Source organism: Sebastes fasciatus, chromosome 11 (assembly GCF_043250625.1).
Source record: "Sebastes fasciatus isolate fSebFas1 chromosome 11, fSebFas1.pri, whole genome shotgun sequence".
NCBI lineage: Eukaryota > Metazoa > Chordata > Actinopteri > Perciformes > Sebastidae > Sebastes > Sebastes fasciatus.
In genome coordinates, this window is record NC_133805.1 from 11,870,394 (window position 1) to 11,922,665 (window position 52,272).

Below are 52,272 nucleotides of genomic sequence, written 5' to 3' on the forward strand. Positions count from 1 at the left end.
GAGAGAGGATGTTCAAATCGACCCAGAGCAAAACTGAACTTTTCTGCAGATTGGCACTAAATGTTTGAGGCTATGTTTCTGTCAGAGACAAAACAAGATATGAGAGAGGCTGAAATACAAGCTTCTAAGAACCGCATGATGAAGGGATAACTGATGTTTAGAAACTCAGACGCTGAGGTTATACTGGAGCAACAAACATGGATATTAAAAATAATCTATACCAACAATACAGCCATTTCTAGACGGGTTTGGTGAGCTGAGAGATTTATGAAACCAAAGACATTGAGTTTAATTTGATTGCGCCATTAAGCTGGGCATACACTGTACGATGTCAGCCCGTTTCTGGCCTGAATTTTGAGCTGCACGACTCATTTTAGAGTCGGACCGGATTAAACTCCTTCTGACCTCCTGTAGTAAAACGTAGCTAGTTTACCTCTAAAATGGACAAGTCATACTGTCCACATCTACCTAGCCACTTGAGAGTCCATATACGCTGGCGCTTCTTTCTTTTTTTGACATTTCAGCAGATCAAGGCAGCACGTTTCTGCCTTGTTAGCATTGTGACCCGTACAGACCTCTGCTAACAAACAAACTTTACCTGCCTCGGAGCTTTCAAACTAATATTTAACTGTCAACAGCAGGGACGGTCCGCAGGGGCAGACGGGCCGTGAATTTTTTTCTATTTCACACGTACAGTGTGAGCACTCAGGTCGTGAATGACGATCGGACCGTACAGTCAAATCGAGGCAATTTTATTTGTACAGCCTAAAATCACAAATTTGCGTCAGGGGGCTTTACAATCTGTAAAGGATACGACACCCTCTGTCCTTTACAGTGCGACCCTCTCATCGGATAAGGAAAAACTCCCTTCCCTTTTAACAGGGAAAAAATAAAAAATGGAAGAAACCATAGGAAGAGCAACAGAGGAGGGATCCCACTTCCAGGATGGACAGACGTGCAATAGATGTCTTGTGTACAGAATAACAACATAATGAAAATACAACTTATGACAACAATTAATACATATAATGCATACAGTGTGAGCACATAAATCATGAGCTTTGGCATTTCATCGCAAACGATCCACTCGTAGAGTAGCAATTATACAACAACATTTCTAAAATCGTACAGCTTAACTGAGACTAACTTTTGCTGAACGGGATAAAGGTAAATGCTAAAACATCGGGTATCAGTAGCAAAAGAGGAAAAGGGTAGTTAACCGACTGATGGTCACACCAGGCCGAGTAAAGCAGTAGCAGCAAAACCCCTCAGTGTATTGAATTGAGTGAGGATGCATTTTATTGTTTATGAGTTGAACTTTTCATTAAGGGAAGATTGTTTCCAAAACGTGATAAAGGGGCCTCGTGGCCAGGCTGGAACAGAGAATAAAGCATTTGCCTATCTGCTGCTGAATTTTTCCACTGCCCAATTTGCATCCCCAGACTTGAAAACAAACAGGTATTGATGCAGGTCCAAGTACAGTACACACACACAGACAGCAGTCACAGTCCGCGTAGGTTTGCGTCATCCCCAACTTCCTCTTTTTTCTGCGGTTAGTTCAGCATGATGTTGTGACGCTACTCACCAACCTCATTTCAGACTTCTGCTGTACATATATACAGTCGACACTGAGCGGATTCATCAAACAGACACAGTTGCATCCGTGGAGCCAAACACACAGTCACCAACGTACAGAGCATTTTTGCCATGCCGAGTCTGGTCGCATCACCACTGACGGAGCTGCACCTCAACATGGATACTGATAACAAGAAGAGGTAAATATTTTATCTCAACTGATGCGCTGTATCTTCTTTTTTCTGTCATTGCTGATCAGCACTTTAGTATAAGAAGAACATGTTGGTAACATAAGGCTTGTCGGTTTGTTTGGTTCACCAGGGAAGGAAACCTGAAGTCTCGGCTGAGTAGATCATCTCAAGCCTCTACCGCTGAGGGGTAAGTGAAGAAAACTTCTCCACCGGGAGAAAAACATCTTAAATGTTAGCGTACTTGTTGCACATGTGAGTGACCGTTCACCCCTGTTGTTACAGGCTTTGTTTCGAGGAGATGACCGAGTGGTCACATTCACTAGAGAGACTTCTATCATCCAAATGTAAGTCACGTATAGTCCCATAGTCAAGATTCACTATCAGTATTCTTGCTCAATGCTTGACTAACTAACTGCTCATTCTGTTTAGATGGCATCCAGGTATTCCAGGCCTTCTTGAAGTCAGAGTTCAGCGATGAAAACATTGAGTTTTGGCTGGTGTGTGAGACCTATAAGAAGATGAAATATTCCATCATGATATTCTCCAAGGCCAAAAAGATCTTCAAACGCCACATCCAAGCTAAGGCTCCGAGAGAGGTGAGCACAGACGTTTTTATAATGCAGACAGATTTACAGTTCTTTTTCATACCACCCCCTGCTGCTACTTTTTTTAACTTTTTTTTATTTATCATACTCATTATTTTCCCTCCGCTTCCAGATCAACATTGATCACAAGACCAGAGAGCTGATCAGACGGAACATGAAGAGGCCCACCACGGTGTGCTTCAGCGATGCCCAGAGGATCGTCTACGGGTTAATGGAGAGGGATTCTTATCCGCGTTTCCTCAAGTCTGACATCTATCAGGCTCTGCTGGACTCCACATCAGAATCGGCGGCGACGTAAAGAAAACAGATACCAGAGACATTATGTTTGTAGAAGCTGTACTGTTGAAGCTGAGCCCCATACTGGACTACTTGAGAGACTCTATGGTGTTTGTTTGCTTGTACTGGGAACACTGGTGGTGATCCCTTTTCAACACATTCATTCTGAGTTGGAGAAGACATGCTTTGAGGTTGGCCACGGCCACATAATTGATTGTCTTAGAGAGGAGAAGTCAGCTCTGTCGTAAAAAAGCTGACGAGTGGCCAAAAAAACAGTCGTTTATTAGCAGATGCTGCGATAGCCGCTGTAAAGCAAAGGGCTTCCCAGAGACGCCTCGTGAAAATGCGAGGGACTTTCTGTGCGAGACGCCAGGAAGTGTATGTGGTGCAAACGACACGCTCCACCCAAGATGCAAGTGCACGAGCTGGAATCTACATTTGCACACCATCTTAAGTTTATTGTCATCTCACTAAAGCAATAGAGAAGTATGCCGTCTAGATGTGGATTTTTATGCACAGTGTTAAAATTACATGAACTGTTTTACATTCTGACGTCAGTGTCAGTCACACTGAAATCACTGATATGTTACAACTATAATAATTTGTAATAAGCTAAATGTTGTGTCATAGTCCACAGTCTGTGAGAACGTTATGTGAATGTGAATATTAAGGTGGATTTGTAAATATTTAATAAAAGATATGCTTTATAATTTTAAACGTACAGTGCCGCAATGTGTTCTAAAATGTGTTCTTATCAGGTAAACAGACATCAAGCTTTAGATACACATCACCTCAAGAAGCCACAGGGCCACTTAGTCATCACTTCATTCATTCATTCATTCATTCATTCATTCAGTTTTCGTTCATTCATATACTTACTCATAGTTAGAATATCTACTGCCGAGTGGGTTTTATGAGTTTAGAAATGTCAACAGCAGCACACCAGAATTGTTCCTCATGTTCTCTCTGCCATACTGAACAAACGTGTTCTTAAAGGAATAGTTTGACAATTTGGGAAATATGCTGATTGGTATTCTTGTTGAGAGTCTATGAGAAGATTGAAAGTGAAGAAGTGAAGAATAAGGGGAAAGTTAAAGTTACATCTCCTCTCTCATACAATTCCCGAGCCTCCGGCTCCGTGACTACTTCACTCAGAGCAGCTGTCAATCACAGCTGTCAATTATGTCGTCTCATCCCCTTGTTATAGCATCAAATATCTAATTAAAACCACACTTATCAGAAAAAATTAACACTTGAACAGACATCAGCGGGATAAGAACTACCTAAAATGACAAAAACCATCTTTGGGAAAAATGTATTTGACATATACATTTGACTTTTTAGTTTGACCCTCGTCCCAGGAGGGGGCGGGATTTATGACCTATACTGCAACCACACGGCTTCACTTTTTGGGAGTTGTCATGTCGCCCATCTTTATACAGTCTATGGTCTGTACGGTCAATATGAAGCTACAGCCAGTTAGCTTAGCTTAGCATAAAGACTGGAAACAGCTAGCCTGGCTCTGTCCGAAGGTTAAAGGTCCCATATTGTAAAAAAGGAGATTTTCATGTTTTTTTTATATTATAAAGCAGGTTTAAAGTGCTTTATAAATACTGTTACACTATCAAAACGCTCAATATACGGAGAAATGCAGCTCGTATTCAGAAAATGTGCGTTTGCAACAAGCTGTCAGGATTTCTGTCCATTTGTGATGTCACAAATCTACAATATATAGATCATTACACGTTTTTTTATACATAAACATTCTAAACGTGTCCCAGTTTATTTCCTGTTGCAGTGTATGTGAATGACATCAGCTGACAGGAAGTAAACATGGACCCAAGCTGTTGCCTAGCAACGCAATTCCGTTGAAATGCACTAAAAACGGAGCGTTTCAGACAGAGAGTAAATACTGGTATATTCAGACAGACAGTGTAAGGAAAATAAAGTTTTTTTTGAACATTACAGCATGTAAACATGTTCTATTAGACACACAAAGTACAAGTATGAACCTGAAAATGAGCACGATATGGGACCTTTAACTCTCAGCAAGAAAGTGAATAAGCTTATTTCCTATAAATGTCAAATCATTCCTTTAACAATTAACTATAAGTTTGGAAAAATCATTTCATTGCACATTCTCTGACACCACTATCATTTACTTTGTATTTTGCATCAGCTTGTTTTTGGTCCTGATCAGAACTGAGTGAAACAACATTCAGTGAAACTGAAGTATTTTAAGATGTCTTGTACGTCGTTTCTCTCACATTTCCCCAAATATTCCGCTTTGCACATTTGGTGTGTTTGACCACCGTATCCACCGTACCGTTATCTAAATAAAGTTCTGTGGGTTTAAACTGCCTCTGGCTGCACAGCATGAGATTGTAATGTGGATCAGTGAGGTTTGAAGGGTTAACAACTCGGACCGCAGTGTCGCATAATGCTCCCAACCTTACATCACATGTGTCATTGACCTTTGATGCTTTTGAATGTGTTTCAGGTACTTTCTACAGTTCATTCAGCCTTTTTTTTTCTTTTTTTTTATTCAGTCTTTCATTCATCAGTATAGCAATCAGAATTTATCCTTATAAATTGATCTTGATAGAGCAGTATGTTTTAAAAGTGAAACTGCATTTATATATATATATATTTTTTAAAAATGCACCAAAAGGAAGTTTATGAGTGGGAACCAATCAAGTATCACTCTCTTAAAGGTTACAGGAATAATAGGGAGAAGTGTTAAGACCAAACTGCTCTACCACATCCTCTTTTACTCTCACACACATGGCGTTGGCGCGAGCACACACACTGAGGCAGGTGAACATAGACAAGTAATAATCCTTCTGAAACTCTTTTGTGCTTTTAGAGAGCAATAGACATCAAATTGTCTGTATAAAAGCAATCATTTCATGTTTTTACCAAAACGGCTTTCAGCATGATGAGAATATCCTTTTTATTTCTCACACAGGTCGTTAGCTGTTTTTTCACTCAGACGCAGCTGAGGTGTTAAACTGACTGCCTAACTAGTCATCATTTCCTTATTTGCAATGCTCTGCTTATTAGTAACAAGTTGATCCTACGAGAGATTAGTCATATGACTCGCAAAACGGGGTCACATCTGAGACACAGGATGTGCGACTTGTCACGCACTGTATGACACGCATCCACAAGTTGCTATGTATGTGAAACCTTGAGGATATCCACTACAGATACCACTCAGTGAATGAGACCATAGCTTTAGCTGCCATGTGTGTCATGAGACAGAAGTCATCCTCTTGGACCCACGTGGTCTGTATACAGGAAGGATATAGCCTACTATACTGGATGACTGTGTGATGTTACTCAACCAGTTCAACAAAGGAGGCTTTGTTTCAAGTCTATTACAGAGGCAGGTTAAAAATGTTCCAGTGGGGAAGTTTTCAACCAGATAAAATCTGCTTTAGTCAGACATGAGGTTAAAAAAATTCCACTAGTGATAGCCTATAACCAGTTAGATCATCGTAAAATGAAAACAGAGTAATTTCTGGTATTTGAAGACATGAAACTAAGTCTACAGCCATGCTGGCTGCTCTGTGAGGATGTACCTTGGTGCTTTGAGTAAAATGTTAACACCAATGATGTTTAGCAGATATAATGTTTATATGGTCACCATTTAATGTATTGCTAATTAGCACTTAACACAAAATAAGGCTGATGTGAATGTCATTGGTTTTGTAGGTGTTTGATCATAAACCAAAGTATTCAATAAATTAAAATTTTGACCTGATGGTGGATAAAAAGTTGAGGAATCACCAAAGTTATTACAATTCATCTTGCGAGGGACGTGAATGTCTGTACCAAATTTCATGACAACCCATACTTTAGAGGCTTAATCCTCTGGGGACCATGAATGTCGTTGATATGTTATGGCAAATCCATTAAGTAGCTGTTGGGATATTTCAGTCTGGACCAAAGCGATGGACCGACCAACACTGACATCCTTAGAGTCAAGTGGGCTACCTCCGGGGTCTGAGAAGTGAAGCCAATGCTGATGTGTCTTAAATTTGCATTCTTTCTAATAGCCAGCAGGGGGCGACTCCTGAAGTCTGATTGTATAGAAGTCTATGAGAACATGAGCCTACTTCTCACTTGATTTATTACCTCAGTAAACATTGTAAACATGAGTTTATGGTCTCAATCGTTAGTTTCAAGTCTTCTTCAATACAGCATGATGTTCATTAAGTAAATTATGGTCCCGTAAAATAGACCATAAAGCAGGGGATACTTTAGGGCGTGGCTACCTTGTGATTGACAGGTCGCCACCACGGCGTTGTCCGGTCTGGGAGTTATCTATGTTTTCGTCTTACAACTTTAACCCTTTCACAGTGTGTTTTCAGTTCATGAAAGTTAAATTGTAAAGATGTCTTATTCAGCGTTCGGTTGTACTCAGCTTCACCCTCTCGTGTCACTTCTGGTTACAAATAACCAAGATGGTGACGGCCAAAATGCCGAACTCGAGGCTTCAAAACCGTAGTCCACAAACCAATGGGTGAAGTCACGGTGACTACGTCCACTTCTTACAGTCTATGCTAGAGCAATGCTGCTAACATGACTGAAAACTGAAGTGCATTTTCCATGTTTTCATTTTCTGTTTAAACTGAAAGCTGGGCAGACAACATACAGAATACTTTAGTGTGTTAAGTCAACACAGGTTTTTGCCAAAAATTAAATATATCAAATATATTTACCAATGCATGCTAAAAATGAGTCAATGTTGTGTCAGGGTTTGAGATATCAAACCTATCCCAGCATGCATCAGTTGGAAGACAGCGAAAAAAACAGGACACACAAAGAGTCTCCAGTGAGTCTCCAGTCCACCCGACCTGCAGGTGTTCAGACTGTGAGAGAAGGCTAGAGCACACAGAGAAAACACACGTGATCGTGCATTCATTTTAACATATTAAATCCAACAATACATATCCAACACGCTGTCGTGATGTGAATTGCAAATGAAAGGTTGTAAAACTATTTTCGACCTTGGTTTCGGCTGCTAGCTGTACTATGCAAAACTAATATCTGATCAAACGTTCACCCCAGTGACTACAATGCTCAAAGCATATCATGCAAATCTAGGCTCTATATTTATATCTACAATAGAGGGGTTATATAACTTCTTCATTTAGAACAACAGTTTTGGATGCTGCAAAATATACTGAATCCTTTGTGAGTCATGCAGGCTACACGATGGTGGTTATGATCAAAATTGATGCTGACCCACTTTTGTATTTGTTTCATTCACACAGGTTTGTTGCATATGGTCTCCTGTGGCCTTAATGGGTGTGATTACACTGCACTGGTTATACGTAGGTAATGGCGTAACACTCGAAAGCAGACCTAGATAATTATTCTGTTTTGCTTCTCTGCTCGGCCTGTGTTTACGCTGCTTCCTCAGCAATGACCTTAATAATATATGATCATATTCTCCCATTCTTAGTTTTTAAGTCATAACTGGGTGAGATCATTTAAAATGTTCCCAAACAAAGGCTCATGTATTTAAACCAGGAAGAGTAAAGATTTCCAGTGGTTATAAAGACAAATGATGGCGTCTGTAAGTGGTATCAAGTGCCAATTTAATTTTGGAACATCATATTTTCTTGTTTTGAGAAAAAAAAAGAGATGTTTTTAGATTTAATACTTGATTCAATTACTTCTTAAGATGTATATTTTTTTTTATTTATTTAAGAGCAGCAGCAAAATCATGATAGATGTTTTGTCTCATTCTGTCAGTGTTGTAGTGCAGTGGTTGGAGGTGAACAAATTTAAGCCCATTTCTGTCCTAACAATAGTGACTCATGACTGAGAAGATAATTGTGAGAGAATTTCTAATAATAATAATCTTGGGGAATATGTAATAAATATTATTAGTAATAAAGTAGGCTTCCATTGAATTTCCAAGAAAGCAAAGCAGGGAAAAAATGTTTTTCTGTTACATGAAATGACTGTTTCCTCTTATGAGTTACTGGAGTTTTTTGTTTTCAAGCCTCTTAAAATGATTCAATGGAGCAGCTCCAGACTTTATACCCTATGAAAACACAAGGTTGAGTTTTATCACTCCAGTTTTTAGATTTGGGAGAGAGTTGTTCATGTTTACTGATATTTTTTGGACTGTCCATAGGAATAACATGAATGACTTTTGAAAATGGGCGTAGTTCCCCTTTTATAATCTTCTATCTTCTGTGTGTGTTGCTGTGCTCTAAGACCATTTTTGGATATCTGCTTAAGTGCTATTCTTAAAATTTTAAAGAGGTACTTATCAGATTGTTGAGAAAGAAACTGAAGTGTTTTACCCAAAAGTTATTGCTCTGGCCCCAAAGAGAGTGTCTACTGAAATATAATATCCATAATTTAGCTCATTTTGCAACTTCAGAAAACACAGTTTCAAATACACAAACACACTTATTTTAATGATCCTAACAAATTAATATTGATTCTATACAGACAGAGGCATATTACTTTTTTTTTTTCAAGGAAAACCTTTCTAAAATGTGTAAAAACATTTTAAAGAAGCTGGAATTTAAAAATTGTAGAACCGACAATGACAGTGGAGAGGAAGTAATCCAGAAGCTTTGAAAGAAAGACATGCATGAGGAACTGCACTGAAAAAGCAAAACTGCTAAAAGAAACTTGTGACGACCTGACCTGTGACTAAGAATAGCACAGACTTGAATGGCAAGCTAAGTGACGTAGAGACCATGTAATGCATTTAACCGTGGTGAATGTGACGGGGGTTGTGATACACAGCAAAGTTTTGTACTATAATTAAACATTAAGGAAGGGCACAAGGTTTGACGCACTTTCAGTATTCTTCTAATTACGCAACAATCGGGCTTTATGTCAACAGAGGTTAAAGATAGCAAGACAAACAGGACTGAGACCTGCAGTTCAGGGAGAAACTCTGGCAGTCAGGATCCAGCGGTGAGTTTGGAAATCTGACTGAGGAAAAGTCTTCTGAGGATTCAACGACATCATGCATACTGAGAGATACTGTCAAATGATCATTCTCAGAGGAAGTTCAACAATGAACTCTGAGACATCTCTGGACCTCCAGGACACAAAGACAATGTAAGTACATTAAAAGTCTCATTTGCAATGAGGCTTCTTTTGGAGGCTCTTTGTTTTATGCTTTATCTTAATATTCCTGCTGTTATCCTCTCTTGTAGACATAATAAATGGAAATCCAGACTACATAAAATCATCCAGAATCCATTACCATGGAGGAAAATCAACAGGTGTTGTTTTAATTTTACTGCATATTAATATTGTCTAATGTTTTCTTTACAATGTGAACAAATCACAAAAACCTTCCTTTTTTTCCCCGCCTGCAGAAAGGAAACAAATGAAACAAGCCTACTGGGAGAATCTCTCGAGACACTTCTTTCCCAGAAATGTAATTTCCATCCGCTTTCAAGCAACACTACAAAACTAATATCATGGTCGGTTTCTGTTTTCTTTATAATGAAGTTATGCTCCCTTGTGTGAAAGGTGGACAAATGGCATTTCGGGACTTTCTGAAATCAGAGTTCTGTGAGGAAAATCTGGATTTCTGGCTCGCCTGTCGAGGGTTCAAAACCTCTGACAGTCCAGAGGAGCTGACACGGAGAGCTGCAAGTATTTATGAAGAGTTCATCGGGGCTGAAGCTCCCAGACAGGTAAAAACAGACTCTATGAGGTGACCACATGAACTTTTGTGCAGCAAAATGTGCTCAAACCCAACAGGAATAAGAAGTGAAAGGAATTGCAATTTACTAGAAAATGGTCCTAATAGTTCAAGTCCTAAAAAAAAACGCTGACCTGTATCATTTACTGTGCATCAACAACAGCACAGTTACTTTCCAAGTGTAATGCATGTGGCTGCACACACTGTACAGTACGCACTGCACAATAAATGTCTACATCTGCTGTGTTTTTCTTTGCAGGTAAACTTAGATTTCTACACAAGAGACATTATCAGACAGAGTCTCCATCAACCAAGTCCATCATGTTTTGTTGTGGCACAGAGGAAAATCTACAGCCTGATGGAGAACGGCTCCTTCCCACGCTTCATTCAATCCGAGCAACACAGAGTCCTGTTTGATGCAGCTTCTAAGCAAAGAGGCCTTGGGAGGCACAGAAAGGCCTTGAAGATAAGGAGCACTGGAGATCTAATGCCGCGTGATTCAAAACCAATCAGCCTGCAGAGCCAGCTCTATCTCTTGCACAAGGACTGACATCATGCACGTCGGTGGTGCAAAGTGTTGCACAGACAGACACGGGCTCAGGAGCTGCTGTTGAAAGACTCTGTGCAGGCACTTCCCCTTCCCTCACAATGTCACCTCAAAGACTGAAAGCCAGTGCAGTGGACATAACATACTGCAGGCGGTGCCACCTGCTGTTAAACCAGGTTAAACTGTGGTTTTCAACCCAGCGGGGCTCCTGGCTGAGACGATGTCTTGAATGTAAATATTTATGGTTTTATACAAGTGAAATGCACGACTGCAGGACTGTTGTGTATTTTGTCATATTGCATTAAACAATATTTATGGAAATTTGAATGATTTTGACATTTATGCATCACGAGGCATCGCAAAAGTACAGACTTTACTTTGTGATAAATTCACAAAAAAAGAAGTTAAACTTTGCAAAATTCATGAACTGAACAAAAAGACTATCTGTGTCTTCATTGGGGTCTTTAAAATGCATCCTGTGTCTTTACAGTTGATGTGCTACTGCCACCCAGTGGTTACAGGGAAATCTACCATACATACATACATAAGGATATTTTTGAGCTACTGGTCTCGATATGGGGCTGCATGGTGGTACTGTGGTGAGCACTGCTGCTTCACAGCAAGAGGATGGCTACAAAAGTCATGATGGAGTGAATAATGTCAGAGGCGAAACAGTCCTATTACTGAGCAATACTTGTCCTCTGTCCTTCCATGTTCTGTTGCCTACCTGTGGCATTTCTGATTTGATTATGGAAATAGTGGTTGAAAGCTGGCAGCATCAAGAGGAGACAGGGCAGGTACAAAGAGAGGAAATGAGGAGATGAAGAACGTAGGAGTGCACAAAGAGGCAGTAGAATTATAGGAGAGAGGAGATATGCAGTATTTGGTCCAAAGGTATAGACTCTTGCTGCCTGTGACCACCATCTGTTTTGGGTCATAAGGAGAGTCAGTGAATGAATATTTAACTTAGGAGCAAGTATTGTGCTGGTGGAGATACACTGTACAATTTTCAGATTATAAGTGAATTGAGTGGTCAAAAGCAAAATCTATGTTACTGTATGCCATATGTAAAGAGATAACTCAAGGCCTTACAGAGATTAAAGTACACTTTGATTTAATAGATAGTCTACAAAAGAACTCACTAAATTAGTGTTATAGAATATTATTTCAGTATCGTAGACAAATGAATGTGATTGAAAAAAATATAGTTTTTTATTTATTTATTTATTTATTAATGGTTTTTGAATATTGTAAATACAATACCAGGGGTCTGCAACCTGCGGCTCCTGGAGCCACATGCGTCTCTTTAGCCCCTCTCCAGTGGCTCCATGTGGATTTTTAAAAATTTTGTGGAAATGAATAACTGTTTTTTTGTTTACATTTTCAATTTTATTTATCATTGTTGTAGGTCTATGGTACGACGGTACGACGGAGTATTCAAATCAATTTATTTTTATATAGCGTCAAATCATAACCGAAGTTATCTCGAAACGCTTTGTATTAGGGCCACATTGAGGGAAAAAAAAAATCTGAGATTTCGAGGATAAAGTCATAATATTAGGAGAATAAAGTCATAGGTTTACAAGAAAAAAGTCGTAATATTATGAGAATAAAGTCATCATATTATAAAGTGGTAATTTTACATGTTATTTTCTTTTTTTCTCGTAAAGTTCTGACTTTATTCTTGCAATATTACGACTTTTTTTCTCGTAAAGTTATGACTTTATTCTCGTAAAATTACAACTTTTTTTTCTCGTAAAGTTATGACTTTATTCTCGTAAAATTACAACTTTTTTTTCTCGTAAAGTTATGACTTTATTCTCGTAAAATTACAATTTTTTTTCTCGTAAAGTTATGACTTTATTCTCGTAATATTACAACTTTTTTTCTCGTAATATTATGACTTTATTCTGGAAATCTCAGATTTGTTTTCCCACAATGTGGCCCTAACACTCTGTCGTACATTGTCTCTTTGGCCCTCACTGCATTAGACTTATATTCTATATACTTAGACTATAAACTGTGTTACCTTCACCACAATGCTCAAATGTTTTGTGGCTCCAGACAGAATTTTTTTCTAAATTATTTTGCCCAAAATGGCTCTTTTGATAGTAAAGGTTGCTGACCCCTGTACTAGCCAGTCTGATCCACACTCCATACCAGTTGGTGGTGGTAGTTATTATTATTGTTATTATTATTATTATTATTATTATTATTATTATTATTATTAACTATTATTTTTTATTTTATTTTTTTATTTATTTATTTTTTAAATATTTTAAAATTTTAAAATTTAAAAAAAAAAAAAATTGAAATTTTTTTATTTTTTTATTTATTTATTTATTTATTTATTTATTTATTTATTTATTTATTTATTTATTTATTTATTATTTCCTTGCAAATCTACTGCTCCACACTCCAGTAGTCCAGTAGGTGGCGGTAAAGCACCTATAAACTGGTTTTCCAACCGCCAATAAACACCAAAGGAGAAGAAGAAGAAGTAGAAGTAGAAGTAGAAGGAACTCAGTTTCCCAGCATCCTCCGCGGCACCGCTCCTGATGATCTCTCCCTGACGGCCAGACAGCTGAGGCCTCTTCATCATCCAGCTACACCAAAAACTTCACCACTGTGCACATTTATTGTGGTACGTTCATATATCATGTATTTGTTGACTCGATATGTTTTGATTATCAAGCATCGTATATTTGCAGTAAAGTAAAGCTTAATGTAATTGAGGTTTAGCGTAGCTAGGTAACCAGCTGCCCATCCCAGAGGAGCTGCATCACTCTGCATCCGAGCTCCTCTCTGTCTGGACCGGCTAGGAAACAGTTCAGATCTGGGGCTTGTGGATGGAGAGGAGACCGGTTGGCTAACATTACTAATACAGCTGTAGCTGGGAAACATTAGGAGTAGGTTGGATTAGTTTGCTGAATGTTGACAAGCTAAGATAATTAGGGTTTTTCTAGTATCTTCTATGAACAGCTCAGTGTGGTTTGTATCTGTCGCATGTGTATCATCATGTCCTGTAATCGGCTTTAAGTTATTTGTGTCAGTGCTCTGAGGCAATGAGTGATGTTGTTAGTTAAGTAATCTAGTGTTCATGGAGTGTCTTTGGTTGGTTATTGATCTCTACAGCAGGTTACTGGATCTTAAAACTTATGGCATTTTTGGTAAGGTTGCCTGAGTTGCAGCTTAACCCCTCACACACAGTATCATGAATGAATGAGCATCATCCTATTAAATCTGAGCTGAGGTTGGTACATTTAGTCCACAGATTATTTTGTGTCAGTTTGATCTGAAGTGTGGTCAAGTTAAAAGGGTTCTCTCATTAATTATCTATGGCCAGCGCATTTAAAAGTTAAAGGTCCCATATTATGCTCATTTCCAGGTTCATACTTGTATTATTTGTTTCTACTACAACATGTTTGCATGCTGTAATGTTCACAAAACCCTTTATTTTCCTCATACTGTCACCCTGAATATGCCTGTATTTACCCTGTCTGAAACGCTCCGTTTTAGCGCATTTTGACGGAATTGCAACAGAATTGCGTTGCTTTGCAACAGAATTGCGTTGCTAGGCAACAGCTTTGGTCCATGTGTACTTCCTGTCAGCTGATGACATTCACATACACTGCAACCAGGAATAAACTTGGACACATTCAGAATGTTTACGTTTAAAATTGTGTCAAGGGTCTAAATATTGTATATTCGTGACATCACAAATGGACAGAAATCCTGACAGCTTGTTTCAAATGCAGAGTTTCTGAATACAGGCTGTGTGTATTTCCCTGTGGATTGAGTGTTTCAATACTTTCTCAGTATTTATATAGGACTTAAGCCTGCTTTATAATAAAAAAACATGAAAATTTCACTTTTTTATAATATGGGACCTTTTAAAGCTGCAGTGGGGAGAATTGGAGCAAATATGATTAAAAAAAGTTATTTTATAAAACAGTCCCTATATCCTGACAGTATTGCATGAGACAGGTAATCTGTGAAATATCATTTGCCTCTGGTGTCCTCCGGTGCTCCTAATGGCATCTGCAAGGTTTCACAGACCTGAGGAAAACAACCAATCAGAGCCGAGCTGGAGCCAGCCGTCTCTGAGCAGCTGTCAATCACTCACAAACTCCGATCAAACGGTCAAACTCAAATGTTTAGCTGTAAAATGAGAAAGTTTGTGACCCGGCAGCCATGTTGAGATCAGTTGAGGAAATACCAAGCACCGCCCACCAGCTGGAGCACAACCAATAGGAACGCTCTCTCTCTCTGAAATGACCTGTGATTGGCCAAAGTCTCCCGTCACGGGCTAGATTTTTCACAGCCTGAAAACAGAGCCATGAGGAGGTGCAGAAGTCTAGTTTTCTCTCAGAACACTTGAATTACAATATGCTGAAAGATTATTATGGAATTTTTACCCAATGATGCCAAAAACATTCTGCCTACTGCAGGTTTAATAAAATCCCCTTTCACCTCTCTCTCTGTTTCAGGCCTTCTCTAGTGTTACAATGGAGCCATCGGGACGTACTACGATATCTTCATCTAGCAACCACACCCTGAACTCAACAGGTGGAGGCTGTCCGTGGGAGGTCAGTGACAAGGCCAGACTGTGTCGCTTCCTCTGCTACGGCTCGGAGGGAGACATGTACACTGCCAGAGAGGAGGGTAACGTCAGCATGGAGAGCGCCGGAAGTCTGCTGTCCCTGCTGCAGGAGGGCCGAGGTGCTGAGGTGGTGGAGGAGATAAAACGGTTCACTCAGGACGGGCGAGCTGTCGGACTCGGCCCCTCCTTTTTTGCCTTGGCTTTGTGCTCCCAGCACTCGGAGCTGAAGACCAGACAGGCAGCATTCAAAGCCCTGAAGGAAGTTTGTCGGGACCCTTTCCACCTGTTTTCTTTCATCCAGAACAAGAAGGAATTGAAAGAGGGTATGAAGTGTGGCATTTGGGGACGTGCCCTGAGGAAAGCGGTGTCTGACTGGTACAATGAGCAAGATGCCATGAGTCTGGCTGCGGCTGTGACCAAATGTAAACAGAGAGAAGGATGGTCACATCAGGATCTGCTTAGGCTCTCTCACACTAAACCAGCTAATGAAGGTGGGTTTACACAGACCCACATTATACAGTTTATAAGGAAATATGCTGTTTAGTGTATTTAAATCACCCTAAGGTAAAGTGATTCCAGTGTGTCTGAGTGCCATTTTAAGAGTTTTAAGCATATTTTAATGATTGTCAGGATAATATCGTGAATTGCAATCATTTCGGCCAGGATAATCGTGATATGACATTTTCATATCGTCCCATACCAAGTGACAACTGCAAATTAGAAAGGCAGCTAAGTTAAAAGTAGTGACCTTTGGAAATGCGCCAAAAGTCATGATGAAACACAGAAAAACTCCAATAGAAAAGAAAAATGGTGGTAGCATAGACACTTACCAACACTGACAGAAAGACACTACAAGCTACGGCCTCAAAAATGGCCATCAAGCTAAATTAATGACTGTTCAAAATTGCAATGCTTTGCAACTATGTTGTAAGATCTATCTGTAATATCTAACCTGATCCTGTACATTTGTAATCCTGACTCACAATCTGTAAGATGTACGTTTTAACCCTTCGGCATGACTTAGACTGTAATGGTGATACCTTTTGTGTTTTCCAGCTATTGCCTTAATCAGCAAATATGTAACAAAAGGATGGAAAGAAGTCCAGCTCGCTTACTCTGACAAAGAGAACTCAGAAGAGGTTGCCAAAGTGCTTTCGTATCTCAAAGTGGTGGAGAAGGTCAAGCACAGTTGTGATGAAACGGAGGTCGTCAATTTAATAGAGGAACACAAACTGGAGAGGGAGCAGCTGCTGACGGACCACCTGAAGTCCAAACAGGTGAGTCAGGCAGTTCATGCTGGAGGGAAGCTCTGACTTCCAACACTTTAGAATCGGCTGCAAAACAGCATTTTGTCATTTGGAAATATTTTTTTCTAATCAGTAAAACTGAGAAAGGTGATATGTTTTTTTTTTTTTCTGGAGGTATGGAGAGCTTTGTTGAAGGAAATGCCTCTCCAATCACTGCTAAGGGTCTTGGGTAAGATGACGTCAAACAAAGTTCTTGAACCAGGAAGTTCAGAAACACAAGCTGTATGTGAAAGAATCAAGAGCGAGACGGCACTAACGAAGGTAGGGCCCTATAGGTCTTCCTACAGTTGTGTTTTTGTATTTAAACACGAGTCCGTGTTCAAGTACTTAATGCCCGTTGTGAAATCACCAGGCGAAGATCCACCCTTTCAGCATACTGTTGTTTTCTGAAAACTACAAAAGAGGCCAAGGCTATCAAGGTAAAACAAAATGGGATCCAGACAGCAGCATCCTCAAAGCAATGGACTCTGCCTTCTACAAGAGTTTTATGGTAGGTTCTTTTTTTATTTTTCTCACAGGCCATCAAAGAAGACTGCAACCCGATCACATTGACACTTAACCTCTCATTCTGTTGTTCCCCAGAATGTGGAGCCTGTGGGTAAACGCTTCGTAGTGGCAGTAGACGTGAGCACATCACTGAGCAGCATCGTCCCAGGGACGTCAGTCAGCACTGCTGTCGCCGCTGCAGCTATCACCATGGTAAGACAATAACAGAGCTAGATGGCCACATAGTGTGTGGTGTAACTGTTGTTCCAGTTGAAACAGCTGCGTCTGTAAGCAGGGCTCGGGCCGCCCCGTCTTTCAGGGAAGCCTGGGTCAAAGAATTGGTCTGTTGACACGCGAAATTCCTTCCGCAGTGCGTTTATCTTAGTCCACAGGAGTTATTAGCTGAGAGATGTGCCAATAGTAATATGCGAGAATACTTGTAGCAGCATGTGTGTGTGAGAGGGATATTTGAAATAGTGATGTCATGCTTTTCTTTTGACCTTTTCTGTCTGGCTCAGATTTTTGCAAGAACGGAGGCAGACACACACGTGCTGGCCTACTCTGAAGGTGCGTTGGTTCCATGCTCCATCTCTGCTGACATGACTCTCGCACAAGCAACATTTGAACTGGTTAAGGTGAGTCACAACACCAAAGATAATCAAATGTTATCATCATGGATATCTTTAATTACCACTCTGACTAGTGAGAGTACAACTCTGACTAGAAGAAATGCTGTTATGGATATCTAAATTCAAATTTACAGATGGGAGAGTGGTTCGATTAAATGTTAAAACGGCTTGCAGTACATTGTGTTCATATTGACATCACTGAACACATCTTGCTCCTGAGTTGTGTTTCTGACCTTCCCACTGTGCTCTACGATCCAGATCCCTGGTGGGAGCACAGACTGCACCCTTCCCATCACATGGGCCACAGAGAATGGGAAAGCTGTAGACACGTTCATCATTCTGACCAACAACCCGTTGTGGACGTTCACCGCCAGCCCAGTGGAGTCTCTAAAGAAGCATAGACAGGTACATTTATTCATTCGTGTCTGCTTGGGGGAGGGAATTTAATTGAATAATGTCCTCTGTAATAAAGATTGTTTGAGAAAATAGGCTTTCACAAACTCCAGGTAAAATGAATTTCGCAATTTAATGGGCGCAGATTTAATCAGGCAAATGGGACGAGGTTCCTTTCAACATTTATATTAATGCTGATGTTCCCGTGCTCTCAATTTGAACCCACAATTTGTCATGAGTTAGTGTTATTCCTGTTGTTATGTTAGATAGACACTTGTAATAGGGTTGAGCCATAGGACACAATCACTTTTCTGTAATCGCATGACAGCTACTGAAACAGTCATCTGTTCCCTTTTAAAATGTTTTCTTGATCACAATAAGGAAAGTGTAACATTTTGAGCCCAAATTTGTTTTCACAGTAACAGAAGGATTAAGGGCCTGTTTTTAAGTAAATAAGAGCATACATTAGGGCTGCACCATTATGGCCAAAATTATAATCACAATTATTTATCACAATTATTCAGAGATTTTAGGGACAAAGTGTTTTTTATTGCATTTTCACATTGTGTGTGACCGGCAAAAAATCAGATATATGAGACAGCTGACACCGGCCAGCTTCTATCGGCTGCTGATCGACGGTGCATCTCTAGCTGTTAGTTTAGGAAGTGCTTGATCAATGCAGCAGAGTTTTCTATGAGCGGAGCATTTTAAACGTCAATATCGCAGTCGATCATATTCATTTAATTGTGAGATCCCAAAATCTTGATCGCGATTAATATTCAATTAATTGTGCAGCCCTAGCATACATACACATGCTCTTTGCAGAAGCAATGACCAAACAAAAGTAAATTTGTTGTATTGTATACTTAATTTCTCAACAGAAATCAGGGGCCAATTCCAAGCTGGTGATGTGCGGGCTATCTTCCATCGGACACGCCATCACAGACACGGAAGACCGGGGTTTACTGAGCATCTGTGGCTTCGACCTCGGAGCTTTGAGCGTCATTCGTAACCTCGCCCAGGATCTGATCTGATAAAGTATCGGGATCATCTCTGAATCGTGTCGTTGGAGCACAAAAGGAAGGCACAGAAGTGTACCAACCGTTGCACACTTAGCATGTAGCAGCACTAATCCAAAAGATGTTGACATTTACAATTCCAAGTTCTCTTTTTGTATTGTGTAGCTCACGAGTCAATTGACAAAGTGTCCAGCGGGCTGGACAACACTGGACATGTTACGTGCATATATTTTTTTTTTCTGAAATTTGAAAAGGAAGTGAGAAGACATGATATGTTATTGCATATCATGCTGTCAAGAGTTTAAGTGCAAACCGCACTCTGTATGTTAAGTGCTTTGATGGTTCTTGGTGAGACACTAACCCATTGAACAATAAATTCCACTCATTTATAGCAAGATGTTGGTAGGTTCAATAAGAGGAACAGAGTCTGAATGTTTGAGGCGTAGTGCAACTGTAGGTATGTTTGTAGGGGATTTACTGTTTCTAGTATGTATCTACTGTATGATTTTAGCACGTTTGATGTGATGGTAGAGGCATTTTAAATGTGAAAGCCTGTCCCTCCGTCTCATGTAGCATTAATATAAATGATTAATAGATATACAGTACAAGAGGAGTTGAAACTTGGCATCAAAAGTCAAAGAAGTGCAATGTGTTCTGTTGACTTTTCAAATGAATTGATTAATTTGGTGAGATTTTTTTAATAGTAATATTCATGACTAGAATTCCGTTTACTCTTGCCTTTAGCCTAGGTACAGTTTTAGCTGTATTAACAATTGTCAAGTGTGTCCGATAAAACAATACCCTTGGTGCTCTTAAATGTGATGATACATTTTATTTGGGATTTTTTTCCTTTGTGAAACTATAATGCCAATGTTTGAAGAGATAAGTCAGTTTACTGTAAGTTGGAGAAATGGACTTATTCTCATATTTTAGTCTGAATTCTATGCATTTGATTTCACTGTATTAATATGTCCAGGAAGGACATAGCTATTTAAAATCTGTTTACAGAGACTGAATACGCTAGCACATTAATATTTCCGTATCTTTGATGTAAGAATGTTATGCAAAAAAACTAACAGATAACTGCTACCTTCCTGGAGTAAAAGTAACCGAATGTACTTTTGTAAAACGTGTAACTGTAGAGATTTAAAGTACAATTCTTTATATTTCTTCAAACACAGAATAAAACAGAGTGATTTAGCGTTAGGGGCCAATTCATTTTTGGGGGGAAATGAAAGGCAAACGACTGCAGTGGTACTTCTTGTTTTAGTCAACAGTAATCGCTGTAATTACTGACAGCAGTCACTAAACTTGTCACTCATTGATTTTAAGAAGAGGAATAATTTCCTGACCATGTTACTGTGAAGGTTTTTTTGTCCCCCTCATGCCGATAACTGTCATTTTCAATGGTAAGACAATGTCCACTGTAACGGTCAAAATTCTATAAAGCTAAAATATTTGTATAATATGATTGTTTATAGTTGAAAGTCTTGGCAGGAGAGATGGTTATTATGAGGTTTGGCAGTGTTTCACCACCATGGTTAACTCCTTTTCCATCATATTGTTGCATCCATTACATGAAAGTACTTGACTGTAGTGACAATGTAAACCCCTAATAAACACTTTGCTGCTCTTAAAAATATTGTTTGGCTTTCTATGTTACAAATAACTGTCTGCCTTCCTGGAAATTCCCGATTACCTGAACTGTTCCATAGTGGAGTGAAACTATGGAACAGTTTTAATGTGGAGCTTAAGCAATGTCCAAACTAAAAGCAGTTTAAAATAAGGTATAAAGACATGATTTTCTCAAGGTACAGGGATGAAGTAGGGGTTTAACAATCACAAAGTGTTTACAGGGGTTACTGTTAATTTATTTATTACTATTTATTTGTTTATTGATTACCTAATATTTATTCTGTATTAGTCTATCTTCCTATTTTTTCTGTGAAGAATAATGCAAATTTGTGGATATTTGATTTTGGGTATAAGTATAATGTATGCATGTTCGGATGCTGTGTATTGTATATATGTCTATTTATATGTATATATATGTATATGAGGTATGTAGTGTGCGCATTTAGTGCAATGTGAGGTGTATGTATGTGTATATGTGTGTATATATATATGTGTATATGTATGTGTATGTAGGTGTGTATGTATATATTGCATGTTGTATTGCATGTGCATATTGTATATTATAAATTGTATATTATAAATACTAATTTGCGCATATAAGAAAAGATAACAAATAGTCAATATGATTAAGTTAAATATGTAAGTAATGAACTGGTATTGTGATTAAGTTATATTATAAGTAATGAATTGGTATTCTGGGTTTACAACAAATTTATATTTTGATAAGGATGATTATATTCACATCATTTGCTTTGCATTTCCCCCAAAAAATTAATTGGCCCAAATCAAAAATTCCGATCAGGCATCTTGCGAGGCCCACTCGATGTTGATAACTGGGGTCCTTTGAACACACTACATGAAGACGGGTGAAGATGGCGGACGTGTTGAGCGTTCTCCGGCAGTATAACATCCAGAAAAAGGAAATCGTCGCTAAAGGAGATGAAGTTATATTCGGGGAGTTCTCCTGGCCGAAAAATGTCAAGACGAACTACATAATCTGGGGGTAAGTCAGTGACTAACGCATCTATAAACGTCTCTATGTGGGCCGCTAGTGAAGCACCTTGTGCTGCTGCTAGCTACATGCTAACATGCTAACTCCTCTTCCTCGCTGTTAAAACTTACTTTACTTACTTCATACTTTATAGTGTTATGTCTAACACAACAGGGTCTATGTGTTAGCCTCCTATGCGTTTCAATTCATGTATTTGTTTTAAAGTTAAACTGTGTTTAGGAGAGATGTAGCTGCAGCTAAACTTGCAGCTGTGATGTGATGCTAACTGGTTAGCCACGTTAGCTGAGTTGTTCCCATGGAGTCAAGAAAAGGAAACACTAGTGGATCAAGAAGAGGCTCCTCTAGTGGATCAAGACGAAACACTTGTGTTTTAGACTATAAGCAGCTGTGTTTACCATGTTAACTTTGCTCATGCAACGCAGAAAATGAGCCTGCAGGAGGATTAGTAGATTAACTAACAGGATAACTGTTGATTTATTGATTTCAGAACCAGAGAACTATCTGTTTTTACTTCATATTATAAACTTTGTGCAGTTTAGGCAAGGCAGCTTTATTTGTTTAGCACATTTCAGCAACAGGGCAATTCAAAGTGCTTTACATAAACATTCAAGAACATTAAGACAAAGTGCAAAAGAACATTAAGACATAATTAAAACAGTTAAAGATTAGTAAATAAGACCACATGGCCTCTTTTCTAGCCTCTTATGCATTTTTTTTATAAACTCAAATTGTGTTTACGAGAGATGTAGCTTCAGCTAAACTTGCAGCATTGCATGCAGCAGGTGTTTTTAGTATCAGTCATGAACTATAAGCAGCTTTGTTTACCTTTTACCATGTTAACTTTGCTTATGCAACGCAAAAAATTGGGCTGCAGAAGGATTAGTAGATTAACTAACAAGATAACTGTTGATTTATTGATTTCAGAACCAGAGAACTATTTATTTTTACTTCATATTATAAACTTTGTGCACTTTAGGCAAGGCAGCTTTATTTGTATAGCACATTTCAGCAACAGGGCAATTCAAAGTGCTTTACATAAACATTCAAGAACATTGCGACAAAGTGCAAAAGAACATTAAGACATAATTAAAACAGTTATAAAAACATTAAAAAGATTAGAAATTAAAAACAAACTAAAGACCACATGGCCTGTTTTCCAGCCTCCTATGCATTTTTTTGAGATGTAGCTTCAGCTAAACTTGCAGCATTGCATGCAGCAGGTGTTTTTTAGTATCAGTCATGAACTATAAGCAGCTTTGTTTACCTTTTACCATGTTAACTTTGCTTATGCAACGCAGAAAATGAGCCTGCAGGAGGATTAGTAGATTAACTAACAAGATAACTGTTGATATTTCGGCAATATTTGTTTATATCATGTTTATTTTAGTTTATAGCTTATATTGTATATTGATAGAATTTAAATTTTTTATTCTTATTTTATTCTAACGTTTTTATCTGTTCTTTTGTTATTATTATACTGCTTATTTGCACCAACAAAACCAAAGCAAACTCCTAGTGTATACCTCCTACACCTGGCAAAAAACACAATTCTGATTCTGATATTTCTGTGTCAATTTGATTTCAGAACCAGTGAACTATTTTTTTTTACTTCATATTATAAACTTTGTGCACTTTAGGCAAGGCAAGGCAGCTTTATTTGTATAGCACATTTCAGCGACAGGGCAATTCAAAGTGCTTTACATAAACATTCAAGAACATTAAGACATAATTAAAACAGTTGTAAAAACATAAAAACATTAAAGATTAGACAAAAAACAAGCTAAAAATAAAAGCTAGAATAGAAGCTAAAATAGAGTACAACAGCTGCTGAACTGTTTTTCGTTGTTTACAATGACAATAAAGTCTCTATTCTCACACAAGAGTAAAAGCTCTAGTGCAGTATAAGATCATTATCTGGTTTAATAAAAGGCAGCAGCAAACAGGAACGTTTGAAGCTTTGATTTAAAGTAACTCAGAGTTGAAGCGGTCCTGCAGGTTTCTGGGAGCTTGTTCCAGATATTTGGTGCATAAAAACTGAACGCTGCTTCTGCATGTTTAGTTCTGACTCTGGGGACACTAAGCAGACCTGATCCAGATGACCTGAGAGGTCTGGATGGTTCATAACATAGCAGAAGATCAGAAATGTATTTTGGCCCTAAACCATTTAGTGCTTTGTAAACCAGCAGGAGTATTTTGAAATCAATTCTCTGAGAGACAGGGAGCCAGTGTAGAGACTTCAGAACTGGACTGATGTGATCCACTTTCTTGGTCTTATAGTGAGGAGATGAATTTAAATGTGCAGCCTGTCCTGCAGTAGTCTTTGTGCATTTTAGTCATATGCTATGACGGTCAAATAAACTTGTTTGAATGATTTTTCTGTTCTTCTTTGCTTGTGCTTTCTACCTTCAGTACTGGTAAAGAGGGCCAGCCCAAAGAGTACTATACTTTGGACTCTATCTTGTTCTTGCTCAACAATGTGCATCTTCCACATCCCTCCTATGTGCGGAGAGCTGCAGTAAGTGCTCTGGAATAACTATCAAAGTACCTTAACCTGTCAGTGCCAGTATTATTTGAGGACAATCCACTATTTCAGCATCATATACAGCATTTCCCCCACCCCCCACAAATGCCCTGAAAGTGTTTTTGGGTGACATGATTGTTTGTTGTTTATAGACAGAGAACATTCCTGTTGTCAGAAGACCGGATCGAAAAGGCTTGCTGTCATATCTCAATGGCGAGAGTTGTAAGTAACACTTGTCGTAGGTTGTGTTTCTGTTGTGTGCAGGATGTAGGGCTGGGCGATAATCCAATTTGATAATGTATCGTCTTTCAATGGAATCGTATAGGGAGGAAATCATATATTGAGATATCGTGATACACAATTACAGCACATACTAACTAATTTTTTTCAGAAAATCTGATCATTTTGGACTAAAGTTCTTAATTACATGATAAAATACTTTTAATTCACACAGGAGTTTACAAAAATGTGGTTATTTTATGTACACTTTGTTGAATTACGAGAAAACTTGCTGTATCACGATGTAGATCGTTATCAAGATATGAAATTAGCATATATATATAAGATTTTGTCCATATCACCCAGCCCTCACAGGACGTTAAGAGCCTAGCTGTAGTTTGTCCAATTGGTAACTTATTAATGCAGTTTCTAATTTTGTCTTTACACAGCTACATCGACCAGTATTGACAGAAGTGCACCTATAGAAATAGGTTTGCAAAGGCCAACGCAAGGTAAGTTCACACCATGTGTGTTGCATGAAGTTTGAAGAGCTCGTCCCACCTCATTCATTGTTGTTATTGAAACATTGACTACAACTTATTACACTGTATCTTGTACAATCTTTTATCTGCTGTTGCTGCAACTGGGTCATATTTTCAAAGGTATTTTCTATTAAAGGGGTTGTATCTTGGTCAGGAAAGTTGGTGGAATACCAAATGGACTTTGTGCTGTGAAATAATACCACTGTTCTGCTTTTTAGTCAAAAGAGCAGCTGATGAGGCATCTTCTGAAGCGAAAAAACCAAGGATTGAGGTAAACTGACATGAAATATCTCCCACTAACAGTTGCTTAGTATAAACACTATATACTCACATGTTGGTCAGTGCTGCTCTGGAGCCCTTTACTCCCTTATCTCTATTCCATGAGAAGGGACAGCTCCAGTACATAGAGAATCAATTACTGACAGGGATGTTTTGTTGATTATTGGTAACAGCTGAATTATCAATAAGTTCCACTATAGTGAACCAATACAAATGTGAGTAGGGAGCTCTTTTTCTGGCAATCAAATTGAATTAGACAGAAAATATTTGCAATAATTGAAAAGAACTAGGGCTGTCAATCGATTAAAATATGTAATCGCAATTAATTGCATGATTGTCCATAAGTAATCACGATTAATTGCAATTTTAAACAAGTATTTAATACTCTTATCAACATGGGAGTGGGCAAATATGCTTGGTTGGTACCAATGGATTTTTTAGGTTTCATATGTTACCAGTATCTTTACTCTAGCTTTAAAACTGAGCCCACTACAACCTAGAAATCGCAAGTTGCATTGATGCGTTAAAGAAATTAGTTTTGTTAAACAAATTTGTGTGTTAACTTTGACAGCCCTAAAACGAACAAAACTATTTTATCTTAGATGGCTGTCCAATTTGAATACAAATTTAATAAATTTTTATTAGCATCGCCTCCAACGATTTTGCTTATTGAAACGTTTGATTGCTGATTTAGTCAGTATGTATTTAGCCAAAAAGAAACCATCTGTGTTCTTGTTCTACTCTGTATGCTGTTTGCTAATAGTATGTACACTGTTTTCATCTTAAGGATGAAGAGCGAGTGCGTCTGGATAAGGAGCGTCTGGCTGCCCGTCTGGAGGGCCACAAAGAGGGCATCGTGCAGACTGACCAGATCAGGTATAATGGATTTGCCCCAGCTGCATTTATACATAATGTGCTTTCTGCATGAAGCAATAATCTCTCCAATGTACATTATTTCACCACTGAGATTAGCTGTGATTTTTATTCAACATACAACAGTGTCAGTATTAACTGGTCAATATTAAAATGATTGCTGGATGTCATGTTTTACCACACAATGACACCCAGACTAGGTCCTCGAAGCAGTGAGCTGTTCAAATGATCCTAACTTCTCTCCTCCTCCAGATCACTGTCTGAGGCCATGTCAGTGGAGAAAATCGCAGCCATCAAAGCCAAGATTATGGCCAAGAAACGTTCCACCATCAAAACAGATCTGGATGATGACATAACCCTGAAGCAGAGAAGCTTTGTGGACGCTGAGGTGGACGTCACCAGAGATATTGTCAGCAGAGAGAGGGTGTGGAGGACGAGGACAACCATTCTCCAGAGCACTGGGAAGGTCAGAGTCCACAGCTAATGATATCCAATCACAGTGATATGTCTTTGCAAACAGTCTCTCTTGACAGCAATCAGTTGTGTTTCCTAAAATGTCAGACTGTCTTTCTTGTATTCTTACCTGCACATTGGCTCAATATTGGACCTCAATTTCTGTCCTGACCGGGTCATTACACCGATTGTAAATGAGATTTAATGAACAAACAAAGTCTGGACTCAATAGTTTATGTCAGGAAAGCAAACAAACAGTGGTGTAGCAATGCAATGTAATGTTGCAGAACTTTTGGTTTGGGGTCTACGGGTGTTTTCAGACTTGGTCCAAATACTTTAGTTCATACCGAGGGTTGACATTCATTTAAATGGTCTTGAGCGTAAAGGATAACTTATGTATTTTATTTTTATTCATCAGTTTATGTCCACTAAAAGTTCTTGTTTTTGCCACTGACAAACAAGCACTTTTAGTGGATGTAAACTGACGGTACCAGGTTGCCCCAAACGATTACATTACAGCTCATTTAGCGGCTGGCGGCTGCAGCGTTCTCCCTCAATACTGGACCAATTTCAAAAACGCTGTGCCCATTAGTCACTTTGACAAAAAATCATGGGCAAATAGGGTCCAGATTGAGAAATACCAAAGTTATCCTTTAAACCGGCAGTAGGCAGAATGTTTTTGGCATCATCGGGCAAAAATTCCACAATAACCTTTCAGCATATTGTAATTCAAGTGTTCTGAAAGAAAACTAGACTTCTGCACCTCCTCATGGCTCTGTTTTCAGGCTTTAAAAAATCTAGCTCGTGAAGGGAGACTTTGGCCAATCACAGGTCATTTCAGAGAGAGAGAGCATTCCTATTGGCTGTTCATTCAACGGAGGCAGCTGTCAATCACTCGTGAACTCCGATCAAACGGTCAAACTAGGCAGCGCTGATCAAATATGAATCAATATTCTGTTACTTTAATGCCTATTTCTCGCCTCAAGTCTTTTCAGAAACATCTTGAAGTGTACTGTTTAGCTGTAAAATGAGAAAGTGTGCTCTGGTTGGTGGGCGGTGCTGGGTATTTCCTCAACTGATCTCAACATGGCTGCCAGGTCACAAACTTTCTCAGACAATGGCCTTGGGTGTGGAAAAAAAACTTCAAGACAACCTAACTGTGTCAATACCCCAAGTTTGTAGTTAGGTGAAAATCTCAACCACTAGATGGCAGCAATAGAAGGATTTTCATCCAGTGTGTATCAACTCTAAAAAATGAAGGACTGGCCACTGTAGGACTTTGACATGCTCATCTCAGTTCATTTTGAAACATCTGTTGAAACAACTGTGCGAAGGACAACTTTATTTGTTCTCACAAAATTTCATCTTTGTTGTGTATGTCCGAATGCCATGGTAATTAGCACCTGCCAAATGCGGGCAAATTGTTTGCTGTGGCGGGGGAATCGTCAGGACACCTGCCACTTTGGCAGGCAGGGAAAACGCTAGTGATGGGAATAGAGAACCGTAGTTATCTGCTTTCTTGGCATCTCATGTCTCTGTGACTATCGACTCCTCTTACTGATGCTTTCTGACATTTACGCTGCACAATGACGCATACTCACGCTGTATCATGTTTCAGTTTGTTTGGGACCGGAGACACTGTGGAGAGAAAAAGAAGCTCTAAACAGGGCGCTACTAAACCTGAGGGGACGCATCCTATTTTTCCCTGATAATGGGACACTGAAAACAACAAACCCGTGTTTAAATCAACAGGAGGAGAGTTAGTGACGTAAGCTGTTAGAAGCGTTAGAAGCAGGTCGGCAGCACAGTCCTGACTGGATAAATAGCGGAGCTACTAACGTTAACGGAGGTGCCATTCAGTTATTATTATGAGGCATTCAAAGTCTGCTCAGGAAAAAGGACTATTGTGCGAAGGTTAATTACGACGTTATCATGATGTGTTCAAATGTAATCTCGTAAAATTAAGTTTTTGGTGAGAAACTTGAATAAATCCAGTTGTTTCAAGGAGATTTTTTTCACAGCAGTATAATATATATATATATATATATTAGAGAGGGAATTATGACCTGTTTAACTTCGTACATTAGCGCTAATCAGCTTGCCAAGATTTTTTTTAATCAAAGCAAATATTTAAATCAAAATCATTTGAATCGTGTGTTTTTATGCACCCACTATAGATTACAATAGCAAAGTACAGTACTGTGTACAGTACCCTCCCTCCACGGTGTAATTCAAACACTAATTTACCAGGTGTATAATGTTTTTTGTGTAAAAAATATCGAATATCGAACATTGAATGGCATCAGATCTAAAATGTTGTTCTTTCATTTAGCACAAAGATTTCAAAAGTGGCAGATAAAATTTCTGAGTTGCAGACAAAAAAAATAATACTTGTCCGCCACTATGGCAGGCGGTGAAAAAAGTTAATTTCAGACCCTGGTATGGACCCACAGAATGTTTCTTTTGTTTGTTTGTTTTTTACCCAAATGAGCTTTATTCTATTGTAGTTTTGTCAGTTGTGAAACAGAAAATGTTCCCGTATACTCAGATCATTCCCCTGGGTGCTCTCAGCGTCATCTAGAACACCTCTCCCAATTCATTGTCTATGGAGCAGCTCCACACTTTATACTCTATAACATCACAAGTTTGAGTTTTAACACTCTAGATTTTGGATTTGGGACAGAGTTGTTTGTGTTTGCCAATATTTTTTGGATTGTCTTAGACCATAGGAATAACATGTATGAATTTTTAATAAATGGTTGTAGTTCCCCTTTTAAAAAAGCAACTTGAAAGCACATAGTAATTACTATCCAGGCGTGTTTTACACAACACAAATGAAGGTCAGTTTCATGTATGTTTCTGTTTAATCCAAGCCTTTAGGCTGGGACCCTGAAGCCTTGATGTATTTCACTTATCATTGTTCACCAAATGACGAGAAAAGCAATCATTTTGTGCAAGGGTGTTGAACTCATCATATCCTTATCTGTATTGCTCCTCTACAGAACTTCTCCAAGAACATCTTCGCCATCCTTCAGTCAGTGAAAGCCAGAGAAGAAGGACGAGCACCGGAGCAGAGACCAGCACAGAACACTACTCAAGTGGTAAGAACGACATTGTTCGCAGAATATATGCATTATACTGTACATTCCAGTTACGTCAACGTTTCAAGGAAGTTTATATTTGGCCATACACCAGTCAAAATAAACGTTTGTGTGTGTGTGTATACTAATAGCTGTATACTAATAAGGCATGACTTAGACAAACCAGTCAATTCCTGCTATTCCTTACACGTTCCTTTTCTCAAATAAATAAAGCTTGAAATTAGATGAAAGCTGCAGTCAGGAACTTTTAGCAAATATGATAAAAAGTTATTTTCATAAAACTGGCACTATGTCCTGACAGCAGTGCATGAGACAGATAAGCTGTGAAAAAAATCATGTTCCTCTTCCCCCCCCTTTGTGCTCCTAATGGCATTTGAAAGATTTCACCGCACTCGAGCCAAAACAACCAATCTTGTTTTCCAGACTCTGTCTCATGCACTACTGTCAGGATATAGTGACACTTTTATAAAAATAGCTTTTTTTTTTAATCATATTTGCTCAAAGTTACCGACTTCAGCTTTATAGCAGCCCCAAATCTATCGATGACTACTAAGATTTTGACTAAACAGTGCACTGACATGTATGTTAAGTAATGACTTGTTTGTGTTTCATGTTGTTTCCAGGACCCGTCCCTAAGGAGCAAGCAGCCTGTCCCACCTGCCTACAACAGATACGATCAGGAGCGATTCAAAGGAAAAGAGGGTGAGTTCGATTTCTGCTTCTGTAGCAAATTTTAGTCTTGAACCTTTACAAAGAGGTATGTGTGTGCCTGTGTGTGTGTGTGTGTGGCAGTTAAGGAATACGCAGTTAACTGATCATTGATCTGTGGGCCAACAAAACTTAGATTAAATTTGCCCCATTTACACCCGGTATCAATAAACGTACGTCAATGAGCGCTGTAGAGGCACGCAGAGCACATTGTATCGATCAGACCACATCCAGAAGTGTGATTGGATGTAAAATAAAAGTAGAGCAGGTAAAATAAAAGTAGAGCCCATACAGCAGCATTGCTTCCCTCGACCCGAGGCACACAATCTTTGCTTTACTTGTTTACAAATTGATCGCAATGCAGATAGAATTGAAATAAAAGAATGGTTATTAATACCAGGTGTAAAGTAGGCTTGGGCGGTATTACGTTATACCAGAATATTTAGAAATCCTGTCGGTATAATTTTCAATACCGTCATAAATACAGACGCTGCACTTTCTTTGATTCTGTATTGATATGATGTATTGTAGTGCACAGCACGCGCCACCAGAGGTCGGTCTCTATGGTGTAACAGGCAGCTGAGCTCCGAAAGATGGCGACTGAGTGTTTGGGTATAGTCCTCTTCAAACTACAAAAACAGTTTATGATACATATCATCTCTGCTCTGATGTGTTAACCTCAGTGGAATCTCAGGGAGGTGTGAGAAAACAGATACCGCCCAGGCCTGGTGTAACGGTAAAGGCTCGTGACGAGATGTCATTGCCTACATAATTACCAAGATACAGATCACATGTAAAAATCAGATGTAAGTGGGGTCAGACATATCGATTAAAGACAGGAAGTGTGGTCCAAATGTCCTAAATGTTTATATGGAGCTGTATCCTTGTTAATTTTTTTGGTGCACTTTTTCTGGCACACAAAGTTGCAAGAATTTGTTTGATATCACAGTAGATTACTAGTTGTATCTATGTCCTATGTTCTAATGTCTTGTTTCGACTCGGTCAGGTCGTCATTGTAAAGATAAGTTCTCAATCGACTTATCTGGTTAAATAAAGATAAAATAAAAAAATAGGCAGTCATATCATAGTGTCAGCTCTCAGTGCAACGGTGATTATCCTCTGTGCACTTGTGTATACATTTGTAACAGAGATTCTACCTTTCAGCAATTAAATACAATAAGTAGGGGTTTAAATCACAAGTTTCATCACGATACGATTTTATATCTATTCTTATATTGATATTTGCTATCACAAAATCTGCCACCATACGATTTCAATTCAGTTCAGGGGCCAGCGAACAATACAAGACGATATCAGATGTCCAGATGTAACAATAAGTTACACTCACCGGCCACTTTATTAGGTACACCTTGCTAGTACCGGGTGTTCTTCTGCTGCTGTAGCCCATCTGCTTCAAGGTTGGACGTGTTGTGCGTTCAGAGATGGTATTCTGCATACCTTGGTTGTAACGAGTGGTTATTTGAGTAACTGTTGCCTTTCTATCATCTCGAACCACTCTGCCCATTCTCCTCTGACATCAACAAGGCATTTCCGTCCACACAACTGCCGCTCACTGGATATGTTCTCTTTTTCGGACCATTCTCTGTAAACCCTAGAGATGGTTGTGCATGAAAATCCCAGTAGATCAGCAGTTTTTTTAAATACTCAGACCAGCCCGTCTGGCACCAACAACCATGCCACGTTCAAAGTCACTTAAATCCCCTTTCTTCCCCATTCTGATGCTCGGTTTGAACTTCAGCAAGTCGTCTTCACCACGTCTAGATGTCTAAATGCATTGAGTTGCTGCCATGTGATTGGCTGATTAGCTATTTGTGTTAACAAGCAATTGAACAGGTGTGCCTAACAAAGTGGCCGGTGAGTGTATATTTACATCAATTCACAAAAAGCAACTTAAATATGATTTGACAATTTTATTACTGGGCTCTGTAGGAAGGTGGTGTGCTTGGACGGAGATGGTGACACAGATGTGCAATGGGAATTAAAAAAAAAACTTTAACATGATGATTTGTATCGATGTTTTCACTTTGCATCGATGATATTGGATCGTTGATCATTTTATTGATAAATTGATCCAGATTGATGTATCGTTACACCCCTAACAATAAGGATGACATCCAATGGAAAAATTAGTGGAGATGAGGCTGAAAATTTGTTCTGATTGAATTGAAAGATGAAAACTTGTCACAGAATATTTGAGCATTATATATGCTTTTGAAAATGACTTATTTTGTTCTGCCAGTAATCTGCAACTCATCCTGTGTTGTTTTTCTTAGAAACGGAGGGTTTCAAGATCGATACCATGGGCACTTACCACGGCATGACCCTGAAGTCAGTGACGGTAAGAACAAAACCCTGCTGTTTGCTGATAGTGGTGTAAGAAGACTAATGCCAGAGTTACGCTGCGTGTGAGGTTCAGTTTGCACACATCCAGTAAATGCCCATTTATAATTATTAGTATCTGCTAGAGCAGCTGCTAACGAAAGCCTCAATGTGGTTTTGAGGCAGTAAAAATGAAATTGCGTAACATATCTTGGCTGTGATTATTGCCATGTAATGACTCACAGCATCAGTCAGTTTGCACCCACTTACTCTCTCTTTCTCAAGTACTTAAATTAAGTCAATACAAATAATTACATTTTAAAATATGTCAGGTATAAAATGGAGCAAATCTATGAAAATAAAATATTGCTGGTCTTTCTAATTCTATTTTGGCATCGTAAAGAGATCAGCATAAACCACAGAACATCTCACATTTCTTATCTTGATCATTTTTAAGAGGTGCGTCATCGTCTTCCGTTGTAACTGTGACTCTTTGAAATGGAGTTGTCATGATAAAGTACCTCACTCACGTAATAAGGGGAACTTTTGTGCTTAACATTAAGTCCTCAATTGAACTTCTTAAAATATTATTTCCAGTTAATATTATTGCGTTATCTTTTGGTGATTTGATGCCGGTCCCACATTTGTCGTCAATGTGCGACAATCTCAATATCTAGTAGCTGACTAAATGTTTTCATGTCTTTTGAAATGACTTCATTGACTATTTGACACACATTTGAAAACGTTTATTGGCACTGTACCCTGTCCACTCTAGTTTTAGAGTAGCCTGTACCTGTAAGGCAGCATATATAAAACGCATACAGTAAATCTTACATTATTACAAAAAAAAGTACCCTTTGCACCACAGTGAAACACAGCTTATTCTAGTGGAAAATATAACTGTGTACATAAAACCCTCCAGTGGTTCGACCCAGACATAGAAACATTTTTTCATCTGTTTTGTACAAAACTGGCAATAATTATAGAGCACAACATTTATGCAGAATTTGTATAGAGTTCCCATATGGATAAAGTGTAGATTAATCCCTTGATATCACGTTAAGAACAGAGATATAAATAACTATCTGTATCTAACAAGGAAAGTTTAATGATAACCGTATCCAGTTAATGAGCTGGTCTGTCTCTGGTCAGTCTGTTTGTGTGTGCCCTGCCTTTCATTGGGCTGATGCAGGCGTTGTGTTTGTTGCTCTGCAGATGATGCCAGTATTTAAGTAGCTCATTAGGATGAAACCCATGCGATGTTATCAGATGGCTGTACTTGCAGCTGGAATAAGCCACCCGCCAGTGGTTGAATAGGAACTCGTTGGGCGGAGGGGTGGGCTCGATCTTGACCTCAGCCAGGCATACTCCCACATACACATCCTCCAGATGCAGGTAGGGGATTTTTAGCGACGCACTATAGATTTTCCCCGCCAAGTCTCCAGAGAAGACGTAACCAGTCCCAGAGCAGAAGGTGGGATACCTTTTGCCTGGGTACACCTCAGGGGGCATGTACCACTTGCTGTTTTTGTTTCGGTTGGGTGAAAAGTTTCTCATGTTATTGCCTGTGAAGTAGTTCTGCTTAACCTTCAGCTCTGGCCTGAGCAGCTTGTAAATGAGGTACTCCGTGTTGACGAACATGTCGTTGTCCGTCTTCATGACATAGCTGGCTTGTGGGCAGTGAACTGCCACCCAGTTCATTCCCATCAATACCTTTAAGGTCAGGTTGTTGTAGGTATCCCGAAAGTCCTGCTGAATGATATCACGAAACTTCCGGCTCTCTGCTTTAAGTATCCCCTGCTGTAAGACTCCCAGCTCTCCCTCGCTTTTCCCCAGCAGAAACAGACGGATTATTCCCAGACCCGGAGCAACACTCTCATTGCCCCATGTTTGCCGTATGGCATTCCTTGCCTCCACCTGCCGAGACTCGGTGGCTATCAGAAACACCAGAAATGGAGCAGGTCCACTGCCTGCACATTTGTCTGGCTCGTTGATGATATAAGTGAAAGGCCCGTGGGTTGTAGTGCGACTAAGATTTCCCTCCACACTTTGGCTGGTATTGGTTGCCAGAGTGTTCTGTCCTTGAGGAGAGTAGACTCCCTCCTTCTCAGGGGAGCTGATGTTGGCATCGCCCTTGCCTGTTGGCCGAGGAACAATGACAAACCTCAACGCTGAATGCGGGGCGCTCGTGTTCCGTTTGGCTTTGGTGGTATGAAGTTCACCACCTCCGTACACCACAGGATGGCCTCTACACCACGGCATACCTGCGAGCTTAGGCAGCCACTCCTGGTGGACAAGGAAGACCAGTAGACCCAAGAGTGAGAGGATATACAGAACTTTAGCTGTGTGTGCACAGCAGTGGCGTCGTCTCCACTGCATGGTTTCGGCGGGACTATTTCGTCAGCAGCTTCTGATCAAGTGAAGTGCGTGTGTGTGGTGGGTTGGTTCTTGCGATTTCCTAGAAGACAGAAGAGGGGAGATATTTGAGATAGACATAACGTATACACAAATGGTCACATTAAAGCCGCTATACTCAATATTGTTATACTGACAGCAGATGAAATGACTACATATGTGTGAAAGGTGTCGCTCTTTGTGACAAACACAGAGAATTATGACCCGACTGCGGTTTCCCTCAACTCTATGGGGTGTTTCATCATTTTGGTCTGACGGCTCGCAACTTTACTTCTTTGGTTCACACTCACCCCCCTTCAGGCAACTGTTTTTAGTAGCAAAGCTCCAATAACGGACTGTACGCTCGCTTCCCAGCACCAAACGACAGACGAACAAATTTGGTGATCAGCTGGTGAACACAGTGGAGCATTTAGCAGCCAGATATTCTCCTGGTGGAGGCTGATGCGTGTTCAGGTGGCCAGAAACACGATGATGATGTTGCTCCGTAACTCCTCGATGTGTAAATAAGCAGCTTTTTATGCACAAGATTGGCATATACGCTTAAAGGGGCTCTATGAGTCACAAATTGCTTGTTAACAGCGACACCTGTGGCCATTAAGTCAATGAAAGTCAGCGTCCTGTTGCTCGCGCTTGTGCTCGCTCTAAATAGACATGAACGAGCATCGCTCAAAACAGTGAGGCGACACACGTCAGCTAAAACCACAATATCACTCTATAGTTCACCTGCTTGGCAGTAATGTTAGCTGACCAGACTGAGGTCTCTCCATGAATCAATGCTGATACTGTGTTTCCTGCTTCAGCCACCCGACCGTGGTCAGAAGGAACAGGGGAGACACCGGAATAACCGTATAACATTACTCGCTCTGGTGCCCCGTCTATTCACTCATCAACAGGAAACGACACAGGAAACAGTGTAGTTTGTGTTGGAACAGCGTAGCCACACGCGAGCGTGCATGGGACAACAATCCGCAATGATTTATAAGAGTGTAAGAAGTTGCAAACGGTACCTTGATGTCACTTTACAGCTTGTTTCCGCTCTGCGCTGCACTCAGACGGCGGTTACAGCTGATAACGCTGCAGAAGCGTAGCACCCACCCTCCGGTTCCCTTCCCATGTAAACACAGTTAGCTCTGTCAGCATTGTTTTCTCTGTTAGCGCTGTTAGCATCGTAAGCTACGAGGCGCTGGCTTAGCCGTCGCCATGTTGAAAACCTTGCGGAGGCGATGATAACGATCCCTATCTCGCATTTAGCCCCTTTTAAATGTCTCCAGCAGTCAGTTACCTGCTCTGGTGTCAGGATCACTAAAGAAAATGAAAGTATGAGATTGTATTTTGAAGTTGGGTATTTGAAGAAGTTGAGTATTGTTTTCATATGAAAGTAGTTTCATATAGTATACATTTTATATAGCCAATTTAATAGAGTGAATAAGGCTTGATTATTGACATGAAATCCCTTTTCCTTCCCACTTTGACTCTTCACCACTCTCCTGTTGCTCCACAGATGACTAACATCATAATGCTGACCTACTAATTGTATGAACTACAAACTTAATGCAAGTAAACTAATAGATTATGCACACACTTTGTAGAACTCAGTGTTGTAGTGTTTGCACAACACTTTCCTGGAAGTTACCGTCACGATTACTGATTCAGTTACTTTGCATATGTTGTTTTCAGGACAAGAATAAACAGAATATGTTCTATTATGTTTCTCAACTTGACATTTAGTTTGCTCTTGAACAATATCCAGATGAGGAATGGTTTTAGGAAAGACCAGCCTGTGTTTGCGTGCTGCTAGCACCCTGGAGTGGAGTGTGGTCGCTCAGTTTTTTACTGAATTACACACTGCCCTCTCAAAGTACCCCAACGAGACAAAGACTGGTTTGTGAGAGCTCACAGGAGCACTGAAAAGACTTCTGTTAGCTCTCTTGCATGCATCACTCACAGGAACAGAAGCGAGTGTTTCCCTTTATGAAGGCACACCCTTCACATCCTGTGCAGTACATACATAAAAAACTGCTCATTGATTTTGCAGTATGAGTTGTTTCTTCAGCGTAGCGCTGTGCTGATGTGCGTTTGCATTTTAACAGCATAAACTCACCCGTTTTAATCTTAGCATTCGTCTCTTTCTGGTATCCATTGTTTCTGAATGTGATGAATTACAGTCCTCACACACTGATCGCCCTCTTGGTCACTTCTCCTACTGTGCACTTAGCCAAATCGCATACAGCTCGGACTTAACGACTCAGGTCCTCATTTATTTCCTCTACAACGTGTGACAAATTACCCTTTTAACCCAACTCGCATGTGACTCACTCAGAAAGACGGGGAAATTTAGTCCATTTCCAGGCTATCGTAGCTATCTACCACATACACGCACAAGTGCGTATGTATTCGCGCGCACGGGCGGAACATGTGTCAGAGCTCCAGTGTTGCAGTCTCTCCATCTGCCTTGGCGCATTGTCCCAAGAGGCTTGATGCTAACGGTGTTGCTGCTGCTGCTGCTGCTGCTGCTGCTGCTGCTGCTGCTGCTGCTGCTGCTGCTGCTGCTGCTGTCTTTGGCCAAAGGGAGTAGAGAGCCAGTGGTTGACGGTTAGCTGCAGCCGTGGCTCCTTTTGCTGTCCTCGCCTGTCGTATTGTGTATATCAAAGCAGCAGTGGATGGATGGGAATCATCTCTGGATGATGCACAAGCATTACATCTCTCCGTTTGTTCAGCTTTCCTTCAATTTCTGTGCTGATCTTTTTTTCCTCTCGCTCGTCCTCTTTGATTCACACACTCTCATGTTAACTTCCCCCCCCCCCGTGTGCCTCTTCCCCCCTTTTTTTTGGCTTCCCTTTTCTCGCCCTCCTCATTCAGCCGCCCCTATGCACTCCGCTCCGTGTCGTCGTTGTGTTGTCTGCGAGAGGGCTAGAGGGGCGAAAGCAGCGGGGGAGGAGGAGGATGGAACAGGAGGCAGTGCTCTGAGTTGTGTGTTCGTTCTGAAAGGCAGCTCCAGGCTTGGTGGCAGTACGCTCTTCCACCACGTCACGCCGTCTTTGCTGCTGTTGCTGCCTGCTCTTGTTAAAGGGGGGGGGGGGGGTTGGGCTGCTGACCTATTTGTATTCACGCCCACTCTCCAGAAAGAGGAATAAAGCATTATCTCAATTTGACGTGCTGGGAAGTAACAGGAGAGGGGCACGAAGCCTTCATGTCGACACTTCCACAAATCTTGACGGTTTGCGTATTGAAATATGTAAAACGTGAGGTTACAGCGTTCTTGTGCAGTGATGGACAGCGCAACTCAAAAGCTTGTTTAGTCACAGTCTTTAATGTGTCTCCTGCCAGTCTCTTGTGTCGGATGATAATTAGAACAGAGATAATTACAACAGTGTTTCTGCTACGCTCATTCAGCCGTGGTGCCCTGCAACGCCTGAGTTTTAATATTCAGGCATTGTCAGTTTAATTCTACCACAGTGTGACTGGGAGCAATATTTTCCTCCCGAGGAGGGTAGGGGTAGAGAGGTGCTTGCATTGCATGTGTGTTCATTGGCGGTCATGATCCATTCAGATGCACCCTGCCCACCTTTTATCAGGCTTACATTTAATCTCTTTATAAGCTGACGGTTAGACTAAAGGAAAAGGTAAAGTGGTGTCTTCCATTCACACACAAATTTAAAATGATTTCTCAGCAGACATACTGGTATTTACTAGGAGCTATATTCTATACGTGGCCAATAAATGGATACAGTATGGCCTTGGGTCATCCGGTAAAACAGTTGAAAACGGCTTGACTTGAGCCACAACGCAATGCAGCGTTATCCATCAAGGCGCTGGCCAATCAAATATTTGTAACCACACATTCCTGATAGATTTCTTTGTACGTTCTGTTCAAAAGATAAAATGATTGCCACCATGATGGCTTACCAAAGCTGTAAAATCCTGTCCCATAATATGAACCACTGTGCAGTGTTTTAGCATCTGATAAGGCTTCAAACTCAAGGATCCGTTACTCAACATGGACTTCCTGGATCTTATTTCATATACGAACTTATAGTAATTTTCAAACATTTTGCGATATGCTGAGTATTGCGATAAAATATATTGCGATTTATTACCTGTTTTCAACTGCAAATTATGCAGTTTGTCAACATCTGTTTTATCTAATAAGATACAGTTTTCACTCTGTTCATCTCAGAGTTTTCATTCACATATTTTGAAGTCATAGGTCAAGGAACCCATTCGAAAATGGCCATGCCAGTTTTTCCCTCGCCAAAATTTAGCGTAACTTTGGAACGTTATTAAGCGTTTTTCTGACAAACCAATCGATTCCTTAGGTTTTTCTAGTTTGATATACCACCAGTATTGTCACTCTAGCTTTAAAACTGAGCCCGCTACAACCTCTTAAGGACAGAATAGTATATTACTACTATACTATATTTACTATTCTATAATAGTTTATATAATAAAAGAGCGATACTTGGTGTCCGGGTATCGATACACTATTGCCGCGCAAAATATCGCGATACTCTGCTGTATAGATTTTTTTCCCCCACCCTTATGAAGCACTGTTCACACAGTAGGGCTGTGTATTGGCAAGAATCTGGCAATACGATACGTATCATGTAACTGGGGTAACGATTCGATAAATTGCGATATATTACGATACTGTAAGCAAGCGTTATATATTGCGATTTTTATAGTATTATAAAGACACACCACCATATCTATAAAATCGGAGTAAAAAACGTCACTATGTGAAATGGTTACTGTGCTACTAACTTTAGGTTTTCTAGTTTCTTAGACGCCAGTAGCTTCACTCTAGCTTGAAAACTGAAGCCCGCTACAACCTCCGAAAGACAGAATAGCAGCCGGGTCATTGGATTTTTAAGAGGTTAATTAAAAAAAATATACAGCGTTTTGGAGAATCAATACAGTATCACAAAACATAATATCGCAATACTCATGTGTATCGATATTTTCTTACACCCCAAATATACAGTAAATTGCTTCTATGTATCTCTTCTCTTCTCTTCTCTTCTCTTCTCTTCTCTTCTCTTCTCTTCTCTTCTCTGTAGTTCTTTTCATATTTGCATCTGTATTGTAAAGCCGTAATGTGGAGGAGAGAATCTCATGGTGTAATGTGTACTATCACTGGAGAGTTAGTACAAGCGCCCCAGCTGCTGCTGAGCTGCGGACAAGCAGCAACTAACAGTGATCCTATTGGTCTTAGTGCTGCTGATTGACTCTGCCCTGCAGCTAGTGGGATGGGAGGAGAGGAGATAAATTTGAATTTTAACCAACTTTAGGGCCCACTAAAAGTTTTTGTTTTGAATATATTTTATTATTGTAAAAGTACTAACAATGTGCAGTTGTTATCCTCTAAACCTCACCTTTGGCACGGGGTTTTTGCTTTCACAGTTGCTTTGATTGGCTGGGATGAACTCATGCAAGTAAATTTGAGAAGCTAAAATGCTGAACATTTATTGCAGCTTCTCAAATGTGAGGATTGGACTCTTTTCTCTCTCTCTGTTTTCTAAATTAGTATCTTTGGGTCTTTTAGACTGTCCATCGGACAACTCTGCATGTTTCTGTAGCTCCTCCTGTCAGTGTGAGCTCCAGGCCGCGGGAATGTCACCGGATGATGGATTACTACTTGACTGATTCCTAGTGTGGCCCCCCTTTAACACACACACACACACACACATACATATACATGCACACACTTACTTTTCTGCAGAGAATCAATAGTGACCTGAAGGGAGTGGGGGGAGAGCAGCTATCCGCAAAGAACCGTGTTTTCCAAGGAGAATTCTATTAACGTTGAAAAGGGTCACAGCTTTTAAATGGAGCTTCTCTCTTTTTCCCATAACACAACTTTTTTCTTAATCGACATTTTCTTCTTATATTATATATATGAAGGCCCAGACACACTAAACCGACATCAGAGAACTAGTGGCGACGAAGGCCGACTGTTGCGTCGCCTGTGTCTTTGCCAAAAAGTTGCACGTGGAACACAACGAAAAAACTACAGCCAACAGCCAACTAGCACGTACCTACTGCGCCTGAGTGAGAGGAAATAACTCTCCACACCAGCAGGCGGCGGTAGTCTGTATTCGTCATTCAAAAAGGGCAACGGGAAGACCGAGGACGGCGGATATACAAGCCGTTGTTATGATACGTACATGAAATAAAGCGGTGTTTGCCTTCTGTGTCTTTACTCGTTGGCTTGCTTTCCTCACCTCCGTTTCTCTTCTTGTGCACTGATTCACTTAAGCCGAACCGCCCATCAGAATGATTTCTCTCACCGACGAGCTCTGCTGCTGATTCAACATGCTGAATTTGTCAAAAAGCTGCCGACACGGGCAGACTAGAGCCAACGGTGCGGGACCCACCAGGAGACTAGAGCCACAGACGCTCACCAACGGTGGTGTGTCAGGGCCTTTAGACTGTACATTACTGTTTTCTACCTTATACACCCTTACGTATTTCAAAGTTAATGAATGTTGTTTGAGCGGTCTGAACAAATCAGAATTAGAAATACTTTATTGATCCCCGGGGGGAAATTGGGACTTTACAGTTTCTCTTATATAAACTTAAGAAATGTAAGAAAATAGAAATAAGGAGTTAGTAACATGTAAATGATGTACATAATTCTACAATATATGTAGAGAAAGTAATAATAAAAATAAGAAATGGGGAATATAAAAATATGTACAATTATGTGCATGAAAGACATACAATACCATCATCAAATCCTAAAACATTTACTTGGTTAAAGGCGAAGTACATTTATTAATATGACCCTTGTGTGTTGTTGTGTTTTCCAGGAAGGAGCATCTGCTCGGAAGGCCCAGACCCCAGCGCTGCAGCCTGTTCCTCGTCCAGGTTGGTGTAAAATTAAAAATAGCCACGTACATTCATGCATGTCTGCTTACAATGTTTTGTAAAGGTTTCATAATGCTAATCTGTTTTAATAACTGCTTGTATTGGCATGTACATGTTCTTTTTTAGAGGGTGGAAGTGAGAATAATTTTGGGAACTGTGTAAAAGTTGTCTTCTTAAGCAGAGGATTGTTGGTAACTACAGAGCAGGTGTAGAAATCTGATTACTCCATGAACTGAATAAGTTTTACTGACACAAATACAAATGTTTTTTAATGTGCTGAATGTCGTCCAACATGCAGCTTTTCTTCTCGTGCAGTTTCAGTTGGTTCCCTTTTTTCCTCTTAAATTTCTCAAGGGTGAAACGATGTTAAATCTCTGTTCTTCCAAAGAATTATATTTCATTTTAATTATATTAAAGTTGTTTAGAAAACTACAAAAAAGTACTATTATAGCACCCCTCGCTTTCTGTCATGATCCTCTGTATCCTTGACCTGACTGGTTGTGATTTTCACCAAGTCCTCTTGCATTAGACCGAGCAAAGCTTCCACTTTCCACAGAAAAATGAGCCACACATGACCGTACCGTAGGAAATATTTACATGCTTTCTGGATGAAACTTCCTCTGTGAAAGGGACTTTTGTTTGAAGAGAAGAATCGCATGTTTGTTTCACTCCTCAATGAATACGGGTCCACGATGCTCCTCTGCAGACATTTTTTAATTTCATGAGATTATGGGAAAGCACAACAAAGCCGCATCAGTCTGTGTGTTGTAAGAGATGACACACTAATTGACTGTGACACATTTTTCTTAGCGCTATTAATAAAGGAGCTGAACTTGATGGACGCAGTACACCTCCTGCAGATCACATGGTCCATCTATGGCCTGGCACTATGCCTGCAGTGCATAGTTCATGCAAGTGAGCGTGCCCCACTGGCTCGCTCGTGCTGAGAGATGCGTGGAGGCAATAGAAATGTTCTGAATTTCAAATTTAGCATTTTTTTAAAGTATCAATTCCAATAAAATAGGATATAGTACCGTTTTTAACGGCAGGGTACCTTTCTAGTATCGGTATACCGTGCAAGACTACTTCAGCCCAAGCTCTAATACAACATGTTGTTGTTGTTGGAAAAAATAATCATAACAGAAGCAGCAAACAACAACTTGTTGCAAAGCAACAAAGCAGTCTAATTGAGGATAATTGGTAGAATTATTTTCATCATCTACACCTGTGTGTTTGTGTACAAACATTCCTCACATTTTTCTTTTCCCTCTAGTTTCACAAGCCAGACCTCCACCGAATCAGAAGAAAGGTACATTGATTTCACTCAGTTACTACGTTTTTGACATGCATATCAAATACAGTATAGTGTACATTATGTAATGTAAACCAACATGCATTTATATAACTATCATTTTTTTCTTTTCTGTCATATAACTGCCTTTTATTGACTGTCTATCCAACACTTCCTTTTTTCAAGACCTTTAATCATGACTTTCTCGACAGGGTCCCGGACACCCATCGTCATCATCCCCGCCGCCACCACCTCACTCATCACAATGCTCAATGCCAAGGATCTCCTGCAGGATCTAAAGTAAGTGTGCAGTCTGACAACCTCTCATACCAAGCTGAAAAAAAGCCAGACTTGGGTTTCATATTTAAAAAATATGACATCACCTTCAAACCAGTGAGAAGAGGAAACACTAAACACTAAACAGTACAAGCGGAAAATAAATTAAAATTATTTTTTTTACCGTTACAGGTTTCTCTCTCCAGAAGAGAAGAAGAAGCAGGGCATCCAGCGTGATAATGAGGTTTTGCTTCAGAGGCGCAAAGACCAGCTCCAACCTGGAGGCACAACGCTGAGTGTCACTGTGCCATACCGTATCATTGATCAGCCACTCAAACTGGCTCCACAGGACTGGTGAGCATTTGAATAATTACCCAGTGGATAATGTTATAAAGCCTTATTTCCATATGCTGTTACACAGTCTTTGTTCTGTTAAATTTCTCAAGATTAAAACATCTTTGTTCTCCCCCAAAAATTGTATTTCAATTTAATTAATTTAAAGTTGTTTAGAAAACTAGAAAAAATACAGTTTCATCATTTCATGTCATTATCCTCTGTATCCTTGACTGACTGACTGTGAGTCCTCTTGCCTTGACCTAGCAATGCTTTTGCTCACCACAGAGGAAAAATTACAAATAGCCTTGAGCATAAAACTGCTAGGTCACAGTTCAAAGATACATACATGATGTCACATTGATCGTAATACCTCAGTATGATATCAATCAGCATTACAGCACCTTCAGTATTAACAGGTGGCAGGTGACGTGGTTTCATGTCAAATGTTTATTTCTGCACTTTGTATCCGACTGTGACACACAATGTCTCTTCACAACAACAACAACCAGTGAACATGTCGTCCCGCAGGGATCGAGTGGTGGCCGTGTTTGTGCAGGGTCCTGCCTGGCAGTTCAAAGGCTGGCCGTGGCTGTTGCCTGATGGATCTCCTGTCGACATTTTCGCCAAAAGTGAGTAATACAGACAGCAGAGTTCCCTTAGAAAATATATTACCAGACTTGTAAATAGGCATCTGCAATGTTGACAGAATGGCTGCAATATTTAAATGGTTTATCATTTTAAACAGTTTATAATAATTGGTCCAGTGTATGAATGTCTTGTGTCCTACCCATCTTAAGCCCGGGACACACGGGGAACGTCAGTAGGTCATGGCGGCTGCGGAATCTGTTTTGAGGTCTCGCCCATTTTTACCAAAAGCATCATACCAGCAACATTACAACTGTTTCATTGTCTGTATATGCAGAGTATGTCACAGACATGAAAAAAGTAAAGATTCATTTTTAAATCAACACAAACAGTGTTGTAGATAGATGCAGTGACTTGCACGGCTCCATGAATGAATAAAGTACGGGGTTTTAATTGTATATCATTACTATTATTTATAAATGAGCACACACTTCTTAACCTTTTTCTGTAATTTATAATGAAATGAAACGCCCACTATGAAAGGCAAACTCTATGTAGAAAGAAAAGGCTGGCGGCAGCAGCAGAACCGCTGCTGGTGTGGACACCAAACGCGCAAGATACGCAGTAGTTCAGCAAGGCAGCCGTTGCGCACTGCTCGTGCGGGCAGTCTGGCCATGGCATTAAAGTCACATTTTTATATTTTACATATTTTTAATGTTTTCATTGATTATTGCATTTGAGTCATCGAAATAAACATGGACTTGATCAGAAAGCGATCAAAGCAAAATCGGCAACTATTTTGATAATCGCTTGAGTAATTGTTCAAGCAAAAATGTGCTTGAATTGTTCTCGCTCTTCCAATTTGAGGATTTTCTGTTTCACCTGATTAAAAACTGAATATCTTTGAGTTTTAGATTGTTGATCAGACAAAACAAGACACTTGAAAATGCCCGCTTGAGCTAAAGAAATGTTGAGTTTGACCATGACAGGCTGGGTGTGTTCTGTGCAGTCATCAAACCGGGCATTGTCTGTTGTTATGAATCAACAAACTTGCAAGCTATGATTTCTTGCACTATAATCAACTGGAAAACACAATTTAATACAAAATCTTCAACGCCTGAAGTTGTGAAAGTGGAAATTTTGGCCAGAAATGTGTGCCCAGCTACGTAGCAAGAGATAAGTGGCACAATATTTAATTGAGGTAAATTTGAACGACATCTAGTTTTCCTGTTTGTGGAATATCGTGTATCATATGATAGCCTCTGTAAACATTTCGATGACATGCAGCAGCTTCGAAAGGATCTCCTGGTCGTTTTTTTTGTCGCAAGAATGGTTAAAAATCCTTTCACACACTACAGTGCGATATTACGCAGGTTTAGACGTGAGGTGCCACCGCACTGATGGCCGACTCAGTCGGTAGAGAATAGCGACCTGCTGGATCGAGAATAGCGCTTCTTTCTATCATTGCAATTTTTCACGATTTTATCTATCAATTTGTTCCCTAATAACTTCATATAATTGTTTTCTGTCTCTGTTTTAATTAGTGATTTTTTTTTTTTTTTAAAGACCAATGTATTAGGTTCCTGTGGGATCCCAGTCAAAAGCAGCCTATGCACTTTAAATAGATTGTCTTAAAGGGACTGTTTGTAACTTTTTAAGCGTATAAATGTACCGGGTCGGGACACATGCGCGTTCGCGTGTGGCCGCTGCCTCTGCTCCTCTGCCTGTTTGCCTTCACTCAGACAGAGCACGCGTTCTCGCTCAGCTCGCTCCACCTCTAGACGTGAACGCGCGCTCACTCCACACTGCAGAAGAGTTAGTTTAGCTCTGAGAATATCTAGTGAATGTACAGTGGACCTTTGTGCAGGAATAACTGCTGCAGCTCCTCCAGACCAACAGAGGTTTCCCGTGTCTTGTGAAGTGACGGGGCTCCGCAGAGAGACACGTTATCGTCTCGTTACCGACCGGGTGCCGGTGTCTTCCTGTTCTCTCCAGCTGCAGGCGGAGAGAACAGGAAGACACGCTGCAGAGCCCCGCAGGCTGAGGCAGGAAAAGCCAACACTAGGATCAGATCTAAATCACGTTCATGGAGAGATCTTCGTCTGGTCAGCTAACATTACTGCCAAGCAGCTGATATATAGAGTGATATTGTGGTTTTAGCTGACATGTGTCGCCTCACTGTTTTGAGCGATGCTCGTTCAGGTATATTTAGAGTGAGCAAGCGCGAGCCCGACGCTGACTTTCGTTGATTTCACGGCCACAGGTGTCGCTGTTAACAAGCATTTCTGAAAGTTACAAATAGTCCCTTTAACATTACTATTAAAAATTGAATTTGAAATGAAATGTAACGTTTGCAGTAGTCATACAGTGCATTCAAATTAAATGAGATTTAGGCTGTAGTATTCCAGGCAGAACAGCGGTCAAATATAGTCTGAAAAATCTACCGAGAAGTCTGACAATTTTATTCTGGAAAAGTATGAAATTTTGAAATGTGTAGCAACCCTGTTGTTTACCTCCGCCCTCAAACCGGATTCATCCATATAAATATGTGCATTCATCCCTTCCAGTCCGAGCCTTTCATTTGAAGTATGACGAGGCAAAGATAGACCCCAACGTGCAGAAGTGGGATGTGACCGTCCTGGAGCTGAGCCGCCACAGACGCCATCTGGACCGGCCCGTCTTCCTGCGCTTTTGGGAAACCCTCGACAGGTCCGTCTTTATTTTGTGCAACGTTTTTGTACACCCATCCATTTGGTTTGTCTCCTGTGTTACTGTTACTTATCATACTTATCTTTTCAGATACCTGGTGAAACACAAAGCTCACCTCAGGTTCTGAGCCCAGGTCAGAGCGTCCATCTCCGAAAATCCTACAAATGAATTCTTCGACCCTCAAAGTCTCCTCGGTCCACCTCTTGCAGACGTAGCCCCCTTTCATCCAAGCTGCCATCCCATCTTCCAACATGATCATTTTAACAAAAGGAGGAGGACACGTTATCCAGTGGACTTCCTCCAGCACTTCCTCGAGGACTCCTAACGCCATGCGCTGGATATGTTGCTCTGGACACTGGAGAGGAGATTTAGTTTTTTTTTTGTGTTTTGTTGTAATTGTTTTCTAATGTTTTCATGTAGTTAAACAAAAATACCAAAATATGTTTTATATAAAAAAAAGCAAACATACTGTGGAAACAACTTAAATGCGATATTAAGCAACATAACGGGGTCGGAGGGAGAGGAGCTTTTCATTTTTTTTCAGTGGTAAAGAGGAAAATTGTGAATTGAACTGTTTAGATTGAGAGAAACGTGAACTCTCGGTACAAACAAAACGGCCACTGAGTTTGAGGAAAGAGACTTCCTTTACACTTATTTTTCTTTCTTTTTGGTGTTTGTGGTCTGAATGTACATATATGATATGATTAAAACCTGTCAGATCCAAAGCTCTTTGAGCAGAGAGAAGGATGCAGGTAAGTGCTTTGTTACTACTACTACTCTGCTCTGGCTCAGTGAGGCGATCTCGGTCGAGCGGTCCAGTCAGTTCCTAGCTCGGGTTATTTTTTGACAGATCAGCACATCTCTCTCGGTCATGCAATGACCTGGTTAAAGTCTTCTTTTTTCTTCTTTGTTGGTGTTGTGCTAGAGGAGAGAAATGATGGAAAGTATTGCTTTAAGTCGTCACATGAAAATAGACAATAAAGCCTCAGAGATGCAAATATCTGTGCACTGCCTATTGTAGATGATTAGTGTTCATTTTGTTAATAATCTTTTTCCTTGTAGTTTCATAAAGGGTTTTCTTGATCATAAAAGAATGAAGACTTCCAGGGGCCCCAGAAATTCCCAGCTTTTCTGTGAGTCAGTTACTTATTTCCCATTTGTTTGGGAAGTAGCACCAGGGCTGGCTCTAGCCCTTTTGGTGTCCTATAGGTGGATTTTGGATTTGGCGCCGCTCTAGGGTTAGCGTTCAGAATCCTAACCCTAGCTCCGTAAACCTCAACACACACCAGACATCACAATGGTTTTAAGACAAAACTTCATTCATACATAACTGTATTTATTATAATATAAATAAACAATTGGTCCCTGATGTTGTTGGCGTAAAAGAGTTTAGTTTAATATATTTACTGAGAAAAATGGTGACGTGGTCAATACTTATTTTACCCGCTGTATTTGGGACTAAAAATAACCTCAACAGTGAATTTCAAACTGATTGATGATCTAAGAGACGAGGGAAGAAGGGCCTTCTATGCAATTTAAAAGTCTTCAAACATAGATATACTTACTGTAAGAATCTGGCTCAAAATATTCAAATCTATAATTGAACCAGTTCTACTGTATGGTAGTGAAGTGTGGGGTCCTCTTGCAAATCAAGACTATAATAAATGGGACAAACACCCAATGGAAACCCTACACGCTGAGATTTGCCAGAGCATTCTCAGAGTCCACAGGAACACCGCTAACAATGGATGCCGAGCTGAACTAGGTCAATTTCCCCTTTTAATTAGGATACAAAGAAGAGCCATCAAATTCTACAACCACCAGTGACCCCCCAACTCCTCCCATTACAAAGCTCTCCATTGCCAAGAGGAGAACATAGAGAGGAGTCCCCTCAGCCAGCTGGTCCTGAGGCTCACCTCCTCTAACAGCACAAGGCCTGAGGACAGCCCGATCTGGACTAACCAAATTAGAGTGAAATTAGAAATGGCTGACTTTTGTTTGGGCAGATCTAATGAAACCCAATGAGAAATATGTCTGAAATAATGAGCGGGATGTGCCTACCAAATTTCATGAATATAGGATCAACTTTGTCCAAACTATGGCCTTCCACGCATTAGGGGGCGCTATGGAGCCCGCTAAAGACGCTGAACCCGATCGCTGTACATGCACAGAAAGTTAGCAGGTGTCCATCTTTTTGCCAACTTTCATGAGCTTTCAAGAATACCAAGGGCGTCTAAGGTATGTTCAAAGGTCAAAAGTAACAAGGGGGTGCTAAAGAGCCAACATGACACGCCGAAGCCCAATTACACCACCAAATCAAAGTAATTACTAATGTGAATATGCGTGTAAAGTTTCCTGAGTTTTTGTGCATCCTAAAGTCCTCAAACGTGTGTTCGTAAATTTTAAATTAACGCACGAAATCCAAGATGGCTGACTTCTTCTTGTCTGAAAAAATCTAAAAAATATTTAATACGCTCTTGCAGATGTGAGAAATGAGCTACTCAAATTTCATGAAGATCGAAGCAAGTTTTTCTCAACCCTGCCTGCATTAGGGGTGCTATGGAGCCTGCTGGCGACGCCTGAGCCCAATCACGACAGAACTTTGTAATTTTCTGATTCGTATTCCAATTTTCTTGAGTTTTCATGCATCCTAAGCGCCTCAAAAATGCGATCTCGTAGTGGAAAAATAATAATCCTTAGAAAAACAATAGGTTTCCTTGCACTTCGTGCCAGGGACACCGTTGGGTGCGTCCCTGGATCTCGTCTACTTTCCAGGCGAGGCGCAGTGCATCTCGAACGAGCCTCCTATCCCTAAACTCATTTAACTGAAATGCCAATCAACCATATAATTAACCCCAAAACATCAGCTATGTTAAAGGAAAGCATTCATAAGCCACTTAAAGGTCACTTCAATCTGTAGTAAACCAAAACACCCAAGCCAAACTTGTTTCAGTCAGACAAGTCAGAATACAACAAATCCATTTTAACCATTACCAAGTATTTAGCTTATTGTTGCTAGGAATTTAGAACACTTTTGACATCTACGGTCAGCTTTCTCTCAAGGCAGGAGCTCTTTTACCTTTATGTAGAGATGCAAAGGCACCCTCAGAGGAAGAGCAAAACACTTTGGTTTGAAATGTACAAAATACACTCCAGTTTTATTGATTTTTTACAAATAATAAAAAGGTTTCAAGTTCTAAAAACAGAAGGTCAAGGTCACGGTGACCTAACAACCGTGACATTCTCGTGAATGCGATATTTCAGGAACGCCTTCAGGGAATTTCTTCAAATTTGCCACAAATGTCCACTTGGATTCAAGGATGAGCTGATTAGAATTTGGTGGACAAAAAGGTCACTGTGACCTCACAAAACACATGTTTGGCCAATTCATATGCTAGTTATGACGATTTCACAGAGATGTTTAATAGGATAAGACGATGAAGTGATGGCATGGATGTAAACTGACTGGTTGGCGGAGGCATGCAACCACGACTAATTCTAGTCTTGAGCTAAACCAGACAAATTAATTTCATTATGTCTGCAAGGCCTTTTTTTCCACACACTGGCACAAAACAATGTCTTCATTATATCTTCTTTCAGCTCGCTCGTTTTCACTGCACTGGAATTGGGTGGGTCGTATGAGGTGTGCCAAGAAAATCTAGAACAAAGGAAGGTGTAGTGGGGCAAGACGGATGATGAACGAGAAAAAGCAGACGAGTGAGCTTCCTCATCAATCGGCGAGGGCAGGATGAGATTGGTAAAGCGGATAGTGGAGAGATAAAATCAATACAGACCTCTGGAGACCGGAGGGGGGGGGGGCTTTGCTCACAGAGAGACGGACAAATTGCATCGAGGCCTCCTTCCTCTTTTACAACATCCGACCCTTCGACCCCGCGTCACTTTCTGAAGTCGCCCTCAGGAGAGATACACTACTCTTTGTGGCTCAGTAATTGGTTTCTGCCGGTTTTTGATGATGATGTCCAGCGAGACCTTGTGGCCCTGGAGCTCAAATTGAAGCATAATGTTAAGCAGTCCTGGCAGTGTCAGGGCTTAGTATCGAATATGTAGTAAATACACAAAAACAAAGAGTAAGTCAGCTAAAAAACATGCTAAAAATGACAAAACTGAAACGGAGGACATGATTAGAAATGACTTGAATCACTTGAGCTCTCAAAGGTCAGTGTTGTCTCCTAAAGTACGGCGGCCCAGAGGGGCAAAATGCAACGACACTGGACTAAACGCATTACAAAATAGAAAGGACAACAACATTTCACAAAACGCAACACAACAGCATTTTATAAATATAATAACAAACCAGCAACAAAAGAGGATGTTTATGACACAGGCCAGAATTCGGCCTGAATTAAGTGTTTAAATTCATTATTATTTGTTGTTCATAATGATGATTTTAGGGAAGTGGCTTTGGAGGAAGGCCTCAAGGGACGGACTGTCAATGTTGCAGAGCAACGTTTGGAACTAGTGCTGCTTTCATTGGAAAAGAGTTGGTCTCCGTTTTTTGGTTGAATAATTAAAAAAATACTAGCATACTCTTTTCTAGTTTCTTAAGATTACCAACCCTAGCTTTAATGTGTTTTGTCCAATGTTGTTGTGTTTAACCCCTCAGGGCCACTGTAGCACAAATTCCAGTGTATGCATTTTTATATTCCCAAGTCAGGGAACCATTTCTTGGCTGCTGCTGATGGTGTAGTTTCACTACGAAGTTATAGAATCTGTCTGAAACTTTAAAAGTGTTAAAAATGTGGTTCGGATTAAAGTTGAGGTT

At 40.1% G+C, this 52,272-nt stretch overlaps 5 protein-coding genes across 5 annotated transcripts; 4 read left to right on the forward strand and 1 right to left on the reverse strand.

The window, feature by feature from the left end:
• Positions 1-1,484: 1,484 nt before the first annotated feature.
• LOC141776822 (regulator of G-protein signaling 13-like) lies at positions 1,485-3,368 on the forward strand. Its single transcript, XM_074650636.1, has 5 exons — positions 1,485-1,775; positions 1,897-1,953; positions 2,049-2,110; positions 2,196-2,362; positions 2,484-3,368. Exons 1-5 carry the CDS (start codon positions 1,708-1,710, stop codon positions 2,667-2,669), a joined length of 540 nt encoding a protein of 179 aa, XP_074506737.1. The 5' UTR covers positions 1,485-1,707; the 3' UTR covers positions 2,670-3,368.
• A 6,069-nt stretch (positions 3,369-9,437) lies between these two features.
• On the forward strand, positions 9,438-11,459 carry LOC141776260 (regulator of G-protein signaling 21-like). Its single transcript, XM_074649728.1, has 5 exons — positions 9,438-9,748; positions 9,847-9,915; positions 10,012-10,073; positions 10,169-10,335; positions 10,603-11,459. Exons 1-5 carry the CDS (start codon positions 9,654-9,656, stop codon positions 10,891-10,893), a joined length of 684 nt encoding a protein of 227 aa, XP_074505829.1. The 5' UTR covers positions 9,438-9,653; the 3' UTR covers positions 10,894-11,459.
• A 1,942-nt stretch (positions 11,460-13,401) lies between these two features.
• Positions 13,402-20,967, forward strand: ro60 (Ro60, Y RNA binding protein). The gene is made up of 9 exons (XM_074650637.1): positions 13,402-13,534; positions 15,381-15,984; positions 16,550-16,770; positions 16,915-17,061; positions 17,153-17,290; positions 17,383-17,499; positions 17,805-17,921; positions 18,174-18,320; positions 19,190-20,967. Exons 2-9 carry the CDS (start codon positions 15,399-15,401, stop codon positions 19,340-19,342), a joined length of 1,626 nt encoding a protein of 541 aa, XP_074506738.1. The 5' UTR covers positions 13,402-13,534; positions 15,381-15,398; the 3' UTR covers positions 19,343-20,967.
• An 837-nt stretch (positions 20,968-21,804) lies between these two features.
• cdc73 (cell division cycle 73, Paf1/RNA polymerase II complex component, homolog (S. cerevisiae)) lies at positions 21,805-48,487 on the forward strand. Its single transcript, XM_074650638.1, has 17 exons — positions 21,805-21,965; positions 24,384-24,489; positions 24,648-24,717; positions 25,164-25,226; positions 25,475-25,527; positions 26,323-26,411; positions 26,661-26,874; positions 29,864-29,962; positions 30,586-30,664; positions 32,965-33,029; positions 42,235-42,292; positions 43,566-43,601; positions 43,796-43,883; positions 44,052-44,213; positions 44,724-44,824; positions 47,348-47,489; positions 47,580-48,487. The coding sequence occupies exons 1-17, from the start codon at positions 21,835-21,837 to the stop codon at positions 47,614-47,616; spliced, it is 1,593 nt and encodes a 530-aa protein (XP_074506739.1). The 5' UTR covers positions 21,805-21,834; the 3' UTR covers positions 47,617-48,487.
• Positions 33,579-38,564, reverse strand: LOC141776828 (beta-1,3-galactosyltransferase 2). Its single transcript, XM_074650648.1, has 2 exons — positions 37,527-38,564; positions 33,579-35,468 (listed from the first exon to the last, which is right to left on the reverse strand). The coding sequence occupies exon 2, from the start codon at positions 35,387-35,389 to the stop codon at positions 34,136-34,138; it is 1,254 nt and encodes a 417-aa protein (XP_074506749.1). The 5' UTR covers positions 35,390-35,468; positions 37,527-38,564; the 3' UTR covers positions 33,579-34,135.
• Positions 48,488-52,272: the final 3,785 nt, after the last annotated feature.

Excerpts from the sequence above, each read along its gene's own strand:
- LOC141776822 (XM_074650636.1), top strand. The coding sequence starts at position 1,708 with ATGCCGAGTCTGGTCGCATCACCACTGACGGAGCTGCACCTCAACATG. Across the intron at positions 1,776-1,896 it reads GATACTGATAACAAGAAGAG|GGAAGGAAACCTGAAGTCTC; the intron begins GTAAATATTTTA and ends TTGGTTCACCAG. Across the intron at positions 2,111-2,195 it reads GAGACTTCTATCATCCAAAT|ATGGCATCCAGGTATTCCAG; the intron begins GTAAGTCACGTA and ends CATTCTGTTTAG.
- LOC141776260 (XM_074649728.1), top strand. The coding sequence starts at position 9,654 with ATGCATACTGAGAGATACTGTCAAATGATCATTCTCAGAGGAAGTTCA. Across the intron at positions 9,749-9,846 it reads CTCCAGGACACAAAGACAAT|ACATAATAAATGGAAATCCA; the intron begins GTAAGTACATTA and ends CCTCTCTTGTAG. Across the intron at positions 9,916-10,011 it reads CCATGGAGGAAAATCAACAG|AAAGGAAACAAATGAAACAA; the intron begins GTGTTGTTTTAA and ends CCCCGCCTGCAG.
- ro60 (XM_074650637.1), top strand. The coding sequence starts at position 15,399 with ATGGAGCCATCGGGACGTACTACGATATCTTCATCTAGCAACCACACC. Across the intron at positions 16,771-16,914 it reads ACCACCTGAAGTCCAAACAG|GTATGGAGAGCTTTGTTGAA; the intron begins GTGAGTCAGGCA and ends TTTTTTCTGGAG. Across the intron at positions 17,922-18,173 it reads CAACATTTGAACTGGTTAAG|ATCCCTGGTGGGAGCACAGA; the intron begins GTGAGTCACAAC and ends TCTACGATCCAG.
- cdc73 (XM_074650638.1), top strand. The coding sequence starts at position 21,835 with ATGGCGGACGTGTTGAGCGTTCTCCGGCAGTATAACATCCAGAAAAAG. Across the intron at positions 25,528-26,322 it reads CGAAAAAACCAAGGATTGAG|GATGAAGAGCGAGTGCGTCT; the intron begins GTAAACTGACAT and ends TTTCATCTTAAG. Across the intron at positions 33,030-42,234 it reads TGACCCTGAAGTCAGTGACG|GAAGGAGCATCTGCTCGGAA; the intron begins GTAAGAACAAAA and ends TGTGTTTTCCAG.
- LOC141776828 (XM_074650648.1), bottom strand. The coding sequence starts at position 35,389 with ATGCAGTGGAGACGACGCCACTGCTGTGCACACACAGCTAAAGTTCTG.